Raw genomic sequence first — 72,089 nt, forward strand, 5'->3', positions numbered from 1 at the left:
ATTTTCTTTACATCAACAACATAGGAATCATTACAAAACATGTATGAACTCTTATACACTATTGTCACGGCTCTCGTCGTAATGAGGATCAGACCAAAGTAAGTGGTAAGTGTTCATGATTTTATTTGTTCACAAAACACCCTAACAAAATAAACAAGAGGGAAAAGCGAAACAGTTCTGTAAGGTGCATAAACTATACAGGAAACAACTACCCACAAAACACAGGTGGGAAAAAGGCTGCCTAAGTATGATTCCCAATCAGAGACAACTGATTGAGAACCATACCCGGCCAAAACATAGAAATTAAGAAACTAGAATGCCCACCCTAGTCACACCCAGGCCTAACCAAAATAGAGAATAAAAGGCTGTCTATGGCAGGGCGTGACATTACCCCCTCCCAAAGTTGCGGACTCCGGCTGCAAAACCTGACTCTATAGGGGAGGGTCCGGGTGGGCATCTACTTCGGTGGCGGCTCCGGTGCGGGACGCAGACCCCGCTACACCTCTGCCTCCCCCCACTTTGGTGGCACCTCTGGACTGGGGACACTCATTGCAGGCTCCGGACTGGGGACCCTCGTTGCAGGCTCCAGACTGGGGACCGTCGCTGGAGGCTCCAGACTGGGGACCGTCGCTGGTTGATTTCAAATGAAATCATATTTAGTGATGTTGAATTGTGTTTGGTTGTCAATGCAACCAAAAATCAACATTTGAAAAATGTTTGTACAGTTGAAGTCGGAAGTTTACATACACTTAGGTTGGAGTCATGAAAACTCATTTTTCAACCCCTCCACCAATTTCTTGTTATCAAACTATAGTTTTGGCAAGTCGGTTAGGACATCTACTTTGTGCATGACACAAATACTTTTTCAAACAATTGTTTACAGACAGATTATTTCACTTATAATTCACTGTATCACAATTCCAGTGGGTCAGACGTTTACATACACTAAGTTGACTGTGCCTTTAAACAGCTTGGAAAATTCCAGAGAATTATGTCATGAATCTAGAAGCTTCTGATAGGCTAATTGACATAATTTGAGTCAATTTGAGGTGTACCTGTGGATGTATTTCAAGGCCTACCTTCAAACTCAGTGACTCTTTGTTTGACATCATGGGAAAATCAAAAGAAACCAGCCAAGACCTCAGAAAAAAAAGTGTAGAACTCCACAAGTCTGGTTCATCCTTGGGAGCAATTTCCAAACGCCTGAAGGTACCACGTTCATCCGTAACAACAATAGAACGCAAATTTAAACACCATGGGACCACGCAGCCGTCATACCGCTCAGGAAGGAGACGTGTTCTGTCTCCTAGAGATGAAAGTACTTTGGTGCGAAAAGTGCAAATAAATCCCAGCACAACAGCAAAGGACCTTGTGAAGATGCTGGAGAAAAAAGGTACGAAAGTATCTATATCCACAGTAAAATGAGTCCTATATCGACATAATATAACCTGAAAGGCTGCTCAGCAAGGAAGAAGCCACTGCTCCAAAACCGCCATAAAAAAGCCAGACTACGGTTTGCAACTGCACATGGGGACAAAGATCGTACTTATTGGAGAAATGTCCTCTGGTCTGATGAAACAAAAATAGAACTGTTTGGCTATAATGACCATCATTATGTTTGGAGGAAAAAGGGGAGGCTTGCAAGCTGAAGAACACCATCCCAACCGTGAAGCACGGGGCTGGCAGCATCATGATGTTGTGGGAATGCTTTGCTGCAGGAGGGACTGGTGCACTTCACAAAATAGATGGCATCATGAGGGAGGAAAATGATGTGGATATATTGAAACAACGTCTCAAGACATCAGTCAGGAACGCTTGGTCGCAAATGGGTCTTCCAAATGGACAATGACCCCAAGCATACTTCCAAAGTTGTGGCAAAATGGCTTAAGGACAACAAAGTCAAGGTATTGGAGTGGCCACCACAAAGCCCTGACCTTAATCCTATAGAATATTTGTGGGCAGAACTGAAAAAGCGTGTGCGAGCAAACCTGACTCAGTTACACCAGCTCTGTCAGGAGGAATGGTCCAAAATTGACCCAACTTATTGTGGAAGGCTTCCTGAAACGTTTGACCCAAGTTAAATAATTTAAAGGCAATGTTACCAAATACTAATTGAGTGTATGTAAACTTCTGACCCACTGGGAATGTGATGAAATAAATAAATCATTATCTCTACTATTATTCTGTCATTTCACATTCTTAAAATAAAGTGGTGAGCCCTATGACTAAATGTAAGGAATTGTGAAAACTGAGTTTAAAAGTACCTGGCTAAGGTGGATGTAAACTTCCGACTTCAACTGTATATGGGGCTTTGGTGACAAAAAATATGTGACTATGATAGACTGTATCTATGATAGACTGCATCCAATTTGCTGAGTAGAGTGTTGAAGGTGTAGGAGTACATGAGATACATATATACGTATAGGACAGCACATAGATGTATAAGCTAGCTGAACATTAAAAATAGACTACATGAAGAGAAGAGACACAGTCTGCTGATTCTACTAAAGATACACCTGCCAGAGAAATATGTGCTTAGGGCACTTAGACCCATTAGACACATAGTCTGCTGATTCCATTAAGTGCATACTGACCAGACACATAGGCGCCTAAGGCAACTGGACACTAATGATAGAAGAGACACATAGTCTGCCAATTCCAATAAGGACACATACCAGAGAACATGCTGGGGCACTGAGTTAAATACAGGGTTGAGTCATAGGCCTATAGGATAGATGGACATATATTATTTTTAAGACAAGCACGGGTCTGGCCACTATTATAATTTAACTGAAAGCAGATAATGGGCGTTAGTAGGCGTGAACAAGCAGGAAGCCTGAACTAAAGAATTAGGGGAAGTATGCTTATTTGCATATGGGGTGGACCCATATGCTATTTGTGTATAAAGAGCGAACCAGTGCTTTGGGAAGGTGTGTGTTCAGCGGGACATTCCAGATGGTTATACAATTGTATTAAAAAGTCTATTTGATTTCACAAGTTCTTACAAGTGTTATATTTCTGAGACGATGTTCCACGACAAAGGCTATTTCAGTTAGCAGTGGATAACTGACTATTAGCTAGTAGCTAGTTAGCTGGCTAGCTTCTGTTGGGGGTTCCGGTTCTAAAGTATAGAAAATAGCAGATCCATAGCACATTGGGTGAGGCGGGTTGCAGTAGGGTATGTTGAAACTGAGGTTAAAAATGTTTAAAAAAATATACAAAATTTATACGAAGGGGAAAAATATATATATACACGGGACACGACAAGACGAAGACAAAGACGTCTGAACTGCTACGCCATCTTGGAACGCTATATTGTCAGGACTGTCATAAGGGCTAGTCCTGAGTCCTTTCTCTTTCCTTCTGTGTAGCTGATTGTTATTGGTCCAGATGTTCTGATATTGTTATGATTTTAAAGTGGATGAACCGCCTGAACAAGGAGAGGAACCGACTTCGGCGGATGTCGTGACAGTTGTCACACCACCCAAACGGGGTGTTGTATTTCATTGGGCTCGTAACTCTGTACATTTTGAGTGATTGTTAACTGTTCCTGATTTGCAAATCTTACAATAAAAAAGTTGTTTTGAAGAGTCTGCAGTCTCTTATTCTTTCTGGTTTGAATTTCCATGACAGTGGTCTGAGTGGGGAGGGGAAAACATAAACTTGGTAATTTATTGGCAGAGAGGTTTGGAACTCTCTTTCTTATTGGTCTATTAACTATTTTACCGCCTGGTTATGTCACCAGGCAGGCCAAAATTAAATGTGTTCATATACACATTTCCAGTTATGGGTGTACATGTTTTGAACTTGTGTGTGTGCATGTGTTTGCTGGCATGTGGGCGTGTTCTAAGACTGTGTTATCATGTAAATACTGTGGCATATCCAGTTGTTTCTAGTCTCGCCATTGTCAAACATACCTTTACTTGCATTTATTGGAAATACGATTGCCATGAATAGCATTATGGAGAATATTGATGCCAAAGAACTTTCAGCATTTCAAAGAAAGATTGAAGAAGCATTGAAGAACAACAGCTTGACCACAGCTGCAGGCAAGATTCAAGATTATTTGAAGAAGTTTAATAATGTGGAGCTGAATGTTGCTGTCACAGGAGAGACAGGTTCCGGTAAATCTACCTTTGTCAATGCGTTCAGAGGCATGAAGTATAATGATGACGGCGCTGCTCCAACTGGTGTGGTGGAAACCACCATGGAGGCAAAGGCTTACCCCCACCCAAAATACCCCAAAATGACAGTTTGGGATCTCCCTGGCATCGGCACTGCTAACTTCAAACCAAAAGAGTACCTTCAGAAAGTTGAATTCGATCGCTTTGATTTCTTCATCATAGTCTCATCAGAGCGATTCAGAGCCAGTGACGTTACTCTGGCCAAGGAGATCCAGAAGATGAAGAAGAAGTTCTACTTTGTTCGCTCCAAGATTGATAACGACATGAGGGCTGAGGGGAGAAAAGAGACGTTTGACCAGGATAAGACACTGGAAACAATCAGACAATACTGCATCAAAGGTTTGTCTACACACTGACTATGTACAGTATGTACTGTACCAGTAAACATTTTGGAGACCTACATATTCAAGGGGTTTTCTTTATTTTGACTATTTTCTACATTGTAGAATAATGGTGAAGACATCAAAACTATGAAATAACACTTATGGAATCATGTAGTAAACAAAAAAGTGTTAAATCAAAATATATTTTCAATTTGAGATTCTTCAAAGTAGCCACCCTTTGCCTTGATGACAGCTTTACACACTCTTGGCATTCTCTCAAACCGCTTCATGAGGTAGTCACCTGGAATGCAGGTGTGCCTTAACAGGTGTGCCTTGTTAAATGTATATTTGTGGAATTTCTTTCCTTAATGTGTTTGAGCAATCAATTGTGTTGTGACAAGGTAGGGGTGGTATACAAAACATAGCCCTATTTGGTAAAAGACCAAGACCAACTATGGCAAGGACAGGCCAAAAAAGCAAAGAGAAATGACAGTCCATCATTACTTTAAGACATGGTCGGTCAATGTCGGAAATTTCAAGAACTTTGAAAATTTCTTCAGGTGCAGTGGCAAAAAACGTCAAGCTCTATGATGAAACTGGCTCTCATGAGGACCGCCACAGGAAAGGAAGAACCAGAGTTACCTCTGCTGAAGAGAAGTTCCTTAGAGTTACCAGCCTCAAAAATTGACGCACAAATAAATGCTTCACAGAGTTCAAGAAACAGACACATCTCAACATCAACTGTTCAGAGGAGACTGCGTGAATCAGGCCTTCATGGTTGAATTGCTGCAACAAAACCACTACTAAAGGACACCAATAATAATAAGTGACTTGCTTGGGCCAAGAAACACGAGCAATGGACATTAGACAGGTGGAAATCTGTCCTTTCGTCTGGAGTCCAAATTGGAGATTTTTTGGTTCAAACTGCCGTGTCTTTTTGGAACGCAGAGTAGGTGAACGGATGGTTTCTACATGTGTGGTTCCCACCGTGAAGCATGGAGGAGGATGTGTGATGGTGTGGAGGTGCTGTGCTGATGACACTGTCTGTGATTTATTTAGAATTCAAGGCACACTTAAAACTTCGATGGGCTAGGCATCCCGCTAGCGGGACAACTTCCGGTGAACCTGGAGGGCGCGCAATTCAAATAAATAATCATAAAATTATGGACATTAAACATTTATGTCCACATAAGTGTCTTATATCGGTTGAAAGCTTAAATTCTTGTTAAATTAACTGCACTGTACCCCTAAACTTTGTTTCAACCTGTCAAAAAACGTTTCAATGTAATCCTCAGTTACCCTAAAATGTAATTAAACTATAATATTTCATACGGAAAGAAGTATGTTCAATAGGGAAACAATATTAGCAGGTGCGTGTCCTCTTCGTCGCGCACACATACACTCATTTCCAAGTCTGTGTCCCGGTAGTAAAACTCACATGTCTTACTTGTTTTGGAAGAAAGAAGTCTGAAACCTTGGACAAAGACTACTGAGACCCAGTGGAAGCCATAGGAATTGCATATTGGGAGCTAGATTACATTTTTTCACTATACGTTTCATTGGATTTTCTTTGGATTTTCTCCTACCATATCTATTGTGGTAAAGTCTCCTACATTATTTTAACATTTCTACAAACTTCAAAGTGTCTTCTTTCCAATGGTACTAATTATATGCATATCCTGGCTTCAGGGCCTGAGCAACAGGCAGTTTACTTTGGGCACGTCAGCCAGGCGGAAATTGAGAAAAAATGACCCCAGCCCTAACAAAATTAACCAGCATGGCTACCACAGTATTCTGCAGCAATATGCCACCCATCTGGTTTGCACTTAGTTGGACTATCATTTGTTTTCCAACAGGACAATGACCCAACACACCTCCAGGCTGTCTATTTGCCAAGATGGAGAGTGAATTAAAATGGCGCCCGAGCAGACGGCAGACATTTATGTGCCCCCAACCGATTGTGTTTTTTTGTTTGTTTATCTGCGTTGTTTTTTCTATTTTTGTACATAATGTTTCCGTTACCATTTCTTATGACCAAAAATAACTTCTAGACATCAGGACTGCGATTACTCACCACGGACTAGCAGAATCCTTTTTCTTCTTTCACGACTCTGACGAGCCCGAGGATGCACGGCTCCCTCGGGAACAGGCCCCGACCCCAGTGATCTGCAGGAAGAGGAGGCAGAGAAAGAGAGGTCGGAGGGCGGGCTGCCTTCTGAGGAGTAGGCAATGATCTAATAAACCCTCACTCCCCCTAATTCTGCTCGCAAACATGCAACCTTTGGACAATAAATGGACGAGTTATTGGGAAGATTAACCTACCAACGGGACATTAAAACTGTAACATCTTATGCTTCACGGAGTCGTGGTTGAACGACGACAATATCAACATACAGCTGGCTGGTTATACGATGTACCGGCAGGATAGAACAGCGGCGTCTGGTAAGACAAGGGGCGGTGGTCTATGTATTTTTGTAAACAACAGCTGGTGCACGATATCTAAGGAAGTCTTGAGCCATTGCTCGCCTGAGGTAGAGTTTCTCATTATAAGCTGCAGACCACATTACCGACCGAGAGAGTTCTCATCTATATTCTTTGTAGCTGTTTACATACAACCACAGTCAGAGACTGGCACCAAGATATCATTGAATGAGCTGTATTCCGCCATTAGCAAACTCGAAAACGCTCACCCAGAGGTGGTGCTCCTAGTAGCTGGGGACCTTAATGCAGTTAAACTTAAAACTTCTTATGGCTGCAATCCCGTTAACGGGATAGATATGACAACAGCCAGTGAAAGTGCAGGGCGCCAAATTCAAACAACAGAAATCTCATAATTAAAATTCCTCAAGCATACAAGTATTTCACACCATTTTAAAGATACACTTATTGATAATCCCACCACAGTCTCCGATTTCAAAACGGCTTTACAGCGAAAGCACCACAATCGATTATGTTAGATCACCGCCAAATCACAGAAAACCACAGCAATTTTTCCAGCCAAAGACAGGAGTCACAAAAAGCAGAAATAGAGATAAATGAATCACTAACCTTTGATGATCTTCATCAGATGACACTCATAGGACTTCATGTTACACAATACATATATGTTTTGTTCGATAAAGTTCATATTTATATCCAAAAACCTCAGTTTACATTGGCGCCATGTTCAGAAATGCCTCCAAAATATCCAGAGAAATTGCAGAGAGCCACGTCAAATAACATAAATACTCATCATAAACTTTGATGAAAGATACAACTATTATGCACAGAATTATAGATATATCAGATATATCATAGATATATCAGTTTTACCTCATTTCTATCAACATGTTAAATGTGCAACCTGGGGCAAAATAACTCTGCACCACCTATACTCCACACAAAGAGATGCATATAAAGCCCTCACTGGCCATCTATTTGGCAAATCTGACCATAATTCCATCCTCCTGATTCCTGCTTACAAGCAAAAATTAAAGCAGGAAGCACCAGTGACTAGATCAATAAAGAAGTGGTTAGATGAAGCAGATGCTAAGCTACAGTACTGTTTTGCTAGCATAGATTGGAATTTGTTCAGGGATTCCTCCAATGGCATTGAGGAGTACACCACATCTGTCATTGGCTTCATCAAATAAGTGCATCGATGACATCGTCCCCACTGTGACCGTACGTACATAACCCAACCAGAAATCATGGATTACAAGCCGCATCCTCACTGAGCTAAAGGCTAAAACTGCCGCTTTCAAGGAGCGGGACTCTAACCCGGAAGCTTATAAGAACTCCCGCTATTCCATCCAATGAACCATCAAACAGGCAAAGCATCAATACAGGACTAGATCGAGTCTTACCACACCGGCTCTGACGCTCGTCGGATGTGGCAGGGCCTGCAAACCATTACAGACTTCAAAGGGAAGCACAACAGCCCCAACAGATCCACAGATGATGCAGTCTCTATTGCACTCCACACTGCCCTTTCCCACCTGGACAGAAGGAACAACTATGTTAGAATGCTATTCATTGACTACAGATCAGCATTCAACACCACAGTGCCCTCAAAGCTCATCAATAAGCTAAGGACCCTGTGACTAAACATCTCCCTCTGCAACTGGATCTTGGACTTCCTGACGGGCCGCCCACAGGTGGTAAGGGTAGGTAATAACACATCCGCCATGCTGATCCTCAACACTGGAGACCCTCAGGGGTGCGTGATCAGCCCCCTCCTGTACTCCCTGTTCACTCAAGACTGCACGGCCAGGTACGACTCCAACACCATCATTACATTTGCCGATGACACAACAGTGGTAAGCCTGATCACCGACATCAACGAGACAGCCTATAGGGAGGAGGTCAGAGACCTGGCCGTGTTGTGCCAGGACAACAACCTCTCCCTCAAAGTGATCAAGACAAAGGAGATGATTGTGGAGGACTGAGCACGCCTCCATTCTCATCGACGGGGCTGCAGTAGAGCAAGTTGAGAGCTTCAAGTTCCTTGGTGTCCACATCACCAACAAACTAAAATGGTCCAAGCACACCATTACAGTCGTGAAGAGGGCACAACAAAACCTATTCCCCCTCAGGAGACTGAAACGGTTTGGCATGGGTCCTCAGATCCTCAAAAGTTTCTACAGCTGCACCATTGAGAGCATCCTGACTGGTTGCATCACTGCCTGGTATGGCAACTGCTCGGCCTCCAAACACAAGGCACGACAGAGGGTAGTGCGAACGGCCCAGTACATCACTGGGGCCAAGGATCCTGCCATTCAAGACCTCTATACCAGGTGGTGTCAGGGGAAGGCCCTGAAAATTGTCAGACTCCAGCCTCTCTAGTCATAGACTGTACTCTCTGCTACCACACGTCAAGCGGTACCGGAGCACCAAGTCTAGGTCAAAGAGGCTTCTAAACAGCATCTACCCCCAAACCATAAGACCCCTGAACATCTAGTCAAAATGCTACCCAGACTATTCCCATTGACCCCCTACCCTCTCCACACCACACCCACTCTCTGTTGTCATCCATAAATAGTGAATTTAATTGAATCTACATACAGTTGAAGTCGGAAGTTTACACACACCTTAGCCAAATACATTTAAACTCAGTTTTTCACAATTCCTGACATATAAACCTAGTAAACATTTCCTGTCTTAGGTCAGGTAGGATCACAACTTTATTTTAAGAATATGAAATGTCAGAAAAATAGAGAAAATGATTTATTTCAGCTTTTATTTCTTTCATCACATTCCCAGAAGTTTACATGCACTCAATTAGTATTTGGTAGCATTGCCTTTAAATTGTTTAACTTGGGTCAAATGTTACAGGTAGCTTACCACAAGCTTCCCACAATCAGGGGGGTATTTTGGCCCATTCTTCCTGACAGTCCTGACTGAATCAGGTTTGTAGGCCTCCTTGCTCGCAAACACTTTTTCAGTTCCATTTCGAAGACCCTTTTGCGACCAAGCTTTAACTTCCTGACTGATGTCTTGAGATGTTACTTCAATATATCCACATAATTGTCCTCCCTCATGAAGCCATCTATTTTGTGAAGTGTACCAGTCCCTTCAGCAGCAAATCACCCCCACAACATGATGCTGCCTCCCCCGTGCTTGGTTGGGATGGTGTTCTTCGGCTTGCAAACCTCCCCCTTTTTCCTCCAAACATAACATTGGTCATTATGGCCAAACAGTTCTATTGTTGTTTCTTCAGACCAAAGGACATTTCTCCAAAAAGTATGATCTTTGTCCCCATGTGCAGTTGCAAACCGTAGTCTGCCTTTCTTTGGCGGTTTTGGAGCAGTGGCTTCTTCCTTGATGAGCGGCCTTTCAGGTTATGTCGATATAGGACTCGTTTTACTGTGGATATAGATAGTTTTGTACCTGTCTCCTCCAGCATCTTCACAAGGTCCTTTGCTGTTGTTCTGGGATTGATTTGCGCCAAAGTACGTTCATCTGTAGGAGACAGAATGCATCTCCTTCCTGAGCGGTATGACAGCTGTGTGGTCCCATTGTCTATATAATTGCGTACTATTGTTTGTACAGATGAACGTGGTACTTTCAGGCATTTGGAAATTGCTCCCAAGGATGAGCCAGACTTGTGGAGGTCTTGGTTGATTGTTTTTGATTTTCCCATGATGTCAAGCAAAGAGGCACAGAGTTTGAAGGTAGGCCTTGAAATACATCCACAGGTACACCTCCAATTGACTCAAATTATGTCAATTGGCCTATCAGAAGCCTCTAAAGCCATGACATAATTTCATGGAATTTTCCAAGCTGTTTAAAGGCACAGTCAACTTAGTGTATGTAAACTTCTGACCCACTGGAATTGTGATACAGTGAATTATAAGTGAAATAGTCTGTAAACAATTGTTGGAAAAATTACATATGTTATGCACAAAGTAGATGTCCTAACCGACTTGCCAAAACTATAGTTTGTTAACAAGAAATGTCAAATCAAATCAAATCAAATGTGTTTGTCACATACACATGGTTAGCAGATTTAATGCAAGTGTAGCGAAATGCTTGTGCTTCTAGTTCCGACCATGCAGTAATATCTAACAAGTAATCTAACCTAACAATTTCACAACAACTACCTTATACACACAAGTGTAAAGGAATGAATACGAATATGTACAGTATATACATATGAGATGAGTAATGTAGGGTATGAGAACATTATATAAAGCGGCATTGTTTAAAGTGGCTAGTGATACATTTAATTACATCAAGATGGCAAGATGCAGTAGATGGCATAGCGTACAGTATATACATATGAGATGAGTAATGTAGGGTATGTAAACATTATATAAAGTGGATAGTGATAAATTGATTACATACATTTTTCCATTATTAAAGTGGCTGGAATTGAATCAGTATGTTGGCAGCAGACACTCAATGTTAGTGATGGCTGTTTAACAGTCTGATGGCCTTGAGATAGAAACTGTTTTTCAGTCTCTCAGTCCCCGCTTTGATGCACCTGTACTGACCTCGCCTTCTGGATGATAGCGTGGTGAACAGGCAGTGGCTCAGGTGGTTGTTGTCCTTGATGATCTCTTTGGCCTTCCTGTGACATCGGGTGATGTAGGTGTCCTGGAGGGCAGGTAGTTTGCACCCGGTGATGCGTTGTGCAGACCTCACTACCCTCTGGAGAGCCTTCCGGTTATGGGCGGAGCAGCTGCCGTACCAGGCGTTGATACAGCCCGACAGGATGCTCTCGATTGTGCATCTGTAAAAGTTTGTGAGTGTTTTTGGTGACAAGCCAAATTTCTTCAGCCTCCTGAGGTTGAAGAGGCGCTGCTGCGCCTTCTTCACCACTCTGTCTGTGTGGGTGGACCATTTCAGTTTGTCTGTGATGTGTAAGCCGAGAAACTTAAAACTCTACACCCTCTCCACTACTGTCCCGTCAAGGTAGATAGGGGGCTGCTCCGTCTGCTGTTTCCTGTAGTCCACAATCATCTCTTTTGTATTGTTGACATTGAGTGTGAGGTTATTTTCCTGACACCACACTCCGAGGGCCCTCACCTCCTCCCTGTAGGCCGTCTCGTCGTTGTTGGTAATCAAGCCTACCACTGTAGTGTCGTCTGCAAACTTGATGATTAAGTTGGAGGCGTGCACGGCCACGCAGTTGTGGGTGAACAGGGAGTACACAGGAGAGGGCTGAGAATGCACCCTTGTGGGGACACAGTGTTGAGGATCAGCGAGGTGGAGATGTTGTTACCTACCCTCACCACCTGGGGGCGGCCCGTCAGGAAGTCCAGGACCCAGTTGCACAGGGCGGGGTCGAGACCCAGGGTCTCGAGCTTAATGACGAGTATGGAGGGTACTATGGTGTTAAATGCTGAGCTGTAATTGATGAACAGCATTCTTACATAGGTACTCCTCTTGTCCAGATGGGTTAGGGCAGTGTGCAGTGTGATGGCGATTGCGTCGTCTGTGGACCTATTGGGGCGGTGAGCAAATTGGAGTGGGTCTAGGGTGTCAGGTAGGGTGGAGGTGATATGGTCCTTGACTAGTCTCTCAAAGCACTTCATGATGACGGAAGTGAGTGCTACAGGGAGGTAGTCATTTAGCTCAGTTACCTTAGCTTTCTTGGGAACAGGAACAATGGTGGCCCTCTTGAAGCATGTGGGGACAGCAGACTGGGAAAAGGATTGATTGAATATGTCTGTAAACACACCAGCCAGCTGGTCTGCGCATGCTCTGAGGACGCGGCCAGGGATGCCGTCTGGGCCTGCAGCCTTGCGAGGGTGAACATGTTCAAATGTTTTACTGACGTTGGCTACAGTGAAGAAGAGCCCGCAGGTTTTGGTAGCGGACCGTGTCAGTGGCACTGTATTGTCCTCAAAGCGAGCAAAAAAGTTGTTTAGTCTGTCTGGAGGCAAGGCATCGTGATCCGCGATGGGGCTGGTTTTTCTTTTGTAGTCCGTGATTGACTGTAGACCCTGCCACATACCTCTCGTGTCTGAGCCGTTGAATTGCGACTCCACTTTGTCTCTGTACTGACGCTTAGCTTGTTTGATTGCCTTGCGGAGGGAATAGCTACACTGTTTGTATTTGGTCATGTTTCCAGTTACCTTACCCTGATTAAAAGCCGTGTTTCGCGCGTTCAGTTTTGCGCGAATGCTGCCATCAATCCACGGTTTCTGGTTGGGGAATGTTTTAATAGATGCTGTGGGTACAACATCACCGATGCACTTGTTAATAAACTCGCACACCGAATCAGCGTATTCGTCAATGTTGTTGTTCGCCGCAATGCGGAACATATCCCAGTACACGTGATCGAAGCAATCTTGACACGTGGAATCCGATTGGTCGGACCAGCGTTGAACAGACCTGAGCACGGGTGCTTCCTGTTATAGTTTCTGTCTATAGGCTGCGAGCAACAAAATGGAGTCGTGGTCAGCTTTTCCGAAGGGAGGGAGGGGCGGGCCTTATATGAGTCACGGAAGTTAAAATAACAGTGGTCTAGGGTTTTGCCAGCCCTGGTAGCACAATCGATATGCTGATAGAATTTGGGGAGCATTGTTTTCAGATTATCCCGGCTACAATAAATGCAGCCTCAGGATATGTGGTTTCCAGTTTACATAGAGTCCAGTGAAGTTCTTTCAGGGCCGTCGATGTGTCTGCTTGGGGGGAATATACACGACTGTGATTAGGATCGAAGAGAATTCTCTTGGTAGATATTGCGATCGGCATTTCATTGTGAGGAATTCTAAGTCAGGTGAACAAAAGGACTTGAGTTCCTGTATGTTGTTATGATCACACCACGTCTCGTTAATCATAAGGCATACACCCCCGCCCTTCTTCTTACCAGAGAGAGGCTTGTTTCTGTCGGCTCGATGCGTGAAGAAACCAGGTGGCTGTACCGACTCAGATTCGTGTCTCGAGTGAGCCATGTTTCCATGAAACAAAGAACGTTACAGTCTCGGATGTCTCTCTGGAATGCTACCCTTGCTCGGATTTTGTCTACCTTGTTGTCAAGAGACTGGACATTGGCGAGTAGTATGCTTGGGAGCGGTGCGCGATGTGCCGTTTATGGAGCCTGACCAGAAGACCGCTTCGTCTGCCCCTTCTGCGGTGCCGTTGTTTTGGGTCGCCTGCTGGGATCCGATCCATTACAAAATAAAAGTTGTAATGACTCCAACCTAAGTGTATGTAAACTTCCAACTTCAACTGTACATGTACTTTCTTATTCTTATCCGTGTTTTTTTTACTGCACTGTCGGTTAGGGGCTCGTAACTTCTTAGGGTTAGACATCCTGTTAATGGGACAGTTGTAAATCATCAGCGCCTTGTGTCACGATCGCAGATATTAGAGAAACAACAAATGTCGGTACATATAAGTGTCTTATATCGGCTGAAAGCTTAATTTCTTGGTAATATAACTGCACTGTCCAATTTACAGTAGCTATTACTGTGAAAAAATGCCATGCTATTGCTTGAAGAGAGCTCCTAACAACAAAACACTTTTTTCTCCGTGATGGGTTTGATAAATTCGCCTCTGAAGGTGAAATGTGTACTTACATTCTGAAATATTGCTCTGGTTTATCATCCAATGGGTCCCAGAGATAACATGAAGTGTCATTTTGTTAGATAAAATCCTTTTCATATCCTAAAAAGGTCCATGTTGCATGCACGATCCATTTTGTATTTCCACTCGTTCAATTTTCAAAGAAAGTAATCTGTGAAAATCTAACCCTAAATGTTGTTTCAACCAGTCAAATCATGTTTGTATGTATTCCTCAGAGATCCTAGAACGTAACCAGACTTCGCTACATCATTAGGGGTGTAATATATCCTATAGGACACCAAATTTGGTCAGAGAGCGATGCCTTCATTGCATGCCAATGACGCGGGCGGTCTTCACTTGATTGACTGTAACTTTGTCAAACAAGCACCAATCGGGCTTTATGACAGTGTCGGGTAACCCCGTATCTGTCACAAAATGTAGCTGCTAACCTTGTGCGACAGAAAACCTTTTCCTTTTGGACAAAAATGATATGAATAGGGAGAGTTATGAAGTTATGAAAACTGTGTGTATTGCAAATGTTGAACTTATAATATGGCTATTAGTACTGGAAAAGCTAAGTCAAAATCCAAGTATACAGATTTGACGATATTCTTGCAGATTTGCCCAAATGTACCTAGGTGACTTCACACTAAATGTCATGTAGTTGGCTCATACTTCAAGTTATCCATCTGAAACTTTGCACATACACTGCTGCCATCTTGTGGACACCATCAGAATTACAAACAGAGTGATGGCTAGATGTGGGACCTTTCTGTTGCATTTCAAAGATGGTGGTAATATTTTTTTTTAAACAATTGTTTTTTTCTATTTTCTTCTACCAGATCTATTTTGTTATATTCTCCGACATTCAATTCACATTTGCACAAACCTCATTTCGAATGGTACCAAAAATAATACTCCTTCTGTTGATACCAAAAATAATACTCCTTCATTTTCACTGTCTTTTTACTGGTGTACACCTTTTGTTTTCGGCGCACGTGACAAATAAACTCTGATTTGATTTGACATGCACCGAAAACAAAAGATGTACACCAGTAAAAAGACAGTGAAAATGTGTCACCTGCAGAGCCTTGCTAAAAAAATGTGTCTAATAAAATGTGATTTCATTTGATGGAGTGCTGCATTAGATGACCTGGCCTCCACAATCACCCGAACTCAACCAAATTGAGATGGTTTGGGATGAGTCGGACTGCAGAGTGAAGGAAAAGCATCCAACAGGTGCTCAGCATATGTGGGAATTCCTTCAAGAAAAGGATTCCAGTTGAAGCTGGTTGAGAGAATGCCAAGAGTGTGCAACGCTGTCATCAAGGCAAAGGGTGGCTACTTTGAAGAATCTCAAATAGAAAATATATTTTGATTTGTTTAACACTTTTTTGGTTACTATATGATTCCAGATGTCTTATTTCATAGTTTTGATGTATTCACTCTTATTCTACAATGTAGAAAATAGTAAAAATAAAGAAAAAGCCTTGAATGAGTAGGTGTGTCCAATCTTTTGACTGGTACATTAATGTATTCTACTGCTAAACAAATACAAACAGAATTTGTTTTTTCATATTGTAGTTAGTGGGGTTGTATTTGACTTTACTTTGTTTTGCTCCTCAGGGCTTGAGGATCAGGGTCTGGGCTCTCCTAAGGTCTTTCTCATCTCCAGTTTTGACCTTGGTCACTATGATTTCCCTGACCTGGAGGAGACAATGGAGAAAGAGCTTCCTGAACACAAGAGGCATGTACTACTGTTGTCCATCCCTAATTTAACCCTGAAAATCAACCAGAGGAAGAAGGAGGCTTTCAAAGCCAACATATGGAGACTAGCTTTAGTATCTGGCACCGTGGCAGTACTACCTATCCCAGGCCTTTCCTTTGCTGTAGATTTAAGCATATTGGTATATGAGGTCCGGAGGTACTATTACGCTTTCGGTCTTGATGATGAGTCCCTGCAGAGCCTTGCAAACAGAATGAATGTGTCGGTGGAGGAGCTGAAAGCAGTCCTCAAGTCACCTCTGAACCAAATCAAAATAAACAAAGATGTGATTGTCAAGTTGCTTCAAAGTGTAGCTCTAACAGCGATGATGATGCCTGCGTACCTGTTCAGTAACATTCCTGCTGTCGGCAGCAATGCTGCAGCAGGGATTTCCTTAAGTACAACCCACTACATGTTGAGCATGTGTCTGAACGAGCTGGCTGATGATGCAGACAATGTTCTGATGAAGGCACTGATGGCCAATGAGTGAGATAATGTTCAAGATTGAATTGCAATCTAGATCTGTGTTTGCATTCTTTCTTGAACACTGTCTTCAAACAAGGAAATGCAATCAAGGAAATACAGTTAAAAGTAGATAACTAAATTATGCAGCTTGAAAATAAATGTACAAATCAAATGTAATTGATCAATGGGACATTAAGTTCACAATAGTTTTAATATAGGCAAGCATGATATAATGGCGTGGGGTTGTCTTTGCTGCATTCTGCTACCTACTGACTTCCACACTTAACAGCCTGAGCCAAGACGCAGATAGATTGGTGGGAGTAGCACTTGAGACGCCTGTCACTGAGTAGACTGATGGTCAGCCAGTAAATGTACAAATCAAATGTAATTGATCAATGGGATAGTAAGGTCACAATAGTTTTAATATAGGCTAGCATGATATAATCTTACTGCAGTAGATGGGAAATTCATATTGGGATCTTTTTACTCGTAGTAAATTACTCTGAAAATACAGTATATACTCCAAAAATATAAATCAGATTTTACCATTTAACTTCAGTATAATCTATGTAATCCTAGACTTTTGAGAACCAAATCGGATGTGATTTGAAACTATTACATGATATTTAAATGTTGCTACCTCTAGAAAGTGGATTTGAAAATAATCCTAGTTTAGAAAGAATCAATGTTAACTGTCCAATATATTATATAGGTTGTGGTTCTACATGATAACATAAAAACAAAATAAATGATTGTCCAGTTCCCTAGGTGGCATCTCCTGAATCTCAGCTTTTTCTTTATTTAAAATGTATTCTGTAATCTCAGTGAATGCACATTGTAACTGTGATTACATTATCATGACATTCTCTTATAGTGATCAAAATAAACTTTTATAATGTACAACAAAGGTGCTTGATTTTAGTCCTGTATTGATGCTATGCCTGTTTAATGGTTCATCCATTGGCATAGCGAAATTTCTTATAAGTGTCTGGATTAGTATCCCACTCCTTTAAAGCGGCAGTTCTGTTTGGGATATGTACATAGAGTCACTGTGGGGACAACATTGTGGATGCAGTTATTGATGAAACTGTTGGCTGAGGTGATACACTCCTCAAGCCTTTGGATGATTCACAAAACATATTCCAGTTTGTGCTAGCAAAACAATCCTGTAGCGGAGCATCCGTCTTATGTGACCACTTCCTGCTCTGGTTTTGCTTGTAAGCAGGAATCAGGAGGATATAATTATGGTCAGATTTGCCAAATGGAGGGCGAGGGAGAGCTTTGTATGGGTCTCTGTGCGTGGAGTAAAGGTGGTCTAGAGTTTTTCTTCCTCTGGTTGTGTAACAGATGTAAATCGTACTCTCCTTGCGTTGTGATTTGTCCAAATAAATCACATCAGCCAGTGGTCCCAGTTGAGCATCATTTATTTATGTTGTTAAATAGGAAACAGCACGTTAGTTGTGCAGAGCTTAATGATATTGATGGCCGTCGATGGCAAAATCTGTAGCATGAAGACAACTGTGTCAGCAGTGGGCTTATGTGACCATTACATCGGTGTATGCTAGCTAACACACTTATTTAAAGCAGTCATATGCCAAAGCACATCCCAGAAAGCCCCTCAATCGCTAACAGGTACCATATACCCAGACATGTATAAATCAGTAACGTACAGCAAACTTGTACACATTGTAAAATAGAAAAGAGAAAATACTATTCAGAGCGTGACCTACCCCTTGCATCACATTTTCATACTGGGAAGACCTGACGTTCGCGATCTCCGCCTATCTGCAAGCGGGGCCAATCACAACACGCCTTATTGTCATCAGAGTTGAATCAACCAATAAGAATGGTTGTACATTAAATACACCTTTCTTTAGAGGCAAGTGGAAACATAAGCAACCCTGTTACAGTTGCACATGTGACATGCTGGTAGAAATGAGGTATGACTGATTTAAGTTTGAATGCATTAAAGTCCCCGGCTACTAGGAGCGCCGCTTCTGGATGAGCATTTTCTTGTTTGCTTATGGCCTTATAAAGTGCGGTCTTAGTGCCAGCATCTGTTTGTGGTGGTAAATAGACGGCTACTAAAAATATAGATAACTCTCTTGATAGTGTGGTCTACAGCCTATCATGAGGTTCTCCACCTCAGGTGAGCAATACCTCAAGACTTCCTTAATATTAGACATTGCACACCAGCTGTTATTGACAAATAAACACACACCCCCGCCCCTCGTCTCACCAGACATAGCTGTTCTGTCCTGCCGATGCATGGAAAACCCAGGCAACTGTATATTATCCGTATCTTCGTTCAGCCACGACTTATCACATAAGTGATAAAAGAATTTATAAGGTTAAAGATATGATTAAATAATTCTACCCAGAAACTTAACCATTAGGGATTATAGGTTATGTAGCATGGAAAAGGAGTAATTAAAAATATTAAACATAAGTCCAACTAGGTTGGACTGGGGAAGAGAGGAATGTGTGTGTGCCTAAAGACAACACAGAGAACAATTAAACTGTGTTTGAACCGACCCTGCTAGAACTCTGAAAAATGTACGATAGGACAGGGAGTTCCCCTCCAGGTTTCCCTAATCTCGGGGGAATGGAACTGTCGGCTGGGTAGTGATAAATCGTGGTGAGAATTCTGGAGAAGAAGTTAGCTCTCCTAATGTTAGTGTGCATGTGTGTGCGTAAGTAAGGAGAATGGTATGAAATGAATGTCTTTGTACATGAACTGGAGAGCTCTCGTGAATAAACATTGATTTGACTTTTGTAAACTGGGAATTCCATCTGTTTCATTTAAACCAGAACTTTACAAACTCTGGTTTGCAGACAAATTAGATTAATTGAAATTTATGAACATTGATAACAAAATTCTCATATCAATAAGATATTACAGTTTTTAATGTCTGATGGCCTCGAAATAGAAGCTGCTTTTCAGTTTCAAATGAATGGTAAATAATGTATTAAGTAATTTTGGAGTCACTTTTGTTGTAAATAAGAATAGAATGTTTCTAATCACTTCTACATTAATGTGGATGCTACCATGATTACAGATTATCCTGAATGAGTCGTGAATAATGATGAGTGAGAAAGGGTCAAAGATCATATTCCCAACACATGCTAACCTGAGGGCCTGTTGTCCGGACCTCTGGCAGTCTCTATGGGGGTGCCACAAGGTTCAATTCTTGGGCCGACTCTCTTCTCTGTATACATCAATGATGTCGCTCTTGCTGCTGGGGATTCTCTGATCCACCTCTACGCAGACGACACCATTCTGTATACTTCTGGCCCTTCTTTGGACACTGTATTAACTAACCTCCAGACGAGATTCAATGCCATACAACTCTCCTTCCGTGACCTCCAACTGCTCTTAAATACAAGTAAAACTAAATGCATGCTCTTCAACCGATCACTACCCGCACCTGTCCGCCCGTCCAGCATCACTACTCTGGATGGTTCTGACTTAGAATATGTAGACAACTACAAATACCTGGGTGTCTGGTTAGACTGTAAACTCTCCTTCCAGACTCATATTAAGCATCTCCAATCCAAAATTACATCTAGAATTGGCTTCCTATTTCACAACAAAGCATCCTTCACTCATGCTGTCAAACATACCCTCGTAAAACTGACCATCCTACCGATCCTCGACTTCAACGATGTCATTTATAAAATAGCCTCCATCACCCAACTCAACAAATTGGATGCATTCTATCACAGTGCCATCCGTTTTGTCACCAAAGCCCCATATACTACCACCACTGCGACCTGTACGCTCTCGTTGGCTGGCCCTCGCATCATACTCGTCACCAAACCCACTGGCTCCAGGTCATCTATAAGTCTCTGCTAGGTAAAGCCCTGCCTTATCTCAGTTCACTGGTCACCATAGCAGCACCCACTCGTAGCACGCGCTCCAGCAGGTTTATCTCTCTGGTCACCCCCAAAGTCAATTCCTCCTTCGGCCGCCTTTCCGTCCACTTCTCTGCTGCCAATGACTGGAACGAACTGCAAAAATCACTTGAGCTGGAGACTCATATCACCATTGCCATTAACGGGAGGGTAGCATGTCTCTCCTGAATCTCAGCTTCATCTTGATTTCTCTGACTAAAACTAACACCGTTGACATACTTACTATATCAATTAGGGCTGTTGTGGAAAACTTGATCCAAAGATTAGGCAGAGAAAAATGTTTCATGATATAAGTGATTCTTTAATACATACGAGCAGCTGCAAGTTAGATTCATCTCTGAGCTCAGTCAGGGAAGGAGCTCCAAGAGTAACTGGTTACATGTCCCTTATATCGTGGGAAGTGATAAAACAATCATCATGTTCACACAAGAGTTATTTTACAAAACAACAGTTCCAGAGAACAATGGCCTTGTGTTAGGTTGCAGACATAACATGAGTCTATGAAATGCATAACATCACAGTCCAACCCAATTCTGCCACAATTCCCCCTTTGATGCCATAAGCATCACCATACATGACATATCTGAGCTGTTGTCAGACAGAACTTAAAACCTTCTGGTTTCTGGGAAATTGGCATTTTACACAGAAAGGGGGGATCCGAATGGAACTCCTGAAAAGTAACTTAACAATTATTGAGGTTCATAGGGATCGGGGTAATTTCCAATAAGGCAATCTGGATCCCCGAATGAAGGGGGAGACAGTGGCGAGCACTTCTGTTGTCATCAAAATCTGGCGGGGAGGAGATACTGCAGTTTCTCCTCACAAATGTCATCAGGCATGAGAACAGAGAGATTATTCTTGACCCACCACCGCACAGGTGCCTCCATTAGATGCTAGGAGAATTTCCAAAGCCATTCTATTCTGTAAGACCATAGTACGCATAGCCACAAGTTAAGCAGTTACTTCTTCAATAGCAGTAGCATTACCCATTCTTTCTACTTAATTTGCTCGTTCGCTAATGGAATCAAGAAAAGTTGTCGTGCCGTAACTGGTAATTAATGCAGAGAATTTTTTTGGTCCTCCTATACAAGTGGGAGAAAGGTTGATTCACAGGTACTGGGGTAGCACGCACAGCAGGAACAACATAGGCAACATAGACAGATAATAGTAGGATTTTCCCCAACAAACATAGTTCCACTTACTGAGGAAGTAGGGTTAGCATACATACTAGCATACACACTCCAATGTCATTTTAGAGACTTTTGCAGTACGTCCAACCGGACTCACAAACGCAGACCACATGTAACCACGCAGGCCCAGGACCTCCATATCCAGCTTCTTCACCTGCGGGATTGTCTGAGGGGATGCTGAGGAGTATTTATGTCTGTAATAAAGCTCTTTTGTGATTGGCTGGGCCTGTCTCCCCAGTGGGTGGGCCTGGCTCCCAAGTGGATGGGCCTATGCCCTCCCAGGCTCAAGCATGGCTGAGCCCCTGCCCTGTCATGTGAAATCCATAGATTAGGGACTAATACATTTATTTTAATTGACTGATATCCTTCTATGAACTGTAACTCGGTAAAATCTTTGAAATTGTTCCATGTTGCGTTTATATTTTTGTTACAAAAATAACCTGTGAGAGTGTAGGCCAGGGTGAAGGGTTGCTTGGGCAGAGAGGTGTGATTATTAAAATCAAATCTTCTTATATACTGTAAAACACTTCATCCTCCACCCAATCAAGCTCTCAGTCTGCTTCTCTTCAAGTCAGCGGGGTCATCAGAGATCAGGTTCAGGTCAGCGGGGTCATCTACTTCTGGGCTTCCCCCTGTGGAAGCCAGGCCTCGTTGGAGCGGAGAGGTCGGGGAGAGGTTTTCTAGAACATTCACCCACCTTTGGCTCCAAGTCTGCTATCACCCAGAAGATGCCCAGGTTAAAGCAGAGTGCCCCTACTTGGTTGTAGGCTTAACAGGAGTGACATCTTCTTCTGGCTCTGCTATTTACTTACAGTGGGAGGCGTGGATCCAGGTGTCTTTCCCTAGGCACTTTACATCCGTTGGGGTGGTGAGGGTCATCTGATGTGGTCCCTTCCACCTGGGCGTTAAAGTTTTTTTTACTTCTGTCGTGCCTCCTGACCATTACCCAATCTCAGGGCTGGAGATCGTGATGGGGACGGTCATCTGGGGGAGTTTGGGCAGCAGAGACCTGTGAGTGAACAGCTCGAATACAGTTAATCAGTGTCAATCCAACAGATGCAGATCTGGAACTGCAGCTGGTGGTGATGCGGGGGTCCTCATGGGACGGGCCATCAGTACCTCATGTGGACTGAGACCAGTTTTCCGGACTGGGGTGGAACACATTGAAAACAAGGCTATGGGTAGCACATTCACACAGTTAACACTTGTTTGAGCACATATTTCTGGCAGTTTATTTTTCAGAATGCCATTGTAGCTGTCAAGGGTGTGTACGGGAGCCGAAGTCAGGTGCAGGAGAGCAGAGTGTAGTGAACAGGCGTACTTTAAATCCGTTCCACAAAGTACAGCACATAAAAACAATAACGTGCCAAAAACACGGAACATGGCAAAAGTAAAACGCCCGACAATAATCCACATAACAAACAAACAATTACACACAAAGACATGGAGGGGAAACAGAGGACTATATACATGCAGTAATTATGGAATGAAAACCAGGTGTGTAATGGAACAAGACAAAACCAATGGAATATGAGAAATGGAGCGGCGATGGCTAGAAAGCCGGTGACGTCGATCGCCGAACGCCGCCTGAACAAGGAGAGGAGCCAACTTCGGCGGAAGTCGTGACAGTAGCGTTCTACAAGTCCAGAACTTTCCGGGTGAAACGGTACATGCACAATTCTCTTAACTTGCATCATGTCACACAGTTATTTCAGTATCTTCAAGTTGAAATGTGTCCCCCTATCTTTATCATAACTTCGTGGTACACCGAATCGTGGAACAAAAACATTTAGCCACAGTCTTTGGTTCCTCATTAGATGTGGGGAAGGCTTCAATCCATTTTCGAGTAGCTTTCAACCATTACCAACATATATTTTTTTATTTTACAGGTAGGCATGTGAACAAAATCTATTTGCTTATCTACCAAAGGGCCCCAGGGGACTGGTAGGCTTGACAATGAGGTCGGTACTTGCTTTCCTGCATTGTGTTCTTGACAAATTAAACATTGGTCACAGATTGTACCACTCTTTTCTACAAGCACTTACAGTCATTCCCCCTTTGGACACAAGACTCACACAACAATTAATGCGTCCAGAAAATAAACAAAATCAGAATAACAAATCAAATTTGAATTAGAACCCTTGACAACTCCATAAGGAAATTATTTTAGACCATAAGGGAATTCAAGGAATATTCAAATAGACTAGAGACAGGTTTCCCTCACACCACTCATGCACTTGTATGCACTTGTATGTGAGTAGCTCACCCTCTCTTTGTGCTTTCTTCACAGTTCAGGGGCAGTGCTCTCTCTATCCTTCTCACCTGAACAACTCACAATCAGAACTGTTGAAAAATTATAAGTGGTCAAGAGAAAAAAAAGTTTTATAGTTATACAGTAAATACAAATCTGGTTAGATTTGTGTCAACAACAATACACTTCTTCATACTTCTTCGGCATTTATATATTATATTTACATTTCAACCAATGTCATTGATCTTTCTTGCAAGGGTGATCAGACCTTCTGACCAAAAAGTCAGAACAGAGGTCATTCAACACAGTTAATAAATAAAATAGGCTATAGGCTATGTAAAATAACCTGGTAGGCCTACCCTGTAGCAAAAAAAAATATTTGCATAGGCTATATGCCATACCTGTTTAACTTTAAACGCTTGTTTTGACATGTTGCTTCAAAACAGGCTGAATTCAGGCTTTGCCAGACATTTTTGTATGAACAGAAGCAGGTAAGCCTACCGGTAGGTCAAAAGTTGGAGCCAATTTGTTACGTTATTAACTGCATTTCAAGGTCACGCTTTTTGAATTCTTGCCGACTGTAAACACGGTACGCTACAAGGCATACCCAGAGTGTTGATTATTGGTCATGCAGATAGAGAAGGCCTGCATGACAGACATTGTGTATAATTTAGGTTCCATTTCACGTCACGCTGTTCATAGAAATGTGTTATCCCGTAAAAACGGAGTGGGCGGGAAATCCTGGTAAACCGGTTCCAGCCGTTAAACTATGTTAGAGGCGCGACAGGTGAGGGCCAAGCAACTCAGAGAGGTAGGACCAGATAGTATCCTGCCAGCTTAGACAAGTTGACATATTTTTTACTGGCATATAAAGATCAAACCCCAAAACGATGGGTTAATGATACGAGAGCTGGTTTTACATGTAAGCATTCACTAATAGGAAACTAATTGTCGGATAGGACACTCAAGCCTAGTATACACCCAGCAGAGTAATTTTAATGCAAGTTGACAACTGTGACATTAGTTAGCACTGACACCATTACCCCTGATTTTGGCAACATCCTAATTTACAGACAATTGATGTACCAACCCCAAACCACATCCCTCAGTTCTACAACCCAGTAAACAAACTACATCAGGTTAACATGGACTAGGACCCATTACAAGTTATCATTTGATGCTGAAACAAGTAGGAAGCTACTAGCATACATTGACAAACACTCGCAAATGTAGCTTATGAAAGTCAAATGGAAATTAAACCCCTAGCATTTAACTTGTTTATACCCAACAAAGGGGTCAAAGTAGTAATGTATTGCTGATGCCAAAGCATGTTTAATTTGCAATGAAAATGTTTTGACATCACCCCAGGTACTTAAGTCAGGTCACTGACCTCAACTCAAAGTATGAACCTTCAAAACATAACTTAGCTGGAGAGAAGTTACGACCCTGAAAGGGCTGAAGTGTGATGCAGAGATGGCCTGTTTTCTGCTTTGTAATTAAACACCTAGCATTTAACCCATTTATACCCAACAAAGGGTTCAAAGTAGTAATATATTGCTGATGCAAATGCATGTTTAAAATGCAATTACATTTTTTGGACATCACCCCAGTTAGTCAAGTCAGGTCATTGACCTCAACACAAAGTATGAACCTTCAAAACAATACTGAGGAAAGAAAGACACATTTCTATTTTTCCTTTGCCAAGATGATACATCGACCTGACAGTTGTGGCATAACGTCACGGTGTTCATAGGAATGTATTATCCCGTAAAAACGGAGTGGGCGGGAAATCCTGGTAAACCGGTTCCAGCCGTTAAACTATGTTAGAGGCGCTACAGGTGAGGGCCAAGCAACTCTGAGAGAGGTAGGACCAGATAGTAGCCTGCCTCCCTCAGTTCTACAACCCAGTAAACAAATTACATCAGGTTAACTATTTTACCGTCTGGGGATGTTACCGGGCAGGCCAAAATTAAATGTGATCAAATACACATTTCCAGTTAACGGTGTACTTGTTTTTGAACTTGTGTGTGTGTGTGTGTGTGTGTGTGTGTGTGTGTGTGTGTGCGCGTGTGCGTGTTTGTTGTGCTTGTGTGTCTGTGTGTGTTTGTTGGCATGTGGGCATGTGGGCATGTTCTAAGACTGCGTTATCATATATATATTGTGGCATATCCTGTTGTTCCTAATCTCGCCCTTGTCAAACATACATTTACTTGCATTTATTGGAAATACGATTGCCGTGAATAGCATTATGGAGAATATTGATGACAAAGAACATTCAGCAGTACAAAGAGAGATTGAAGAAGCATTGAAGAACAACAGCTTGACCACAGCTGCAGGCAAGATTCAAGATTATTTGAAGTAGATTAATAATGTGGAGCTGAATGTTGCTGTCACAGGAGAGACAGGCTCCGGTAAATCTACCTTTGTCAATGCGTTCAGAGGCATGAAGAATAATGATGACGGCGCTGCTCCAACTGGTGTGGTGGAAACCACCATGGAGGCAAAGGCTTACCCCCACCCAAAATACCCAAAAATGATAGTTTGGGATCTCCCTGGTATTGGCACCGCTAACTTCAAACCAGAAGAGTACCTTCAGAAAGTTAAATTCGATCGCTTTGATTTTTTCATCATAGTCTCATCAGAGCGATTCAGAGCCAATGACATTACTCTGGCCAAGGAGATCCAGAAGATGAAGAAGAAGTTCTACTTTGTTCGCTCCAACGACATGAGGGCTGAGGGGAGAAAAGAGACCTTTGACCAGGATAAGACACTGGAAACAATCAGACAATACTGCATCAAAGGCTTGTCTACACACTGACTATGTACAGTATGTACTGTACCAGTAAACATTTTGGAGACCTACATATTCAAGGGGTTTTCTTTATTTTGACTATTTTCTACATTGTAGAATAATGGTGAAGACATCAATACTATGAAATAACACTTATGGTATCATGTAGTAAACAAAAAAGTGTTAAATCAAAATATATTTTCAATTCTGAGATTCTTCAAAGTAGCCACCCTTTGCCTTGATGACAGCTTTAGACCTTTAGACACTTTAGACACAATAGACCTGGTAGAAGAAAATACAAAGGGAAAAAACCTCTTTTTTTTCTACCACCATCTTTGAAATGCAACAGGAAGGTCACACGTCAAGCCATCACTCTGTTTGTAATTCCGATGGTATCCACAAGATGGCAGCAGTGTATGTGCAACGTTTCAGACGGATAACTTGAAGTATGAGCCAACTACATGACATTTAGTCTCACCTAGGTACATTTGGGCAAATCGTGAAAGAGACATTCACATTACATTTTTCTGCAAGAATATCATCAAATCTATATACTTGGACTTTGTCTTAGCTTTTCAAGTATTAATAGCAATATTATAAGTTCAACATTTGCAAAACACCCAGTTGTCCTGTTGGTAGTTTAATCTTCCCAATAACTCGTCCATTTATTGTCCAAAGGTTGCATGTTTGCGAGCAGAATTGTGGGGAGTGGGTGTTTATTCGATCGCTGCCTACTCCTCAGAAGGCAGCCCGCCCTCCGGCCTCTCTTTCTCTGCCTCCTCTTCCCGCAGATCACTGGGGTCGGGGCCTGTTCCCGAGGGAGCCGTGCATCCTCGGGCTCGTCAGAGTCGTGAAAGAAGAAAAAGGATTCTGCTAGTCCGTGGTGAGTAATCGCAGTCCTGATGTCTAGAAGTTATTTTTGGTCATAAGAAATGGTAACGGAAACATTATGTACAAAAATAGAAAAAACAACGCAGATAAACAAACAAAAAAACACAATCGGTTGGGGGCACATAAATGTCTGCCGTCTGCTCGGGTGCCATTTTAATTCACTCTCCTTCTTGGCAAATAGACAGCCTGGAGGTGTGTTGGGTCATTGTCCTGTTGTAAAACAAATGATAGTCCAACTAAGTGCAAACCAGATGGGATGGCGTATCGCTGCAGAATACTGTGGTAGCCATGCTGGTTAATTTTGTTAGGGCTAGGGTCCTTTTTTCTCAATTTCCGCCTGACTGACGTGCCCAAAGTAAACTGCCTGTTGCTCAGGCCCTGAAGCCAGGATATGCATATAATTAGTACCATTGGAAAGAAGACACGTTGAAGTTTGTAGAAATGTTAAAATAATGTAGGAGATTATAACACAATAGATATGGTCGGAGAAAATCCAAAGAAAAACCGACCGAAAATAAAAAATAATTGAGAGCCCATGTTCTTCCAATATAACGTATAGTGAAAAATTGTCATCTATCCCCCAGTATGCAATTCCTATGGCTTCCACTGGGTGTTAGTAGTCTTTGTTCAACGTTTCAGGCTTGTTTCTTACAAAACGAATAAGAAATATACGTTTTACTACAGGGACACAGACTTGGAAATTCGTGTATGCATGCCGACGAAGAGGACACACACACCTGCTAATATCGTTTTCTTATTGAACATACTTCTTTCCGTTTGAAATATTACAGTTTAATTACATTTTAGGGTATCTGAGAATTAAATAGAAATGTATTTTGACTTGTTGAAACAAAGTTTAGGGGTAGAATTTCGTTTTCCTATCTTTGTATGTTGAACGAGTGGATTTCTCGATGGTGCCAACTAAACAGACTTTTTGGGATATAAAGAAGGATTTTATCTAACAAAACGACACTACATGTTATAGCTGGGACCCTTTGGATGACAAATCAGAGGAAGATTTTCAAAAAGTAAGTGAATTTTTAATCGCTATTTGGGAATTTATGAAACCTGTGCCGGTGGGAAAATATTTTGATGTGGGGCGCCGTCCTCAAACAATGGCATGCTTTCGCTATAAAGCCTACTGTAGATCGGACAGTGCAGTTATATTAACAATAATTTAAGCTTTCAACCAATATAAGACACTTGTATGTACATAAATGTTTAATATCCATCATTTTATGATTATTTATTTGAATTGCGCGCCCTCGAGTTTCACTGGAAGTTGTCCCGCTAGCGGGATGCCTAGCCCAACGAAGTTTTAAGTGTGCCTTGAATTCTAAATAAATCACAGACAGTGTCGTCAGCAAAGCGCCTCCACACCATCACACCTCCTCCTCCATCCTTCATGGTGGGAACTAGACATGTAGAAACCATCCGTTCACCTACTCTGCATCCCAAAAAGACACGGCGGTTGGAACCAAAAATCTCAAATTTGGACTCATCAGACCAAAGCACAGATTTCCACCGGTCTAATGTCCATTGCTCGTGTTTCTTGGCCCAAGCAAGCCACTTCTTATTATTGGTGTCCTTTAGTAGTGGTTTCTTTGCAGCAATTCAACCATGAAGTCCTGATTCACGCAGTCTCTTCTGAACAGTTGTTGAAATGTGTCTGTATCTTGAACTCTGTGAAGCATTTATTTGGGTGTCAATTTCTGAGGCTGGTAACTCTAATAAACTTCTCTGCAGCAGAGATAATTTTGGGTCTTACTTTCCTTTGGCAGTCCTCATGAGAGCCAATTTCATCATAGCGCTTGACGTTTCTTGCGACTGCACCTGAAGAAACTTTCAAAGTTCTTGAAATTTTCCACATTGACCGACCATGTCGTAACTTCTTCCACTGGATGTCAACAGTCTTTAGAAATTGGTTGAGGTTTTTCCTTTGTGTAATGAAGAAGTACGGCCATCCAGAACGAGGGTACCTTGAAGTGTACTGTTAGATAGAGGCGCTTGACCATAAAGCTAGCTACAGTTTGTTTTCCTCCTGTATTGAACACAGATCATCCTGTCTTCAATTTTATCGATTATTTACTTTTGAGATATTTTGTAGTCACGTTGCGCAAGTTGGAACTGGTGTTTTTCTGGATCAAACGCGCCAAAGAAATGGACATTTTGGATATATATCGACGGAATTAATCAAACAAAAGGACCATTTCTGATGTTTATGGGACATATTGGAGTGCCAACAAAAGAAGCTCGTCAAAGGTAAGGCATGAATTATATTTTTATTTCTGCGTTTTGTGTCGCGCCTGCAGGGTTGAAATATGCTTCTCTCTCTTTGTTTACTATGGTGCTATCCTCAGATAATAGCATTGTTTGCTTTCACTGAAAAGCCTATTTGAAATCTGACATGTTGGCTGGATTCACAACAAGTGTAGCTTTAATTTGGTATCTTGCATGTGTGATTTAAGAAGGAAAGAAATTCCACAAATATACATTTAACAAGGCACACCTGTTAGTTGAAATGCATTCCAGGTGACTACCTCATGAAGCAGTTTGAGAGAATGCCAAGAGTGTGCAAAGTTGTTATCAAGGCAAAGGGTGGCTACTTTGAAGAATCTCAAATTGAAAATATATTTTGATTTAACACTTTTTTGTTCACTACATGATTCCATATGTGTTATTTCATAGTTTTGATGTCTTCACCATTATTCTACAATGTAGAAAATAGTAAAAATAAAGAAAACCCCTTGACTATATAGGTGTCCAAACTTTTTACTGGTACTGTGCATACTGTACATAGTCAGTGTGTAGACAAACCTTTGATGCAGTATTGTCTGATTGTTTCCAGTGTCTTATCCTGGTCAAACGTCTCTTTTCTCTCCTCAGCCTTCATGTCGTTATCAATCTTGGAGCGAACAAAGTAGAACTTCTTCTTCATCTTCTGGATCTCCTTGGCCAGAGTAATGTCATTGGCTCTGAATTGCTCTGATGAGACTATGATGAAGAAATCAAAACGATCGAATTCAACTTTCTGAAGGTACTCTTCTGGTTTGAAGTTAGCGGTGCCAATACCAGGGAGATCCCAAACTATCATATTTGGGTATTTTGGGTGGGGGTAAGCCTTTGCCTCCATGGTGGTTTCCACCACACCAGTTGGAGCAGCGCCGTCATCATTATACTTCATGCCTCTGAACGCATTGACAAAGGTAGATTTACCGGAGCCTGTCTCTCCTGTGACAGCAATATTCAGCTCCACATTATTAAACTTCTTCAAATAATCTTGAATCTTGCCTGCAGCTGTGGTCAGGCTGTTGTTCTTCAATGCTTCTTCAATATATCTTGGTACTGCTGAAACTTCATCAATATTCTCCATGGCAATCATATTTCAAATAAATGCAAGTGAATGAATGTATGTATGTTTGACAATGGCAAGACTAGTAGGAACAGGATATAATGACAGTCTTAGACCACACCCACCCATAACTGGTAGCAGCATTCTATGATTCCTTATCTTATCTGTCTACTTTGTACGTCACGGTATGGGACCAAGGATAACGACCTGTTCTCTACATCTGGAAATGTTTATGAACGACCACACTGAGCAGATTGAATACCTACAAGGTATGGCTGTAATTATGGCCACTTGGGTCAATTCCATTTCACTCTGTTCAAGGGACATTGTATTCAAACAGCACAAATTGTGTTAAAAAATAAGTGAAATATGTTCCTCTTTGTTTTACAGGTGAGGTGTTAAAAGTCCATGTTGAAGTATACAACTCGATGCGCACTATAACCTCAGTTTTACCAGAAAGAAAAGCAGAGCTTCTTTAAGCATAATAGGAAATTCTACACTGATGACATTGTATAAGGCCCAGTGCAATCAAATACATGATTTTCCTTTGATATAATCACAAAATGAGGTTGGAAATAATACCATGCAATTGTGAATATGATAAAGCCTGTTCTGTGTAAGAGCTGTTTGCCTGCCTGGTGACAAATGCTAATTATGTTGTCTCCTCCCCACTCAGACCACTCCCAGATAGTCCTCGCAAAAATATTTCTACACGCACTTACATATGACTTGACAGAGAAATTGATAAGATTGTGGGAGCTGTTTTGTTAGACTTCAGTGCGGCTTTTGACATTATCAATCCTAGTCTGCTAAATCTCATTTTACATAGGTATTCAGACACTTTGCCATGAGACTGGAAATTGAGCTCAGGGGCATTCTGTTTCCATGAATCATCCTTGAGATGATTCTATACCTTGATTTGAGTCCACCTGTGGTAAATTCAATTGATTGGACATGATTTGGAAAGGCACACACCGGTCTATATAAGGTCCCATAGTTGACAGTGCATGTCAGCAAAAACCAAGCCATGTGGTCGAAGGAATTGTCCGTAGAGCGCCAAGAGAGGATTGTGTTGAGGCACATTCCTGCAGCATTAAAGGTCACCAAGAACACAGTGGCCTCCATTCTTAAAGGAAGACGTTTTGGAACCACCAAGACACTTCCTAGACCTGGCCACCCGGCCAAACTGCGCAATCCGGGGAGAAGGGCCTTGGTCAACACAAATCATAATACATCGTCTCTGTAGGTGTCTCGGCTGGTGGAGGTTTGTCATGTGAAGGACATTGAAGTGGATGTGACCGCTAACCTGCAGGAGAGGCTCACCCACCGGGGTGACGGACCTCCTGTCACGGATCTCCAAGCTTGTGTTTGTCAAACCATGAGACAACCCGAAAATCGGTATTCTCAAAAAATTGTCTGTAGCATCAGAATGGACTGAGTGGAAGCTCCGGACTGAGGGGCAGCTCCGGACTGGAGGGCAGCTCATGACTGGAGGGCAGCTCATGACTGGAGGGCAGCTCATGACTGGAGGGCAGCTCATGACTGGAGGGCAGCTCATGACTGGAGGGCAGCTCATGACTGGCGGGCAGCTCATGACTGGAGGGCAGCTCATGACTGGAGGGCAGCTCATGACTGGAGGGCAGCTCATGACTGGAGGGCAGCTCATGACTGGCGGGCAGCTCATGACTGGCAGGCAGCTCATGACTGGATGGTTTGACTCAGAATGGTTTGGCCTACAAACTATTATCTGTGGAAAGATGAGACACATTGGTCTTGCTCTACGACCCCCACAAGCATCTTGGGACTTGTCTGCAGTCAGTACAGCAGATCTGCCAACTTCCGTCTTTAACATCCGAACAGTTTGGGCTACACACTAAAATGTGAAAAGGTGAGACTCTAACGAACACGTACACTACCATTCAAAGGTTTGGGGTCACTTAGAAATGTTCTTGTTTTGAAAGAAATACAATTTTTTTGTCCATTAAAATAACATCAAATTGATCAGAAACACAGTGTAGACATTGTTAATGTTGTAAATGACTATTGTAGTTGGACGCTGTGTGCTACTCCCTTCACAGAACAGCGCAAACTGGCTCTAACCAGAATAGAAAGAGGAGTGGGAGGCCCCGGTGCCTTATTGACCAGTCTGAGATATGGCTTTTTCTTTGCAACTCTGCCTAGAAGGCCAGCATCTCAGAGTCGCCTCTTCACTGTTGCGGGTACTATAATTATAATAATTGTTATATATATTCTTGTAATACTTAAAGGGATATTGAAATGTAAAATCAAATATATATATGATGCTTGGTATGACGTCCTAAAAACAGTTTCTACATATCTTCTTACTAAACCATCTTTGATATAGCAGTGTCCACAGCTGCATTGACATGGAGATGGGAACAGACTGAGGTTCCCATCAAAACCACTGGATGGCGATAAATCATTGGCGTTCATGAGGTAAACTTTGGTCAAAATGACTTCCTTGTACAATAGCTGGTGGATAAATGTAGGATTAATGACAGAGAATGTCAGTGTATGGGTTAGACTTAGTCCTGAAATACAAAATATCTATGTAAAGTGTTCTGATTTCCTCTGTCAGATGTGAAATTTGTTGACTTTGGTGAATTTTACATCAGTCCAGACCAGGGTTGTGCACAGATTTTTCAGGGTGCAGCTGCTCAAAGCGATTGTGATTTTCAATGCTCTTAAATCCTTAAATATTATTTATCATCCTTTACCTGATACATGGGTCCTGGCTAGTGGCTTGTGTGGATATTTTAGTATTCGGTGGTTAGCTAAGGTTTAGACTACCTGTGTTGCTGCTGCCCAGACACACATGTGCAACTCCCGACTGAAGCAGCTCCTCTCTATTTCTTTCTGCCGCTCTCTGCCAACCAGACCGAATATTGATGATGTATATCAAGTGCTACTCAAATGATATGCTGTTGAGGCAGTACTGTTGATATTTAAATGTGTTTCACATTATGGCCATTCTGGTGATTGACTGGGTCACAGTGGATTTGGCTAGGATCTGACCAGTGCCTAATCCTATTTGCCTGAGCAATTTGTCCCTATCAGGCTTTTGACTCTGCCTCTTCATGTTTTTCCACTGTGGTCATTATTCATTTCTGTCACTGTTTCACAGGTATGGAACTGAAGCACATAGGGACTGCCTTTGTTCAGGAAATGGAATGAAATTCAATGCAAAGAAATTGCTGTATACAATGCATTATACACTGAGTGTACAAAATACTAATATTTAGTTGCACCCCCTTTTGTCCTCCCAACAGCCTCAATTCATCGGGGCGTGGACTCTACAAGGTGTTGAAAGTATTCCACAGGAATGCTGGCCCCTGTCGACTCCAATGCTTCCCACAGTTGTGTCAAGTTGGCTGGATGTCCTTTGGGTGGTGAACCATTATTGATACACACAGGAAACTGTTGAGTGTGAAAAACCCAGCAGCATTGCAGTTCTTGACACACTCAAAAGTAGTAGGTGCGCCTGGCACGTATCACCATACCCCGTTCAAAGACACTTAAATATTTTGTCTTTCCCATTACCCCTTTGAATGGCACACATACACAATCCATGTCTCTTTTGTCTCATGGCTTATTAAAAATAAGGGAAGAGAAAAGCTCATAGTTTCTCCTGGTGTTTTGTGCTGACTCTTCCTGGACTCAGCCTTAGCAGGCTGTCCTGAATCCCTCACTGACTCCATAAGTAAATGCAGCCTAATGAAAAGAAAATCACTGGGAGATTACGGCTAATTAAAATTCCATTAACCATGTTAACCTACACTACTGGTCAAAAGTTTTTGAACACCTAGTCATTCAAAGGTTTTTCTTAATTTTTTACTATTTCCTACATTGTAGAATAATCGTGAATACATCAAAACTATGAAATAAAACATGGAATCATGCAGTAATCAAAAAAGGGTTAAAAAACATCAATCAATCAATCAAGTTTATTTTATAGCCCTTCGTACATCAGCTAATATCTCGAAGTGCTGTACAGAAACCCAGCCTAAAACCCCAAACAGCAAGTAATGCAGGTGTAGAAGCACGGTGGCTAGGAAGAACTCCCTAGAAAGGCCAAAACCTAGGAAGAAACCTAGAGAGGAACCAGGCTATGAGGGGTGGCCAGTCCTCTCCTGGCTGTGCCGGGTGGAGATTATAACAGAACATGGCCAAGATGTTCAAAACATCTAAATATACTTTACATTTGAGATTATTCAAATAGCCAGCCTTTGCCATGATGACAGCTTTGCACACTCTTGGCATTCTCTGTCAGCTTCATGAGGTATTCACCTGGAATGCATTTCAATTAGCAGGTGTGCCTTCTTAAATGTTAATTTGTGGAATTCCTTTCCTTCTTAATGCATTTGAGCCAATCAGTTGTGCTGTGACTAGGTAGGGGTGGTATACAAAAGATAGCCCTATTTGGTAAAACCAAGTCCATATTATGACAAGAACTACTCAAATAAGCAAAGAGAAATGACAGTCCATCATTACTTTAAGACATGAAGGTCAGTCAGTATGGAACATTCAAAGAACTTTGAAAGTTTCTTCACATCTCAACATCAATTGTTCATAGGAGACTGTGTGAATCAGGCCTTTATGGTCAAATTGCTGCAACAACAAAAAAACACTACCAAAGAACACCAATAAGAATAAGATACATAATTGGGCCAAGAAACATGAGCAATGGAAATTTGTTCTTTGGTCTGGAGTCCAAATTGGAGATTTTTGGTTCCAACCACCGTGTCTTTGTGAGATGCGGTGTTGGTGAACGGATGATCTCCGCATGTGTATTTCCCACCTTAAAGAATGGAGGAGGAGGTGTTATGGTGTGGGGGTGCTTTGCTGGTGACACTGTCTGTGATTTATTTATAATTCAAGGCACACTTAACCAGCATGGCTACCACAGCATTCTGTACCGATACGCCATCCCATCTGGTTTGAGCTTAGTGGGACTATCATTTGTTTTTCAGCAGGACAATGACCCAACACACCTCCAGGGTGTGTAAGGGCTATTTTACCAAGAAAGAGAGTGATGAAGTGCTGTATCAGATGACCTAGCCTCTACAATCGCCCGGCCTCAACCAAATTGAGATGGTTTGGGATGAATCGGACTGCAGAGTGAAGGAAAAGCAGCCAACAAATGCTCAGCATATGTGGGAAATCCTTCAGGACTTTTGGAAGAGCATTCCAGGTGAAGCTGGTTGAGAGAATGCCAAGAGTGTGCAAAGCTGTCATCAAGGCAAAGGTTGGCTATTTGAAGAATTTCAAATATAAAATATATTTATATACACTTTTTTTAGTTACTACATCATTCCATATGTATTATTTCATAGTTTTGATGTCTTCACTATTATTCTACAATGTAGAAAGTAGTAAAAATAAAGGAAAACCCTTGAACCCTTGGTGTTCTTAAACTTTGACCGGTAGTGTGTGTCCTCGAGTTCAGCTGGCCCTTTGCCACCTTGGACTCAACCCTCACACTTTTATTCTCCCTGCTGGAGAATAGTGATCCTCATCCTCTGTGTGTCAGAGTAGTACAGAGAGGAGGCTGGAATAATAGACAGAGGGGAGATCTAGTGGGAAAGTGGGCAAAGATTATCTTTGCATTATTCTACACTACCTTTCAGGACAAGGGAACGGAAGTGGTTGTGGTCTTTTGGAGCTGGTGCAACCAAGTACCACTTTGTCTTGAAGTGGTATTAACTGTACTGAAAGCATGTGTGTGTTTGTGCGTGTACATGCGTTTGTGTGCGTGGCATGCGTGTGGTATTTGGCATGGGATGAGGGTGTGTGTGACACTATACGAAATGCTTCACAAGTATAAATCCATGAGAATGGGTGATGAAACAGGAAACTGTCAGCTAATCTCCTTTCCCACACACCATTTTGGAGATTGGGAATGTGTAGACTTTTATAAAGGTCGAAACTGTGTCAATGTTGGTCTCTTTCCCATGGCCCATGCTTTAGAGATGCAATATGCCATGAGGTGTAATATGAGGCTTGATACACCCTGATTGATTCTCACTGTGAGTATTATGAATGGGAATGATGTAGAAGCTCAATGATGTAAAACAGATAACAACTCTGTGTGAACAAAAGGTAAGCTCCTAAATGACCCAGGTGAATCAAGTGGAATAGTCAACTACATCTAACATGTTTTCAATATTTTTATTAACAAAATAAAAAAAACTCAATTCTGAGAGTGTGTCCGACAAACACAACCTCTCTACATCCATCAATGCAGCCAGCTTATCATGCTCCACGGGATATCTTTAAATGGAAAATGAGGATGATATCTATGGAAAAGATATCCAAGAACAAGGAGTGAAGAACAAGAAGGAGTGAGTTTCCTGTTTCCATTTGAAGATCAAACAGAATGACTCCACTGAGGATTACAAGGAGCTGTATTAACTCCCGCCTCTGATAAAGAAATTAAGAAATGTTTTTTTGTTTTTACAGTGAATCAGTCCCAACTAGGGTTGTAATTTACGAAAATCACTGGAATCTTCTGTAATTTTTGTAATGAACAGTTAATCTATGGTAATTTGAAAAAACCATCTACATCAACGGTGACAATATTGTTTATTAACTCTTCAACTCTTCCAACTTTTGACAAATTGCCATATTGACATAGTAAAACCTATAAAAGTGTATTTCATGCTGAAACCCTCAAAAACACCAATGGTATTCACTAAGTTGCCCGTTTATATTTAGGATAATATTTTACAGCTTTGTCATTCAATTTGTTATTTTAAAATTATCTTCTATGATTTTGTGTAGATTTTTGATGTGATAACGCCACACAGAGAGCCAGACTAATGCTGTGTTCCTAACCAAGTTGGAAGGTGGTAATTACCATTTGTGAAGTTGTAAAAAGCAGTTGGATGTATTCAGGTGCTGTGAACTTGTTGAGAAACGCCTATTGGGTAATGGCCAGCAAGCTCCTTCAACCATAAACTAAAAGTACAGCTATCATGCTGGTAATCAAATTATAGTGGTCAAAAAACAGGAATAGATTGCTTTTTATAAACAATGTTTTGTTGTAACATTTAAATGCCAAAAAAGCTGTTATTGAGGTAATTTCCTTAGTAGGTGACGCCAGAGGTCAGCATGTGGGACAAGACGAAGCTCAGAGAGGATAGACAAGTTTCCCACTATTAATTACCAGTTGTAGGGACACGGTCTATAAAAAGTGGTCAGATGAAGCAGGTGCTAAATTACAGCACTGTTTTGCTAGCACAGACTGGAATATGTTCCGGGATTCTTCTGATGGCATTGAGGAGTACACCACCTCAGTTACTGGCTTCATCAGTAAGTGCATCGAGGACGTCGTCACCACAGTGACTGTACGTACATACCCCAACCAGAATCCATGGATTACAGGCAACATTCACACTGAGCTAAAGGGTAGAGCTGCCACTTTCAAGGTGCGGGACTCTAACCCGGAAGCTTATAAGAAATCCTGCTATGCCCTCCGACGAACCATCAAACAGGCAAAGGGCCAATACAGGACTAAGATCGAATCATACTACACCGGCTCCAACACTCGTCGTATATGGCAGAGCCTGCAAACTATTACAGACTACAAAGGGAAGCACAGCCGCGAGCTGCCCAGTGACACAAGCTTACCAGACGAGCTAAATAACTTCTATTCTCACTTTGAGGCAAGTTACACTGAGGCATGCATGAGAGAATCAGCTGCTCCGGACGACTGTGTGATCACGCTCTCCGTAGCCGACGTGAGTAAGACCTTTAAACAGGTCAACATTCACAAGGTCGCTGGGCCAGACGGATTACCAGGATGTGTGCTCCAGGCATGTGCTGACCAACTGGCAGGAGTCTTCACTGACCGATTGAGTCTGTAATACCAACATGTTTCAAGCAGACCACCATAGTCCCTGTGCCCAACAGCACTATGGTAACCTGCCTGAATTGTAGTCAGGAAGTGCTTTGAAAGGCTGGTAGTGGCCCACATTAACACCATTATCCCAGAAACCCTAGACCGACTCCAAATTGCATACTGCTCAAACAGATCCACAGATGATGCAATCTCTATTGCCCTCCACACTGCCCTTTCCCACCTGGACTAAAGGAACACCTACGTGAGAATGCTGTTCATTGACTACAACTCAGTGTTCAACACCATAGTGCCATCAAAGCTCATCACTAAGCTAAGGATCCTGGGACTAAACTCCTCCCACTGCAACTGGATCCTGAACTTCCTGACGGGCCGCCCCCAGGTGGTGAGGGTAGGTAGCAACACATCTGCCACGCTGATCCTCAACACTGGAGCCACTCAGGGGTGCGTGCTCAGTCCCCTCCTGTACTCCCTGTTCACCCACGACTGCATGGCCAGGCACGACTCCAACACCATCATTACGTTTGCAGATGACACAACAGTGGTAGGCCTGATAAACAGACAACGAAGAGACAGCCTATAGGGAGGAGGTCAGAGACCTGGCAGGGAGGTGCCAGAATAACAACCTATCCCACAACATAATCAAGACAATGGAGTCGATTGTGGACTACAGGAAAAGGAGGACCGAGCACGCCCCCATTCTCATCGACAGGGCTGTAGTGGAGCAGTTTGAGAGCTTCAAGTTCCTTGGTGTCAACATCACCCACAAACTAGAATGGTCCAAACACACCAAGACAGTAGTGAAGAGGGCACGACCAAACCTATTCCCCCTCAGGAGACTGAAAAGATTTGTCATGGGTCCTCAGATCCTCAAAAGGTTCTACAGCTGCAACATCGAGAGCATCCTGCCTGGTTGCATCACTGCCTCGTATGGCAACTCTTTGGCCTCCGATCGCAAGGCACTACAGAGGGTAATGCGTATGGCCCAGTACATCACTGGGGCTAAACTGCCTGCCATCCAAGACCTCTACACCAGGCGGTGTCAGATGAAGGCCCTAAAAATGGTCAAAAACCCCAGCCACCCCAGTCTAGGTCCAAAAGGCTTCTCAACAGCTTTTACCCACAAGGCATAATACTCCTGAAAAGGTAATCAAATGGCTACCTGGACTATTTTTACTGTGTCCCGGGCACCCCCCAACCCCCTGCCAACCCCTCTTTTACGCAGCTGCTACTCTCTGTATATCATCTATGCATAGTCCCTTTAACTATACATCCATGTACATATTACCTCAATTAGCCAGACTAACCGGTGCCCCCACACATTGTACTGGTACCACCTATATATAGCCTCGCTACTGATATTTTCACTGTCATTTTACTGTTTGTTTTTCATTTCTTTACTCTTATATTGTTTATCTAATACCTATTTTTTACTTAAAAATTGCACTGTTTGTAAGTGCTTGTAAGTAAGCATTTCATTGTAAGGTCTACACCTGTTGTATTTGGAGCACGTGACAAATACACTTTCATTTGATTTAATTTAGGGGCATTCAAGTGGATTTTCCCCAACATTATGTGGTGAATACCACTTTCACACTTGGTTATGAGCGCAGCAGTTACACATTCTGGTAGTTTACTGGTAAACTTCCAAAGTTTCCAGTAATATACCCTCCCTTTGACAAACCTGTTCACAAGTGAAACGGAGACGAAATCCCTCCTCTAATAGTTGTTTCATAAGTGGTTTGGTCTCATCTACCTCTGAGGTCCTCTATGTTGTTATACCAGAGGAAAATGTATTCTGATGCTACCTCTGACTCCAACAATAGTACTTGACTAAAGGGGCAAACTAGATATGTGAATGATATCCAGTCACTCTTAGAGAACAGTGGTAATGATATATTGTAATTATTAAAGAACATTGTGTTTCCACATATAGCCTTCATCGGGATGCTTGTTGTTACACCAAAACACTTCCCAGACTCCCCCACAGATTCCCATGTAACCAACCCCACAACAAAGCCCTCCACAATACAAGACAGTGGGGGATTGTGAAAGTGTGTGGGGTGTTTAATTTGTCTGCTTCTCGATACAGAACATTCCATTTATTATGACCGGAACAGTCTGAGGATAGCAGACAGTAGTAAACAAATAAAATATCTACTATTATGTGTTCTTTATTCAGCATGGGAAACTTGAACATATTTGTTGATTTAGATTTGAAAACACAATATAGCTATTGTCTCTCTCTCTATATATAGATATATCCTTCATTTAATTCCCCCCTAATTTTATTGAATGAATTGTCAGTTTGTCACGCTCCTGACCTGTTTTCTGTTGTTTTTGTATGTGTTTAGTTGGTCAGGGCGTGAGTTGGGGTGGGCATTCTATGTGTTGTGTTTCTATGTTGGGTTTATGTGTTCCCTGATATGGTTCTCAATTAGAGGCACGTGTTTGACGTTTCCTTTGATTGAGAACCATATTAAGGTAGGCTGTTCTCACTGTTTGTTTGTGGGTGATTGTCTTCCGTGTTTGTGTTCTTCACCACACGGGACTGTTTCGTTTGTTTAGTCTGTTCCTGTTCGTGCGTTCTTCGTGTTATGTAAGTTCTCAGGTTCAGGTCTGTTTAACGTCGTTTGTTGTTTTGTAGTTTGTTCAAGTGTATTTTCGTCTTCGTTATTATTATTAAAATAATCATGTCTACATACCTCGCTGCGTGTTGGTCCGATCCATGCTCCTCCTCGTCTGAGGAGGAGAACGACGTCGACAGCCGTTACACAGTTTATGATGAAGTCTCTTAATAAATTGTTCACATGTTGCTCTTTAATTTGGTCCTATTGAGCTGTAGCTAAGAAAAGACAACAAACAACTGAATTATGATTATCGGTTTTACTGGAGTGCTCAACATTTTGGCAGGTGTTAAATATCTATGATTTGCCAATGTAATTTGTTAGCATGTTCATTTGACATTCACTGTAAACAAGCTAAGGCTCGGTACGTCTAATTGGCCGGCTGAGAAAAATCCTGCAAAAGCTTCATGTCTATTTGGTTTTCAACTTAACTCTATCCTTTCTTGATAAAGTTGTGATTCTTTTAGATTTAGGAAGGTCCAAGCAGGAACGCAACCTGGACGCCAGTACATTCTGATGGGGACACCCCAAAAAGACATTACCAATAGAGAATTATTCTAATGCATATCTGTGGCTGGTATGGTTTCAGACAACAATGTCTCTTGTATTTGATAGACAGAGTGTTAGCTGTGGGAAGAGAGGGGAAGAGATGTAATCACACTTCACATGATGTCTGTATATGTTGAGAATTAAATGTTCACCATATTTAAACATGAATCAGAAACCCCCTTCCAATTCCTTGGGAAGTAAAGACTGGGCACAGATATCAATTCAACGTCTATTCCATGTTAGTTCATCGTAATTTCATTGAAATGACGTGGAAACATTGATTCAACCAGTGTGTTCCAAGTGGGTAGTTATTGCAAAATAGCCATACTACATAAGTGACCCGTTTCAGGAAACTAGGCGTATGTCGCGGATCACTACTTCACTAGAAAGCCATTTGAACATAAACTTTAAAAAAAAATCTAAATGCATTTTTTTGGCAGAAATGCCTTCTCGAACATGTGAACTTTCATGTGCCTTAATAACAAACACGTATGGCATCTGTAAATACAAATACAATTGTCAAAATGATGAGCCTAGTTGGTTTAGCCACAGAAAAAGTGAGCAACCTTACTGCTAGCGATGATTGGCTGAGATAATGAGTGAGCTGGACATGCTGAGATGAGTTTGGACTGGTCTGCCATATAGCAGGCTTCTGTCTATTTGAGCTGGTCAGTATGTCTAGGTAATCCTGTCTAACAAAGCATTTTTTTTATGTATCGCGTATTAAACTGCATAAGTGTTCCTCTCCACTTTCTGGAGGACCCGAGTTTTGAAATCAGTGGAATTCAAGTATGATAGCTTAGGAGATGGAGAAAACATCGGTCTCCGGATGACATCTTCAAACTAAGGGCAACCATGGCAACCGACAGCAGACATGTCCATTCATGATGTATACGGGTAAGATAGTCTAGCTAGCTACGTTTTCAGATATTACACATTTCTAATTTTGACATAAAGTGGTTTAATTCCAAGTTAAAGTGTACTGTTAGCTAGCAAACGTTAGCTGGCTGGCTCGCTGCTAACATTACGTGTATGATCTTATTATTCGTATCTCAGAGCCATTTGCTAGCTAACATTGGCCCTAGCTGGTTAGCTAACAGCAGATTCATGCAGGGTAATAACGTCATGAGTTGGGATTATGGTTCATTGTTTAACTAGCCATTTAGCTACATGTCTTCACAAAATACTTTCATCTGAGTGTGCCAGAGTGTAGTATAACTGATACATTAACGAATGCTTAACACCCGTTGAATATGGCCGGTGTCAGTAAACGTCGGCAAAAAAGCGTAATTAAATTGTTGCCAGAAACACAGTTACAGTCACCAACGCTCTGGATAACAGGAAAACAGCCTAACCAGCTGTGCTAGGGCAAGTAAAATGGTCAGAGTGGGGTGTTCTCTCATTTGTTTCTGGAAGTAGCTAGCAAGCTAGCCAATGTTAGGCTGTTAGCTTGTTTGCTTGACAGCCGTTGTGAGGTCAGAACGTTTGGATCAACCCTACTCATCGGCCAGAACGTCCAGTGTGCGCTCTGAACGCTCCGAGAGCAAAACAGTCTGAATTTACGAACAGATAATCTGACAGCACATTTGCAGTCACCAAAGTTCTGGATAACATAACAGCCAGACGAGCTCTGCTTGGGCGAGTAATGTTCAGTGAACTGTTCTCTCCAGAGTCCTTTGAAGCCCCCTCCCGCTGTTCAATGACCATCCCCTGGCATTTTCTACAAGGAATCTGCCTAAAAAAAAAGTTTCTCACAAGTGGGCGTGACACCTACTCCCATTGCCTGCTGCTTGGATTTTACCTGGTGATCTGTTCATCATCTTCCCTGGCCTGTCTCCCCCTGTCTGGTACAGGTACCCCCGCCACACTCCCCCCCTCTCCCAAGCTTTTGCTTGCCTGGTGCGAGTGACTCTGAACTTACAATGGCTAGCCCCAAGTCGTATACTGTTTTCTTGTGCTTTATGCTATTTCCCTCATGACTCCTGCATGCTTTGTTGACTTTGAACTTGCTTGTTTACCCAACCAATGGACAGACTATGTTTGTTCCCACACTCGGGACTCTCTCTATTGGTTACACTCTTGGCTTCCCATCCTATTCTAACCACCTCTCGCCGGCTTTGTATTCATGTTACCTGATGAAATTGCTGTACAATGTGATCTTGTTGCCATTTAATGCATATTCAAATGTCATAAATCAACACTTCAGAGCTCTCCCTGCTCTCTGCTGTGCTCTGATTATATTACTGCTGATGATATCTGGTAATGTGCATGTACACCCTGGTCCACCTACTGTTGCTAGCCCCAATTCTGATATATGCTCTGATATCTGCTTCACTGATTTCTGCTCTCGTAAAAGCCTGGGTTTTCTGCACGTTAACACCAGAAGCTTATTGCCTAAAATGGATCAATTGAAAGTGTGAGTTCACAGCTCCAATCCAGATGTGTTGGTCATTACTGAGATGTGGACTTCTTCGTGATCGGTGTCCCTTCCAATGGACGGTTGAGCTAACATAGGCTAATGCGATTAGCATGAGGTTGTAAGTAAGAAGACAATTTCCAAGGACATAGACATATCTGATATTGGCAGAAAGTTTAAATTCTTGTTAATCTAATTGCACTGTCCAATTTACATTAACTATTACAGTGAAAGAATACATGCTATTGTTTGAGGAGAGTGCCCAATTTAGAACATGAAAAGATATTAATAAACAAATTAGGCACATTTGGGCAGTCTTGATACAACATTTGGATATGCAATGGTTCATTGGATCAGTCTAAAACTTTGCACATAGACTGATGACATCTACTGGTCAAAATCAAAATTGCACCTGGGCTGGAATAATACGTTATGGACTTTCTCTTGCATTTCAAAGATGATGGTACAAAAAAATTAAAAATGTTTTTTTTTTGTATTTTCTTTTATCAGATCTATTGTGTTATATTCTACTACATTCCTTTCACATTTCCATAAACTTCAAAGTGTTTTCTTTCAAATGGTACCAATAATATGCATATCCTTGTCAACAAGTGTATCTTTAATTCTATGTAAAACATGTATCTTTCATAAAAGTTTATGATGAGTATTTATGTTATTTGACATGGCTCTCTGCAATTTCTCCGGATATTTTGGAGGCATTTCTGAACATGGCGCCAATGTAAACTGAGGTTTTTGGATATAAATATGAACTTTATCGAACAAAACATAAATGTACTGAAGTACTATGAGTGTCATCTGATGAAGATCATCAAAGGTTAGATATTCATTTTATCTCTATTTCTGCTTTTTGTGACTTCTGTCTTTGGCTGGGAAAATGACTGTGTTTTTCTGTGATTTTGCGGTGACCTAACGTAATCGTTTGTGGTGCTTCGCTGTAAAGCCTTTTTGAAATCGGACACTGTGGTGGGATTAACAAGAAGTGTATCTTTAAAATGGTGTGAAATACTTGTATGCTTGAGGAATTTTAATTATGAGATTTCTGTTGTTTGAATTTGGCGCCCTGCACTTTCACTGGCTGTTGTCATATCGGTCCCGTTAACGGGATTTCAGCCATAAGAATTAAAGGTCCTCAATGATGTCACAATTGCCCTTGATTCTAAGCAATGCTGTGCTGCTATTTTTCTTGACTTTGCCAAAGCTTTTGATACGGTAGACCATTCCATTCTTGTGGGCCGGCTAAGGAGTATTGGTGTCTCTGAGGGGTCTTTGGCCATCACTGCACTCTACCCTCCTCTGTAAACTGGTCATCTCTGTATACCCATCACAAGACCCACTGGTTGATGCTTATTTATAAAACCCTCTTAGGACCTCACTCCACCCTATCTGATATACAGTTGAAGTCGGAAGTTTACATACACTTAGGTTGGAATCATTAAAACTCGTTTTTCAACCACTCCACACATTTCTTGTTAACAAACTGTAGTTTCGGCAAGTCGGTTAGGACATCTACTTTGTGCCTACTTTGCTTGACATCATGGGAAAATCAAAAGAAATCAGCCAAGACCTCAGGAAACAAATTGTAGACCTCCACAAGTCTGGTTCATCTTTGGGAGCAAATTCCAAACGCCTGATGGTACCACGTTCATCTGTACAAACAACAGTACGCAAGTATAAACACCATAGGACCATGCAGCCGTCACACCGCTCGGGAAGGAGATGTGTTCTGTCTCCTACAGATGAACGTACTTTCGTGCGAAAATTGTAAATCAATCCCAGAACAACAGCAAAGGACCTTCTGAAGATGCTGGAGGAAACAGCTACAAAGTATCTATATCTACAGTAAAACAAGTCCTATATCGACAACCTGAAAGGCCGCTCAGCAAGGAAGAAGCCACTGCTCCAAAACCGCCACAAAATAGATGGCATCATGAGGAGGGAAAATTTTGTGGATATTTTGAAGCAACATCTCAAGACATTAGTCGGGTAGTTAAAGCTTGGTCGCAAATGGGTCTTCCAAATGGACAATGACCCCAAGAATACTTCCAAATGTGTGGCAAAATGGCTTAAGGGCAACAAGGTCAAGGTATTGGAGTGGCCATCACAAAGCCCTGACCTCAATCCTATTGAACATTTGTGGGCAGAACTGAAAAAGCGTGTGCAAGCAAGGAGGCCTAACAAACCTGACTCAGTTACACCAGCTCTATCAGGAGGAATGGGCCAAACTTCACCCAACTTATTGTGGGAAGCTTGTGGAAGGCTACCCGAAACGTTTGACCCAAGTTAAACAATTTAAAGGCAATGCTACCAAATACTAATTGAGTGTATGTATATTTCTGACCCACTGGGAATGTGATGAAAGAAATAAAAGCTGAAATTAATAATTCTCTCTACTATTATTCTGACATTTCGCATTCTTAAGATAAAGTGGTGATCCTAACTGACCTAAACCAGGGAATTTTTACTTGGATTAAATGTCAGGAATTGTGAAAAACTGAGTTTAAATGTATTTGGCTAAGGTGTATGTAAACTTCCGACTTCAATTGTACCTACTGCAGCCCTCATTCTTCACATCCAACACCCGGTCTGCCAGTCACATTCTGTTAAAGGTCCCCAAAGCACACACATCCCTGGGTTGCTCCTCTTTTCTGTTTGCTGCAGCTAGCAACTGTAACTAGCTGCAACACACACTCAAACTTGACAGTTTTATCTCCATCTCTTCATTCAAAGACTCAATCATGGACACCTACTGGTAGTTGTGGCTGCTTTGCGTGATGTATTGTTGTCTTACTTTCTTGCCCTTTGTGATGTTGTCTGTGCCTAATAATATTTGTACAATGTTTTGTGCTGCTACCATGTTGTGCTGCTGCCATGTTGTGTTCCTACCATGTTGTTGTCATGTTGTGTTGCTACAATACTGTGTTGTCATGTGTTGCTGCCATGCTATGTTGTTGTCTTAGGTATCCCTTCATGTAGTGTTGTGGTGTCTCTTGTCGTGATGTGTGTTTTTGTCCATTTTTTTTTATCCCAGCCCCCATTGGAGGCCTTTTGTTCTTAACTGACTTGCCTAGTGAAATAAAGGTTAAATAAAAAATGTAAATATATTACAAATGTGTGTCTGGAAGTAGCTAGCAAGTGGTGCTTGACTGCTGTTGTTAGTACAGAACACTCGGATCAACCCTTAAAGAGATGGGTGGGGCTAAAGCTTAAGATGATGTGAATGATGCTGAATGAGTGTAGACAAAGAAGGGCTCTCCAGTAGTAGTACCAAAACATTCAAAGGCCATTTCTCAAGAGTGAGTTTACAACTTTATCAACTTTCAAGCAGAATTACTTTCCCATTGTTCCTCAACTGTAGTGTACAATATAACATTTTGAGTCTCTACTTTATCCAATGTAAAAAACACAATTTCAAATTTTGCTACATAATACCGACTTGAGCCGGTCGGTCACATATAGTCACATACACATGCTTTGAATCAGCAAGAAACCTCAACCTGTCCTTTATCAGTGACCATTTTGCTCACTTTTTATAGGAATGATTTTTGTGAGACACAACATTACTTAGGGAGTACTTAATGTGACCTTTTCTGAATATGCTGCCTTTTTCGACTTTTTTATGGAAAATCTCTGAACAAAGAATTCCCCAATTCAGATTGGACCAGATCGAGTTTGGGAGGACTTGGGCGAAGGGTCAGGTAGCATGACCAGCCCAAACTCCGGTACTGCATTAGTAATACTGTGCTGTCAATTAATGAGGGATAACTTTATTACTGTGGGAAATTATTTTGAGTATCTGGAGAAGTTCAGGGAGGGTCAATATCGCACAAGGACCTAGGATGTGAACAGAATATCAAAGTGGAACTGGATGTTTGTCCTGTACAAGTTGTTCATCTGCTAGTCTGGAGAGATCAAAATACCTCTGATCTTCACAGACAGTTGATTTTCTTTGTGTTTTTTTGGGATGGTATTTGCATTTACTAAGGCCCACAATAACCACATAGCACATAGCACATAACCTAAGTGCTTGATGCTACACACCGATCCAACAGTCCAATTGTAGATTTGTCCTCCTGAAATGCTTCTGATCGTGTTAGTGATAAAAATAAAGTGTTCGGAGTTGATTCAATCCGTAGCGCAGAAGATCAGTGGTTATAGTGCGATTGACATTTCAAGGCAATGTTTCTGCATTTGTGCATTCGTGGTAAATGCTGTGTACGTCGGCTCAATCGGAAATTACCTTCAGAATGTAAACCATGCTACAGCACAGATCTTCCGTGTTACGGATTGAATCGAGCCCTACGCCATATACAAGTAATGAGAAGATAAGCAAGCTGAAATGCCTTCACATGAAACACTTATCTAGTAGTTTCCAATGGTAGTGACAGGCACCTTTGAACCCAGCAAATGGTCTTGATTTGTGAGCAAATTTGAGGGATTCTACTTCAAATGATTTGATCCCTCTCTCTCGGCTTCCTGCCAATGTCATCCTGTTAACACTACCCCCCCCCCTCCCAGGAGGAAGTGACCACATATGGACCTTGGTACTGTCCCATGGGCTTGAGCACAAGATATGTCCCAGAGCAACATGGGGGAGATGGGAAGACACCGTCAAGAAAGAGCTACTGGCCCAATCCGTGAGAGACAGTTCTCTCCAAAAGCATAATGCTGATCTGTCTGATCAAACATATTTAATTTGGGGACTGTGTATGGGTGGGATGCAGTGTGGGAGTATTGATACACCTTGAATAAAAGCATATCAAAACAAAGATGCAATATACAAACCTCCATCAGTATTCAACATCTTTGCTAGATCTCATGACAAAGCACTCAAGGTAAACATGACTCACCTCAATAGAGTAAACTAATGGACAGATGTGTAAATGTCAAGCTAAACAGTCCATAATGTCCTTAATAAACAAAATAACCGATTTACTGACATCCTGTTTTAAAGAGAGTGAGAGGTTTACAGCTTGAATTACACATCTGGTCATATTACGGGAAAGTCCCCTGTCGAAGACGGTGTGCAATGCTGTATTTATTTCAAACACGTTTCAAACAACACTTCCATTGGGTAAGGGGTGGGTAGAGGCTGTTTGTCATTGAGGAGATTTATTTGATCCATCCTATAAGACTAAACAACCTGCCTTTTGCATGTCTTTTTTCTTCCCACGAGGGAGGTCAAATGGGGACTAGCATACAAGAACCATAAATAACGGAAAGGCTATTTCTGCTGTAGGACAGACTTACACTCTTTAATATATACAGTTGAAGTCGGAAGTTTACATACACCTTAGCCAAATACATTTAAACTCTGTTTTTCACAATTCCTAACATTTAATCCTAGTAAAAAATCCCTGTCTTATGTCAGTTAGGATCACCACTTTCGTTTAAGAATGTGAAATGTCAGAATAATAGTAGAGAGAATGATTTATTTCAGCTTTTATTCCCAGTGGGTCAGAAGTTTACATACACTCAATTAGTATTTGGTAGCAATGCCTTTAAATTGTTTCACTTGGGTCAAACGTTTCGGGTAGTCTTCCACAAGATTCCCTCAATAAATTGGATAAGTTCTGGCCCATTCCTCCTGACAGATCTGGTGTAACAGTCAGGTTTGTAGGCCTCCTTGCTAGAACAAGCTTTTTCAGTTCTGCTCACAAATTTTCTATAGGAGTGAGGTCAGGGCTTTACATTTACATTACATTTAAGTCATTTAGCAGACGCTCTTATCCAGAGCGACTTACAAATTGGTTTATTCACCTTATGATATCCAGTGGAACAACCACTTTACAATAGTGCATCTAACTCTTTTAAGGGGGGGGAGGGGGGGGTTAGAAGGATTACTTTATCCTATCCTAGGTATTCCTTAAAGAGGTGGGGTTTCAGGTGTCTCCGGAAGGTGGTGATTGACTCCGCTGACCTGGCGTCGTGAGGGAGTTTGTTCCACCATTGGGGTGCCAGAGCAGCGAACAGTTTTGACTGGGCTGAGCGGGAACTGTACTTCCTCAGAGGTAGGGAGGCGAGCAGGCCAGAGGTGGATGAACGCAGTGCCCTTGTTTGGGTGTAGGGCCTGATCAGAGCCTGAAGGTACGGAGGTGCCGTTCCCCTCACAGCTCCGTAGGCAAGCACCATGGTCTTGTAGCGGATGCGAGCTTCAACTGGAAGCCAGTGGAGAGAGCGGAGGAGCGGGGTGACGTGAGAGAACTTGGGAAAGTTGAACACCAGACGGGCTGCGGCGTTCTGGATGAGTTGTAGGGGTTTAATGGCACAGGCAGGGAGCCCAGCCAACAGCGAGTTGCAGTAATCCAGACGGGAGATGACAAGTGCCTGGATTAGGACCTGCGCCGCTTCCTGCGTGAGGCAGGGTCGTACTCTGCGAATGTTGTAGAGCATGAACCTACAGGAACGGGTCACCGCCTTGATGTTAGTTGAGAACGACAGGGTGTTGTCCAGGATCACGCCAAGGTTCTTAGCACTCTGGGAGGAGGACACAATGGAGTTGTCAACCGTGATGGCGAGATCATGGAACGGGCAGTCCTTCCCCGGGAGGAAGAGCAGCTCCGTCTTGCCGAGGTTCAGCTTGAGGTGGTGATCCGTCATCCACACTGATATGTCTGCCAGACATGCAGAGATGCGATTCACCACCTGGTTATCAGAGGGGGGAAAGGAGAAGATTAATTGTGTGTCGTCTGCATAGCAATGATAGGAGAGACCATGTGAGGATATGACAGAGCCAAGTGACTTGGTGTATAGCGAGAATAGGAGAGGGCCTAGAACAGAGCCCTGGGGGACACCAGTGGTGAGAGCACGTGGTGCGGAGACAGATTCTCGCCACGCCACCTGGTAGGAGCGACCTGTCAGGTAGGACGCAATCCAAGCGTGGACCTTGCCGGAGATGCCCAGCTCGGAGAGGGTGGAGAGGAGGATCTGATGGTTCACAGTATCAAAGGCAGCCGATAGGTCTAGAAGGATGAGAGCAGAGGAGAGAGAGTTAGCTTTAGCAGTGCGGAGCGCCTCCGTGACACAGAGAAGAGCAGTCTCAGTTGAATGACTAGTCTTGAAACCTGACTGATTTGGATCAAGAAGGTCATTCTGAGAGAGATAGCAGGAGAGCTGGCCAAGGACGGCACGTTCAAGAGTTTTGGAGAGAAAAGAAAGAAGGGATACTGGTCTGTAGTTATTGACATCAGAGGGATCGAGTGTAGGTTTTTTCAGAAGGGGTGCAACTCTCGCTCTCTTGAAGACGGAAGGGACGTAGCCAGCGGTCAAGGATGAGTTGATGAGCGAGGTGAGGTAAGGGAGAAGGTCTCCGGAAATGGTCTGGAGAAGAGAGGAGGGGATAGGGTCAAGCGGGCAGGTTGTTGGGCGGCCGGCCGTCACAAGACGCGAGATTTCATCTGGAGAGAGAGGGGAGAAAGAGGTCAAAGCACAGGGTAGGGCAGTGTGAGCAGAACCAGCGGTGTCGTTTGACTTAGCAAACGAGGATCGGATGTCGTCGACCTTCTTTTCAAAATGGTTGACGAAGTCATCCGCAGAGAGGGAGGAGGGGGGAGGAGGGGGAGGAGGATTCAGGAGGGAGGAGAAGGTGGCAAAGAGCTTCCTAGGGTTAGAGGCAGATGCTTGGAATTTAGAGTGGTAGAAATTGGCTTTAGCAGCAGAGACAGAAGAGGAGAATGTAGAGAGGAGGGAGTGAAAGGATGCCAGGTCCGCAGGGAGGCGAGTTTTCCTCCATTTCCGCTCGGCTGCCCGGAGCCCTGTTCTGTGAGCTCGCAATGAGTCGTCGAGCCACGGAGCAGGAGGGGAGGACCGAGCCGGCCTGGAGGATAGGGGACATAGAGAGTCAAAGGATGCAGAAAGGGAGGAGAGGAGGGTTGAGGAGGCAGAATCAGGAGATAGGTTGGAGAAGGTTTGAGCAGAGGGAAGAGATGATAGGATGGAAGAGGAGAGAGTAGCGGGGGAGAGAGAGCGAAGGTTGGGACGGCGCGATACCATCCGAGTAGGGGCAGTGTGGGAAGTGTTGGATGAGAGCGAGAGGGAAAAGGATACAAGGTAGTGGTCGGAGACTTGGAGGGGAGTTGCAATGAGATTAGTGGAAGAACAGCATCTAGTAAAGATGAGGTCAAGCGTATTGCCTGCCTTGTGAGTAGGGGGGGAAGGTGAGAGGGTGAGGTCAAAAGAGGAGAGGAGTGGAAAGAAGGAGGCAGAGAGGAATGAGTCAAAGGTAGACGTGGGGAGATTAAAGTCACCCAGAACTGTGAGAGGTGAGCCATCCTCAGGAAAGGAATTTATCAGGGCGTCAAGCTCATTGATGAACTCTCCAAGGGAACCTGGAGGGCGATAAATGATAAGGATGTTAAGCTTGAAAGGGCTGGTAACTGTGACAGCATGGAATTCAAAGGAGGCGATAGACAGATGGGTCAGGGGAGAAAGAGAAAATGTCCACTTGGGAGAGATGAGGATCCCAGTGCCACCACCCCGCTGACCAGAAGCTCTCGGGGTGTGCGAGAACACGTGGGCAGACGAGGAGAGAGCAGTAGGAGTAGCAGTGTTATCATTGGTAATCCATGTTTCCGTCAGTGCCAAGAAGTCGAGGGACTGGAGGGAAGCATAGGCTGAGATGAACTCTGCCTTGTTGGCCGCAGATCGGCAGTTCCAGAGGCTGCCTGAGACCTGGAACTCCACGTGGGTCGTGCGCGCTGGTACCACCAGGTTAGAGTAGCAGCGGCCACGCGGTGTGAAGCGTTTGTATGGTCTATGCAGAGAGGAGAGAACAGGGATAGACAGACACATAGTTGACAGGCTACAGAAGAGGCTACGCTAATGCAAAGGAGATTGGAATGACAAGTGGACTACACGTCTCGAATGTTCAGAAAGTTTAAGCTTACGTTGCAAAAAATCTTATTGACTATAATGATATAGTACTGCTGGCTGGTGAAATAGGCTAGCTAGCAGTGGCTGCGTTGTTGACTTTGTTTGAAAGTGTAGCTGGCTAGGTAACCTCGACAATTACTCTAGACTACACAATTATCTTGGATACAAAGACGGCTATGTAGCCAGCTAAGATCAAACAAATCAAACTGTTGTACTGTAATGAAATGAAATGTAATACTACCTGTGGAGCGAAGCGGAATGCAACTACTCGCTCCAACCCGGAAGTGCGTATCATAGAGGGAGAGGCAATAGAAGTGTTGTTTCTTGTATTATTGTCTTTTGTGTCTTTAGAGGACTGCTTCACCTTAATGTCCCCTTTCCCTTTTCTTCTGTCCTTATTTTGTCCCACTTTGTCCCTTCTTTGTCCCTTCTTCTCTTCTGCCAACTAGACACTCCTTGTTAGCTAGCTAGCTTCTTCCAGGAATGAAATGCTTTGTGATGGCCACTCCAATATCTTGACCTTAAGCCATTTTGCCACAACTTTGGAAGTATTCTTGGGGTCATTGTCCAATTGGAAGACCCGTTTGCGACCAAGCTTTAACTTCCTGACTGACGTCTTGAGATGTTGCTTCAACATATCAACATCATTTTCCATTCCTCATGATGCCATCTATTTTGTGAAGTGCACCAGTCCCTCCTGCAGCAAAGCACCCTAACAAATTGATGTTGCCACCCCTGTGCTTCACGGTTGGGATGGTGTTCTTCAGCTTGCAAGCATCCCCCTTTCTCCTCCAAACATAACGATGGTCATCATGACCAAACAGTTCTATTTTTGTTTCATTAGACCAGAGGACATTTCTCCAAATCTTTGTCCCTATGTGCAGTTGCAAACCGTAGTCTGGCATTTTATGGCGATTTTGAAGTAGTGGCTTTTTCCTTGCTGAGCGGCCTTTCAGGTTATGTCAATATAGGATTTGTTTTAATGTGGATATAGATACTTTTGTACCTGTTTCCTCCAGCATCTTCACAAGGTCCTTTGCTGTTGTTCTGGGATTGATTTGCAATTGTCGCACCGAAGTACGTTCATCTGTAGGAGACAGAATGCGTCTCCTTCCTGAGCGGTATGACGGCTGCGTGATCCCATGGTGTTTATACTTGCGTACTATTGTTTGTACAGATGAATATGGTACCTTCAGGCGTTTGGAAATTGCTCCCAAGGATGAACCAGACTTGTGGAGGTCTACAATTTAATTCCTGAGGTCTTGGCTGATTTCTTTTGATTTTCCGATGATGTCAAACAAAGAGGCACTAAGTTTGAAGTTAGGCCTTGAAATACATCCACAGGTAGACCTCCAATTGACTCAAATTATGTCAATTAGACTATCAGAAGCTTCTAAAGCCATGACATTGTTTTCTGGAATTGTCCAAGCTGTTTAAAGGCACAGTCAACTTGGTGTATGTAAACTTCTGACCCACTGGAATTGTGATACAGTGAATTATAAGTGAAATAATCGGTCTGTAAACAATGTTGTTGGTATAAATTACTTGTGTCATGCAGAAAGTAGATGTTCTAACAGACTTGCCAAAACTATAGTTTGTTTAACAAGAAATTTGTGGAGTGGTTGAAAAACGAGTTTTAATGACTCCAACCTAAGTGTACGTAAACTTCCGACTTCAACTGTATATATATATAAAAGAGTGTATCTAGAACCTAAAAGGGTCTTCGGCTGTCCACATAGGTGAACCCTTTCAATAATCCTTTTTGGTTCCAGGCAGAAGCATTTTTGTTGTAGGTAGAACCCTTTTGGGTTTCATGTAGAACCCTTTTCTACATAGAACGCAAAATTATTCTACTTGGAACCAAAAAGTTTTATTTTATGGGGACAGCCAAAGAACCATTTTGGAACCCTTTTTTCTAATAATTTGGAAGTGTCACCTGAGTTTGTTCTCTTTTAAGCCTTGATGGATATCAAACGATACATATCCTATAATTTACATGCACCAAGTCAAAAAATCAGCTGTTTTGCAAAACTTCTCAGAAGACAAACATGTAATACAATGTGGAGATGTAGACGGTCCTGTGCTGTCATTTGCTTGTGTGACATTGGCTTATAGAAATATGGTTTGAAGTCTACATTTACTGTAAATTACCATGGGGTATCTAGCCTTTAAGAATCTGGTGTTCAGGTCCATTGCAGGACCTTGTTGCACAGAAGAGTAAGACAATTTTAAGTGTGTTTATAGTACTTGATACATAAGACCTCTTTGAATCATGATAAGGATAAAAAAACACAGGTCAGAGAACAAAAGTTTGACATCATTGAGTGAAACACGAAAGGATTTTGAGAAGTCAATGAACTTACTGTTCTCCGGTTTACAGAACATTTCAATTAGGTTAATGTACTGCAAATAAATTCATAAAAAATCCTACAATGTGATTTTCTGGATTTTTTTTTCTCATTTTGTCTGTCATAGTTGAAGTGTACCTATGATGAAAATTACAGGCCTCTCTCATCTTTTTAAGTGGGAGAACTTGCACAATTGGTGGCTGACTAAATACTTTTTTGCCCCACTGTATCTGCATACATTTCAGGATGTTGTGTATCCATGATAATAATCAGAATTCTTGCAAACATTAGTTTTGAAAACATAGCTTGTCCAAAAAAAGTGATCACTTGGCACAACTTATGGGATACATTTAGCCACCGGACACAGTAACTTAAGTCACCTCCAAATTTCTGTACTGAATGAAATATTACCACTAGCTTTTTAAAAGCATCTTTATTTCCCAAACACAATTTAACACAATCACAATCATTTTTTTGTCTTTTAATAATTTTAAGCATATTTTAACGCAGGCTTAACACCTAACAAACATGTTCTACTTTAAAACACTTAACAGGCCAGGCCCTATCCCAGCAATAATGCCTTGCTTTACGCCTGGGTAAACATTTACTTTTGCTCAACTTGCCATTGGCTCAACCATTGGCTCAACCATTGGCTCAACTTTCCCCAAGGCCAAGGCAAACATTTTGACAATATGTGACCCGTTTCAGGAAACTAGGTATATGTCTCGGGTCACTACTTCACAGGAGAGCCGTTTGAACACAAACTTTTTTTTTTATCAAACTGCGTTTTTTGGCCAGAAATACCTTCTTGAACATGTGAACTTTCATAAGCCTTAATAACAAACTTGTATGCCATTTGTAAATACGAATACAATTGTTAAATTACGAGCTTAGTTGGTTTAGCCACATAAAAAGACACCAATCTTCCCGCTTCCCGATTGGCTGAGATAATTAGTGGGCTGGACATGGCGAGAGATGAGTTTGGACTGGCCTGCCATATAGTGCACGCTTCAGTCTATTGGAGCTGGTCACTATGTCTAGTTAATCCTGTCTAACGCCGCTTTTTTGGAAATGTATTGCGTATTAAAACTGCAGAAGTGTTGCTCACCACTTTCTGTAGGACCGAATTTTGATATCAGTGGAATTAGAGTATGATAGCTAAGGAGATGGACAAAACACCCGTCTCCGGATTACATCTTCAAACTAAGGACAACCATGTCAACCGACAGGAGACGCATCCATCCGTGAATGATGTATATGGGTAAGATAGTCTAGCTAGATGCATTTTCAGATATTACACGTTTCTAATTTGAACAGAACAAGACGTTTGCTTGGCTAGCTATTGCCTAATGTCAGCTGGCTAACATTGAACCTGGTTGGTTAGCTTCCTTCATGCAGGGTAGTAACATCATGATTTGGAATTATGGTTCATTGTTTTCCTAGCTACCTAGACCAATCCGAACTCATCTCTCGGCATGTCCAGCCCATCCATTATCTCAGCCAATCAGGTTTTTGACTTTTTCCGTGGCTCTTAATTATTATTATTTTATTCGTATTTGCAGATGGCATACACACTTGTTATAAAGGCACATGAAAATTCACATGTTCCAGAAGGAATTTCTGCCAAAAAAACGCATCCTGTGAAGTCGTGAGGTGCGACATACTGTAAGCCTAGCTTCTTGAAATGGGTCACATATTAGCCCACATCGCTACAAGGATGCACTTTCATGCTAGGGATATGAGGTTTAGGACCTCATATTGAAGCTTATAGAGACCCTCTACTTTGGTTTAGACACAAGCATTATGAAACCTCTAAAGACAATACATTAATTTGACTTGGAGAAAATCTGTTTTTTTGGACCTAACTTGATTACCAATTTTCCATGTGGTTTCTTCCTTCACAGATTTCATGAAATTATAACCTCTTCCTAAGTATTTGGTCAAATTATACATTTTGTTTATGGTTTTCTAGAAACAAGGGTAGCTCGAATTTCCCCCATTCCCCCCTACAGCTAGACTAATGAGATAAAGTTGTCACTTATTGTAACGCCCGTCGGAAGAAGTGGACCAAGGTGCAGCGTGGTACGTGTTCATGATACTTTATTTAATCAGAACACCAAACAAAACAACAAAAGAATAACGAACGTCACGTTCTGAAGGCTTCTCAGAGCTAACAAAAAACAACATCTCACAACCTAAGGTGGCAAAACAGGCTGCCTAAGTATGATTCCCAATCAGAGACAACGATAGACAGCTGTCCCTGATTGAGAAACTTACCCGGCCAAAACATAGAAACACAAAACATAGAATGCCCACCCCACATCACACCCTGACCTAACCAAATAGAGAAATAAAACGGCTCTCTAAGGTCAGGGCGTGACACGTATTCTAAGGCTCAGAACAAAAGGGTGCTGCGTTGCTCCCCCTAAAAATGTCAGGATCTGGGAAGGTTACTGGTACGCTGGTCCTAGATTCCATCAGATGGAATAGATATAAACTGTGTCTGTTTACAACATTATCTGTGTATGTCAGTGAAAGCCCCTTTCTGTGGCTTGTCATTGTGACACCATGTAGCCGTCGATGATGCTGGTGGGGAATCCCCTCCTAAATCTGGAATTCCTCCTGAACCACTCTCTCCTCACCATGTCACATACCAGTCCCACCCATGGGCATGGATGGTAGTTTGTGGGATTCAGCCGAGCAATAAAGATGCAGATACTCACTCTTCATGTTGACAAACAAAATGTAATTGAATTAACAGTGTGACAGTGTGATACTAAACCATCCAATGAGTGTAGAAGATGTTGTAAAGGTCAAAGCGTCAGGATTTTAATCAAAGTAGTGTTTATCCCCAACAGAAAATATTTGCTGTATATCAGCGTATTACTCTCAAATACAAGCACAACCAGCACAATCAATCAAAAACCCAATGTCATTATCGCAGTGGGAATTCCCTCGTTTCTTATGGGTAAAGTGAAAGAGACAAGCCCCAAAGCTAATTTCATCACACAACACTCACTCAGAGCCTTCACTGTTCTCAGACAAAGAAAACAACAAGCTTGAAGTGAGTAACTGAATTCTTGTACTGTACTCTATCACATATTCCCAACCTATTTCCCAGGGTATCCTGAGCTCTGTCATTGGGGTTTAGTTGGTCCGTAACTGCCTGAGAACTGACATCACTCCATGTCCGACCTGTGACATGCAATCCCAGAATATCCCATTTACACATTTAGGGACAAGGGTTTCAGCCTGTAGTTTGCATCTAACTGTGGTTCATTCATCATGTCTGGAGCTCAAATATGCAGCAAAATTGCTTGGCCTCTGTTGTGTGCTGAATGTTGTTGATTGGTGAGAGGTGACTCGATGTCAAAGCACTGTAGACTGGACCCACTAGGCTCCCCTGGCCTTCCCCCTCTCACTGTCAGGGGAATTCAGCCCCGTTAAGCGCACGTAAATGGAACGTAATTCCCTTTTTATTCACTTCTCTCTGCACCTATTCTGACCTTGAATTTAAGCTTGAGAATATCATGCAATTCGCCCGCTATTCATTTGGGGTGTAGATCAAAGAAATTGAGGTTTTGCGGGGATGTGTCTACAGATATTCCGTATTCTGACCTTGATTTAATTCCCTCATAATTCCACCACCTTTACGCATGAGGAAATCATGAATAAGGTCGAGCAAATTTGGTGGAAAAAGCATTTACTTTCTTTTTTCTATAGAAATAAAAGCATTCCCCATGCATTGTAATTTATACATTGATAAGCGCTAGGTAAATGAGCAATCTGTTTGGAAATGGGAATTGTAAATAGATGATTTTCCCTTATGATCCTTGGAGACAAGTGTGAAACCAATTATATGGAAGAAAACTGAAAATCATATCAACATGACATGTATTTCGGGATTCTTCGGGTGGCATTGAGTACACCACATCAGTCACTGGCTTTATCAATAAGTGCATTGAGGACGTCATCCCCACAGTGACTCTATGTACATACCCCAACCAGAATCCATGGATTACAGGCAACATTCGCACTGAGCTAAAGGGTAGAGCTGCCGCTTTCAAGGTGCGGGACTCTAACCCGGAAGCTTACAAGAAATCCTGATATGCCCTCCGTCGAACCATCAAACAGGCAAAGCACCAATACAGGGCTAAGATTGAATCGTACTACACCGGCCCTGACGCTCGTTTTTTGTGGCAGGGGTTGCAAACTATTACAGACTACAAAGGGAAGCACGGCCGCGAGCTGCCCAGTGACACAAGCCTACCAGACGAGTTAAATCACTTCTATGCTCGCTTCGAGGCAAGCAACACTGAGGCATGCATGAGAGAATAAGCTGTTCAGGACGACTGTGTGATCATGCTCCCGTAGCTGACGTGAGTAAGACCTTTAAACAGGTCAACATTCACAAGGCCGCGGGGCCAGACGGATTACCAGGACGTGTGCTCGGGGTATGTGCTGACCAACTGGCAAGTGTCTTCACTGACTTCACCTTCCCTGATTGAGTCTGTAATACCAGCATGTTTCAAGCAGACCACCATAGTCCCTGTGCCCAAGAACAGTAATGCAACCTGCCTAAATGACAACATGTCCGTAGCCATGAAGTGCTTTGAAAGGCTGGAAATGGCTCACATTAACAATATTATCCCAGAAACCCTAGACCCACTCCAATTTGCATACCGCCCAAACAGATCCACAGATGATGCAATCTCTATTGCACTCCACACTGCCCTTTCCCACCTGGACAAAAGGAACACCTACGTGAGAATGCTATTCATTGACTACAGCTGAGTGTTCCACACCATAGTGCCCTCAAAGCTCATCACTAAGCTAAGGACCCTGGGACTTAACACCTCCCTCTGCAACTGGATCCTGGACTTCCTGATGGGCCGCCCCAGGCGGTGAGGGTAGGTAACAACACATCTGCCACGCTGATCCTCAACACTGGAGCTCCTCAGGGGTGCGTGCTCAGTCCCCTCCTCTACTCCCTGTTCACCCACGACTGCGTGGCCAGGCACAACTCCAAAACCATCATTAAGTTTACAGACGACACAATAGTGGTAGGCTTGATCACCGACAAGACAGCCTACAGGGAGGAGGTCAGAGACCTGGCCGGGTGGTGCCAGAATAACATCCTACCCCTCAACATAATCAAGACAAAGGGGATGATTGTGGACTACAGGAAAAGGAGGACCGAGCATGCCCCCGTGCTCATCGACGGGGCTGTAGTGGAGCAGGTTGAGAGCTTCAAGTTCCTTGGTGTCACATCACCAACTAACTAGAATGGTCCAAACACACCAAGACAGTCATGAAAAGGGCACGAAAAATCATATTCCCTCTCAGGAAACTAAAAAGTTTTTGGCGTGGGTCCTCAGATCCTCAAAAGGTTCTACATCTGAAACATTGAGAGCATCCTGACTGGTTGCATCACTGCCTGGTATGGCAACTGCTCGGTCTCCGAATGCAAGGCACTACAGAGTGTAATGCGTACGGCCCAGTACATCATTGGGGCTAAGCTGCCTACCATCCAGGACCTCTACACCAGGCGGTGTCAGAGGAAGGCCCTGAAAATGTCAAAATCCCTAGCCACCCCAGTCATAGAATGTTCTCTCTACTACCGCATGGCAAACGGTATCGGAGCGCCAAGTCTAGGGCCAAAAGGCTTCAACAGTTTTTACCCCAAGCCATAAGACTCCTGAACAAGTAATCAAATGGCTACCCGGACTATTTGCATTAGCCGCCCTCCCGCCCCCCGAAATATTTTACTCTGCTGCTACTCTCTGGTTATCATATGTGTAGTCACTTTAACTATACATTCATGTACATACTACCTAAATTAGCCCGACTAACCGGTGCCCCCGCACATTGGCTGCCCGGACTATACTTTTTTCCCAATCTTCCTCTGTCCAGTGTCTGTGTTCTTTTGCCCATCTTAATCTTTTATTTTTAAATGGGCAGTCTGAGATATAACTTTTTCTTTGCAACTCTGCCTAGAAGGACATCATCCAGGAGTCGCCTCTTCACTGTTGACATTGAGACTGGTGTTTTGCGGGTACCATTTAATGAAGCTGCCAGTTGAGGACTTGTGAGGCATCTGTTTCTCAAACTAGACACTAATGTACTTGCCCTCTTGCTCAGTTGTGCACCGGGGCGCCTCTGTCTATACAGGTTAGAGCCAGTTTGCGCTTACACAGCGTTGTACGAGATCTTCAGTTTCTTGGCAATTTCTCTCATGGAATAGCCTTCATTTCTCAGAACAAGAACAGACTGATCACTTTCAGAAGAAAGGTATTTGTTTCTGGCCATTTTGAGCCTGTAATTGAACCCACGAAAGCTGATGCTCCAGATACTCAACTAGTCTAAAGAATGCCCGTTTTATTGCTTCTTTAATGAGAAAAACAGTTTTCAGCTGTGCTAACATTATTGCAGAAGGCTTTTCTGATGATCAATTAGCCTTGATGGTTGCTGATGATCAATTGATGGTTGCTGACATTGGACCTCTGTATTCCATAAAAAAGCTGCCGTTTCCAGCTACAATAGTAATTTACAACATTAACAATGTCTGCCATTGATAAAACGCAATTGTGTTAGTCTGTAGATTATGCCTGCCCATACCACAATGAGGCACTCTGTCCACAAAGTACATCAGTCAAACAGTTCGCCTACCATCTGTCCAGTACAGATGAAACTGCCATTAAGCCGTGAAGAGCTCACTTCTCCAGCGTGCCAGTTGCTATTGAAGGTGAGCATTTGTCCACAAATCAGTTACAATACCTCACCGCAGTCAGGTCAAGACAATGAACATGCAGATGAGCTTCGCTAAGAGCGACAGTTTGTGTGGAATTTCTTTGGTTGTGCAAACCCAGTTTCAGGGTGGCTGGTCTCAGACGATCCCGCAGGTGAAGAAGCCAGATGTGGAGGTCCTGGGCTGGCGTGGGCTGCGTTTGTGAGGCCGGTTGGACGTACAGTCAAATTCCCTAGAACATTGGAGGCGGCTTAATGGTAGAGAAATTAACATTAAATTCTCTGACAACAGCTCTGTTGGACACACCCTCAAACTTGTCACACAACACCACAGATGTCACTAAACTGTGCATTTTTGAGTGGCATTTTATTGTCCCAAGCACAAGGTGCACCGTGTAATGATCATGCTGTTTAATCAGCAACACCTGTCAGGTGGATGCATTATCTTGGCGAAGGAGAAATGGTCACTAACAGGAATGTAAATTAATTTGTGCAACACATGAGAAAAATAACTTTTTTGCATATGGAAAATGTATTTTATTTCAGCTCATGAAACAAACTTCACGTTGCATTTTTATTTTTGTTCAATATACATGTAGCTGGAGAAAGCATTATAGCACATTCAAAATGCAGTGTGGAACATGAATTAATGCTCCTATGTACTTAGAAGATATAAACTGGCAGTGAACATGTTCAAAGTTTCTTACAACAGAAAACGTCAAATACCGTAACATTCTCAGTAACGTTACAGAAACGTTTCTTGCTATGACTGTGGACCGTTTTGCTACCTTATTTGAATGCACTGACTAAGTCCCTCTGGATAAGAGCATCTGCTAAATGAGAATGGAAATATGAACACTTGCAACGCATGCTGAGTATTATTCCAATCAGGTCTGCACACAAACAGGATCTGTCTGGACCAAATCCAAAACAATCATGTCTGTTTCACAAGTACAGACAGCACAGTATAATATAGTACAGTAGAATACAGAACATTATACTGTACCGTCTAAACTTGGACCAAGTCTGAACCAATCATAGAAGTATTTTTGGGCCAAATCAAGTCCAGTCATCTGTGGACATTGAAATAAAGGTTGCCCAGAAAACGACTGCTGTGGACGTTGAAGTCAAGGCCAGACCAAATTTTAACATCACTGTCAGACAGTGCTCACTGGGTTGACTCAAGGCTGTCAGATAGTCAAGTGATATAAATAAAGGCAGCCATTCAGTGGAGTGTGATGTGGTCCCAGTAGAGGCAGCAGTGACAGCAGTCTGCTGCACTATGGCAGTAGTGTTTTAACACCATCAACAGACCCCAAAGTAGAGCTGAAAGCTCCCTTTTCAGTCGTGTGGTAGCTCGTTATGTCAATCAGGCAAACTCCTGTCTCCAAGGAGACCAGCCAAAGAGGATGAGTCTGCAATTAATCAATTATACACAAAAGGAGGGACAAACACAGAAAAACTTAGAAAACCATGCAACAGTATATTAGGGCAAACTATCTCAGTTAAAAGTCACATCAAATGCTAAATTAATAATACATACACACAAGGGCTGGTCTCCAATTAGTGGAACAACAAGGAGCGGCACCATGTGACACTAACATGCTAACAAGGCAGCACAACCAATGACTGGTCTTGTGTCAATGAGACAAAGCTAATCTACTATTTTACCAACTCTGATTGCTAATTAGAGGGTGGTGACTTGATTTGATTTGCATCAAAATTCACTCCTCAATCTGCAATAGCAGAAGAGACAGATTGAAGAGATCATTCCGTCATGACAAAAATAACAGGATATCATTATCCCCTTGGAACACAGTTGGACAAGCCGAAGCTACAACGCTCTGCTTTTCAGGGTGTGTAAACCAAGTCTCATGACAGAACAATTACTAGTCAAATGTAGGAACTTTGAGCTTACAGAGAGCAGTGTGGGAGCACTGTGTGCTCAACACTTGTGAGAAGCCTCAAATGACAAAGTTGCTCTCAGAGTGTTATAGATGACAGGATGTTTATTCGTGCCATCCAATCACATTTTCCATTTTGACCCAGCCCAAAAGCCAACTGGACCGTCATTATAAGAAAGACATTAATTTAAACATTCATACCATTTTGATAGTTCCCAAGGCGAGAGAGCGAGAGAGAGAGAGATGAGCACAGGTCTCTAAAGACACATGGCCCTCTGCTCTCCACACTTTCACCGTCCAAGTCCCCTCTTTTCCAAGCAGTTTTTTTTTAGAGCTTTCGCAGAAGGAGGTCACTTCAGTCCAGGCTTTTTCTCTTGGAAGCTAAACAATAGTCCCTTTTTACACAACACATATTGATAAATAATGTCCATGAAGTTCACCTAAAAAAACAGATATCTTACAGAAACATAATACCACAAGCTTCGTGTTTTTTAATAGGCAACGCTGATATTTAGAGACATTTGAACTGTTCTGTGAAATGTTAATGTAAACAGTGAAACTTATGAACTCAATAAGAACAATCATTGAAGTGCAGCATTCCAAATTGTCATCCATAATGAGCAATAAGTTAAAATCAAATTCAATGTCATCTAGTTTTTATTAACGATATGGTTTTCCGAGATGTGAGATGTTTGCTTTGCTTGTTTGTTTCCCCCCCACATCCCCAGTCTCTCTCCAATCCAACGGATATGGCACTGACACAATGAACGCACAACCCTTGGCGTAACAAAACACTGACAACACAATAGGTCCCAACCACCCCCCCGCTTTCAATTGAAACCAGGACTTGTAACTGTGTAATGTGAAGAACTGGACATCTCCCCTATTGTTGTGCAACCATCACCCCTTGCAGATATTGTAGGTCTCTGTTGATCCAATTGTGTAACTACTAACTTAAAAGCTCATTTAGATACAAACTCCCACAGAGATGAATTGGCATGATTGATCTGAGTTGTACATACAGAGCTCCAAAAGTATTGGGACAGTGACAATTCGTATTATTTTTGGCTCTGTACTTCAGGACTTTGGATTTAAAATTATACAATGACTGTTAGGTTAAAGTTCAGTCTGTCAAATTTAATTTGAATGTATTTTCATCCATACCTGGTGAACCGTTTTTGTACATGATCCCCCCCCATTTTAGGGAACCAAAAGTATTGGGACAAATTCATTATATGTGTATTAAAGTAGTTAAACATTGTACACTACTGTTCAAAAGTTTTAGAACACCGACTCATTCAATGGTTTTTCTTAATATTTACTATTTTCTACATTCTAGAATAATAGTGAAGACATCAAAACTATGAAATAACACATATGGAATCATGTAGTAACCAAAATAGTGTTAAACAAATCCAAATATATTTTATATTTGAGATTCTTCAAATAGCCACCCTTTGTCTTGATGACAACTTTGCACACTCTTGGCATTCTCTCAACAACCTTCCTGAGGTATTCACCTGGAATGCATTAACAGGTGTGCCTTCTTTATTTGTGGAATTTCTTTCCTTCTTCATGCGTTGAGCCAATCAGTTGTGTTTTGACAAGGTGTGGGGGTATACAGATGATAGCCCTATTTGGTAAAAGACCATGTCCATATTATGGCAAGAACAGCTCAAATAAGCAAAGAGAAACGACAGTCCATCATTACTTTAAGACATGAAGGTCAGTCAATATGGAAAAGTTCAATAATTTTTGAAGTTTCTTCAAGTGCAGTCGCAAAACCCATCAAGCGCTGTTATGAAACTGGCTCACATGAGGACCGCCACAGGAATGGAAGACCCAGAGTTACCTCTGCTGCAGAGGATAAGTTCATTAGAGTTACTAGCTTCAGAAATTGCAGCCCAAATAAATGCTTTACAGAGTTCAAGTAACAGACACATCTCAACATCAACTTTCAGAGGAGACTGTGTGAATCAGGCCTTCGTGTTCGAATTGCTGCAAAGAAACCACTACTAAAGGACACCAATAGGAAGAAGAGAGATTCTCTGGCAAAGAAACACAAGCAATGGACATTAGACCGGTGGAAATGTGTCCTTTGGTCTGGAGTCTAAATGGGAGGTTTTTGGTACCAACCGTTGTTTCTTTGTGAGACATGGTGTGGGTGAACGGATGAACGGGGGAGGAGGTGTTATGGTGTGAGGGTGCTTTGCTGGTGACACTGTCTGTGATTTATTTAGAATTCAAGGCACACTTAACCAGCATGGCTACCAGAACTTTCTGCAGCTATACGCCATTCCATCTGATTTGGGCTTAGTGGGACTATGATTTGTTTTTCAACAGGACAATGACCCAACACACCTCCAGGCTGTGTAAGGGCTATTTTACCAAGAAGGAGAGCGATGGAGTGCTGCATCAGATGACCTGGCTTCCACAGTCCCCGGACCTCAACCAAATTGAGATGGTTTGGGATGAGTCGGACCGCAGAGTGAAGGAAAAACAGCCAACAAGTGCTCAGTGTATGTGGAAACTCCCTCAAGACTGTTGGAAAAGCATTCCAGGTGAAGCTGGTTGAGAGAATGCCAAGAGGTTGCAAAGCTGTCATCAAAGCAAAGGGTGGCTATTTGAAGAATCTCAAATATAATATATATTTTGATTTGTTTAACACTTTTTTGGTTACTACATTATTCCATATATGTTATTGTCACGCCCTGATCTGTTTCACCTATCCTTGTGCTTGTCTCCACCCCCTCCAGGTGTCGCCCATCTTCCCCACTTATCCTCTGGGTATTTATACCTGTGTTTTCTGTCTGTTGGTGCCTGTTCCTCTTGTTTGTTAAAGCCTATCAGTGGATTGACTCAGCTCCTGGTTTTCCCCAGTCTCGTCTTCCTTTTTGACCCTTGCCTGTCCTGACCCTGTACCTGCCCGCCTGACTACTCTGCCTGACCCTGCCTGCTGTCCTGTACGTTTGCTCCACCTCTGGATTATCAACCTCTGCCTGACCTGACCCTAAACTTGCCTTTGGCCTTTTTTCTGGATTATCGACCCCTGCCTGCCTTGACCTGTTGTTTGCCTGCCCCTGTTGTTACAATAAACATTGTTACTTCACATTCTGCATGTGGGTCTTACCTTGATCCCTGATATTTATTTCATAGTTTTGACGTCTTCATTACTCTTCCAGAATGTAGAAAATAGTCAAATTAAAGAAAAACCCTTGAATGAGTAGGTGTAACCGTTAGCATATATTTGGTCCCATATTCATAGCATGCAATGATTACATCAAGTCTGTGACTACAAATTTGTTGGATACATTTGCTGTTTGTTTTGGTTGTGTTTCAGATTATTTTATGCACAGTAGAAATGAATGGTAAATAATGTATTGTGTCGTTTGGGGTCACATTTATTGTAAATATGAATAGAATGTTTCCAAACACTTCTACATTGATGTGGATGCTACCATGATTACAGATAATCCTGAATTCATTGTGGAGAAAGTTACAGATGCACAAGTAACATACCCGTCAAAGAAATTCTAACCTCCCCGTTTATTGTAATGGTGAGAGGTTAGTATGTTTTAGGGGTATTATATTTGTGCTGTAATTTCAAAATGGTTCACCCGATATGGATGAATATACTCTTAAATAAAAGCTGACAGACTCCACTTTAACACCATATTCATTGTATCATTTCAAATCCAAATTGCTGGAGTTTAGAGCCAAAACAACAAAACATGCACTGTCCCAATAATTTTGGAGCTCACTGTAGATCACAGTGTGGTGGACTTGGTTGATTTGTTTAACACTTTTTTGGTTACTACATTATTCCATATATGTTATTGTCACGCCCTGCTCTGTTTCACCTGTCCTTGTGCTTGAGATTCTTCAAATAGCCACCCTTTGCTTTGATGACAGCTTTGCAACCTCTTGGCATTCTCTCAACCAGCTTCACCTGGAATGCTTTTCCAACAGTCTTGAGGGAGTTTCCACATACACTGAGCACTTGTTGGCTGTTTTTCCTTCACTCTGCGGTCAGACTTCTAGAAAGCTCATGTTTTATGTCCATGTCTGTGCTGAAGTGGTGATATAGCACCTTGGGGTGCACTGTCTACATGTGGCTACCAATCAATGTCGCTTCAGTTCATGGAACAGGTGGTTTAGATATTAGAGAACGATTATTATTTGTATTTATTATATATATTTTTTAGATTCTCAATGTTCTCTACTTCAAATCTGAAATATTGCCTGTCCGCAAACAAACTGCCTTTTTCTCTGATCTCTTCTGTCAATGGGTCCATTTATCAATGCAAATAATGTGCATGGGTTTACGTTCCCCCAAATCCACCCATCAATTTTCTTTAATTGATCTGGGCCCAGTTTCCCAAAAGCATCATATGGCTAAATTCAGCGGCCTTAAGATGCTTTTGGGACACCTGGCCCTGTTCATTTGGATAATAGTTTGCGGCTATGAAAAAGCTTGATGTAATTTCAGAAGCCATTAGCTATGTTCGATAAGTTCAAGAGTGAGATGTCATATATATGACAACAGCGGTGGTCTACTGCTCCACTGAACAACATTATGATGTCCAGCTGCAATGAAAACCCTCAAAAACCACCCAGTGATTGAAACATTGAAAAAGATGGTGGAAACTCCAGAGTAAATGATAATGCAAGAAGCCAGAAACCGAAGGACTGTGAAAAGATGAAGAGGCCTGATATAGTACACTGTACTCTGCCGAATTACTATAACCTCTGGGCTGTGACTTTTATACATTGGAACATGTTCTTGAAGCCAGAGAGTTACCAAGACCCAGCCAGCTGGCTCACACAGTACACCACTTTCTCTATCTGTCTCTGACAGGCTCACAGCCTCTCTCTCCGCTTCTCCACTGTGGTTTCTATACGTGCAATTAAGTATGAACATGCCGTAGATTTTAACTGCCACAGTGGTCGTATAAAAACAAAGACACCAGGGAACCACGACCCTGGGTTGGAGAGCAACACATTAGACAATCCTGGAAACCCAAGTTCTCCACTAGTGAGTAACTACCTTCAAAACAGCTTGTTGTGAATGAAATTACAATACCACTTTGAATCATCTAATTATAATAGGCCTGTCAGAAGACAATCATCATTATCACATAACAGATTTTCCTCCCATGTGGATACAAAAACATCAATGATATGTTCTATTATGAAGAGGCTCTTGCTAGACTGACCATTGGAATGGATCATGAAACTGAAGACACAACGAGTGTTGAAAACATTAGAAACACCTCCCTAATATTGAGTTGCTCCCTCTTTTGCCCTCAGAACAGCCTCAATTCGTCGGGGCATGGACTCTACAAGGTGTTGAAAGCATTCCACAGGGATGCTGGCCCATGTTGATTCCAATGCCTTACCTCCCTAATCTTATCTCATTTGCACACACTATATATAGATTTTTTCTATTGTGTTATTGACTGTACGTTTGTTTATTCCATGTGTAACTCCGTGTTGTTGTTTGTGTCGCACTGCTTTGCTTCATCTTGGCCAGGTCAGAGTTGTAAATGAGAACTTGCTCTCAACTGGCCTACCTGGTTAAATAAAGGTGAACAAAAAAAAATAAAAAATGCTTCCCATAGTTGTGTCAAGTTGGCTGGATGTCCTTTGGATGGTGGATCATTTTTGATACATTGATACAACAGAGGGAAACTGTTGATCATGAAAAACCCAACAGCATTGCAGTTCTTGACACACTCAAACTGGTGTTCCTGGAACATGCTACAATACCCCATTCAAAGGCACTTCCATCTTTTGTCTTTCCCATTCACCCTCTCTATGGCACATATACACAATCCATTTCTCAATTGTCTTAAAATCCTTCAATTGGCTTAAAATCGTTATTTAACCTGTCCCCCCCTTCATCTACACTGATTGAAGTGGATTTAACAGGTGACATCAATAAGGGATCATAGCTTTCACCTGGTCAGTCTGTCATGGAAAGAGCAGGTGTTCTTAATGTTTTGTACACTCAGTGTATGCGCAAACAAAACACTTTCTAGACATTCATACACTTTCTTTAGCAACGCCCATGCAGAAATTATTATTTGCATTTTAACCCTCTGAAAGGCAACAGGAAGCCCTCTCTGTCTCACACCCCTGACCTCTGTAAGAGTGTCTATCCCCCCCAAATAAGATTCTATTTATTTATTTCATTTTTGGTGAGAGGATGACCTCTCTCTGAGGAACAAACAACCTCTCTGGTCAGGAGTCAAATGTCAAATCGCTTGAGATCAGAAGGTCATGCCACAAAAGTATGTGTGTGGATGGTTTGTGTATGGTTGGTCTCTCTCTCTGTGTGTGTGTGTGTGTGTGTGTGTGTGTGTGTGTGTGTGTGTGTGTGTGTGTGTGTGTGTGTGTGTGTGTGTGTGTGTGTGTGTGTAATGATGTAAAACCAATGACTTGGAAATCCAACTGACACATTCGATGGGAAATGGACACAGTCTTTTATTTTCTCAGGTCCTCACCCTTGGCATCACTGTGGGTAAATTCAGACCAGCCAACTCAAATATATTACCAAGAGTCAGGAGAGAATTTACTTCTTAAGTCTCTTCATGATCAACATGAAAGGTTGAACTGTTGTTTTGGGCAACTTATTCTAGAGTTTTATGCCAGGTAGTCTTTTTTGTCGTTATTATTACTTGAGTTGGAGGATTTAGGCAGATTACAATGAACAGTGCAATTAAAATAAATACAATCTCTGCAAGAGTTTGAAAGAGATTGTCATCAAATCTTGGCAAATGTTGAGTTGACATTTGCCAAACTGTTTCAGTATTAGCCAAGCACATTGTTGATAATTCACATCAATGTTTCATCACAGCTCTGCGAAACTAGATTGAATAAACAGGGACACCGATGACTCCTACGTTTTGTCTTAACAATCTGGACCATCCCTATCTCTCTGGCTTCGTGAGGCCTCCATAATGGCATTGCTACCATCACACAGGGGGAAAAAAAACAAATGTGACCTGAGTTCACCGTATCTTTCCCCTTTGATCATCAACCAAGACATTAGCTTGGTTCACTAGCCCAGCACTGTCTCTCAAGTCCTATATCAGGCCTCAGATAGCAGCAGTAATGGCTGAGGCTTCAGCTCCTCAGTGGCTCCTGTATCTGCGTCACGGTCTGATTATCACTGCATTACAGGCAGGCTCTGCTTGACGGGTTATCTTAACCGGAATGTGCCAGAACGGATACACACTAATATGGTGAATAGAGTTTTCTATTGAGGTATGGTGCGGGGGTGTTAGGTTCTGAACAGTCAATGCCGGTTAGGCTATCACGGTTCTTGGATGTCAAAACTTCTGCTCACTCACGTGATTCGTGGAGTGTTCTGTAACAACTGAGAATTGGGAAATAGTGTAGGACAATTCTGGTGTGTTCTGGACTGTTGGGCTATTTGCTCTACACAGGCTCCAGGACAACTAGTATTGGGAAGGATTTTGGGAAGACACTGCAGTCCCTTTGTTTTAGTTTAATCCATGATGTTAACAGCACCTCATTGATACATAGTAGAAGAATTGACAGTATGTTACATTTTCGCAAGTGATTGATCTTACAGCGAAAAT

The 72,089-nt window shown here is 42.3% G+C and overlaps 1 protein-coding gene and 1 pseudogene across 1 annotated transcript; both read left to right on the forward strand.

Moving 5' to 3' along the window:
* The first annotated feature begins 3,949 nt into the window (after window positions 1-3,949).
* Window positions 3,950-16,758, forward strand: LOC120062669 (interferon-inducible GTPase 5-like). Its single transcript, XM_039012714.1, has 2 exons — window positions 3,950-4,523; window positions 16,130-16,758. The coding sequence occupies exons 1-2, from the start codon at window positions 3,950-3,952 to the stop codon at window positions 16,756-16,758; spliced, it is 1,203 nt and encodes a 400-aa protein (XP_038868642.1).
* A 2,105-nt stretch (window positions 16,759-18,863) lies between these two features.
* On the forward strand, window positions 18,864-26,907 carry LOC120063520 (annotated as a pseudogene).
* The last annotated feature ends 45,182 nt before the right edge of the window (window positions 26,908-72,089 follow it).

The sequence above is a fragment of the Salvelinus namaycush genome, chromosome 18, assembly GCF_016432855.1.
Source record: "Salvelinus namaycush isolate Seneca chromosome 18, SaNama_1.0, whole genome shotgun sequence".
Lineage (NCBI taxonomy): Eukaryota > Metazoa > Chordata > Actinopteri > Salmoniformes > Salmonidae > Salvelinus > Salvelinus namaycush.

What these genes read in the sequence shown, in the direction of transcription:
- LOC120062669 (XM_039012714.1), top strand. Translation starts at nt 3,950, where the DNA reads ATGAATAGCATTATGGAGAATATTGATGCCAAAGAACTTTCAGCATTT. An exon ending in CAGACAATACTGCATCAAAG is followed by an intron (nt 4,524 to 16,129) that starts GTTTGTCTACAC and finishes TTTGCTCCTCAG; the next exon opens with GGCTTGAGGATCAGGGTCTG.